The sequence below is a fragment of the Leptonotus elevatus genome, chromosome 13 (genome assembly GCF_054856555.1).
Source record: "Leptonotus elevatus isolate MCC_2025b chromosome 13, RoL_Lele_1.0, whole genome shotgun sequence".
Classification (NCBI taxonomy): domain Eukaryota; kingdom Metazoa; phylum Chordata; class Actinopteri; order Syngnathiformes; family Syngnathidae; genus Leptonotus; species Leptonotus elevatus.
This window is the reverse complement of record NC_141251.1, coordinates 1,710,508-1,782,596: the sequence shown is the minus strand read 5'-3', so window position 1 is coordinate 1,782,596 and position 72,089 is coordinate 1,710,508. Positions and strand designations below refer to the sequence as shown.

The window sequence follows — 72,089 nt, the reverse complement described above, 5'->3', positions numbered from 1 at the left end:
GACCTGTTATCCGTTTAGCGGAGGGCGTCGGCGGGGGGCGCCCGCGGGCAAATGCCAACGCCGACGACATCCGGAACGAGTTCCGTCGAGCTCGCGTTGAGCCGCGGGCGCCAAAACCTGTTGCGGTGCGCCGTGCGGGCCTACAGGTGCCAACGAGATTGTTTTGCTAGCACAGCATCACGTTGTTTTTGATTCAATTGCTTGGTTCACTTTTTAAGCACATTTTTCTTTCGTTATCAGCATTTTTTTTTAGCCTGACTCTATTTAAGTAGAAAGTAAAAAAAAAATTGTATTATTAAAATTATATTTACAGTCAGCTACTAGAGCTAATTTGCTTTTAATTGAATTTGTTATTTACTTTAAAGCTTTTTTTCTTTTGTTGTGAGCAATATTTTGGTCTGACCCAAATTAACAGATCTTTAATAATCACAACTTTAAATGTGTGCATTAATATTAAAATAAGAAGTGTAAATAAAAATACTTAATAATTAATAGGTGCACCAATTAATTGACAACTAATCAATTATCAAATTAAGCAACTTGATACTTTACCATTTGGAGACCTTGTTTAATCGTTGATTTTTTTGGTTTTATTTCAGCCTCTCAACAGTTCAATATTCTCTGATTTCTTTTGTCCACCATAAAATTGCAAACATTTTCTTTTAAACAATTTAAACAATTCTGACATAATCCATTTAAAAGTGTGCATTGTCTGCAATGTCAATTTGAAATGATTTCATGTTTTTCAATAAAGGAATGGATTTTTTTGGGTAATCCTATTCATGAATTAATTGGGTGACACTTAATAATAACTATCTGTTATAAACAGTTAAGCTATCATTAGTAAACTGTTAATTAATGAATGATGAATGACGTGTTTGTCACATTTTGTTAAGGATTTATAATGCTGCTTTAAGAGAGTTAATATATCATTAATAAATTGTTGGGTACTTAGTTATAGGTAATGATTTATAACTATACCTACTAAATGAGTAATAAATAATTTAAAAAAAACAATTGGTAAATTACTAGTGACTTGATGAGATTAGAACATTATTCTTAAATTGCAACTACTCAATAACTGTTAGTAAATAACTCATTAATTAACAGTTTATTAATGATCTATTAACTAGTTATAACGTTATCATTCATTGAAAAATAATCAACAGATTAAATGATTATTAAAATGAATATTAGTTGTATTACGAACATTTTAAAAGAAATACACAAATATACGGTACCATTTTATTTTATTATTGAATTTTCTATTTATTGTGTTTATTATTAACTGTTGCCTCTATACTGTCAGACTTAATTGAAGCAGAATGGGCCAACTGTTAAGAAGCAAATGATGACAAATGTCAACAAGCTGTAAATGGCGAGACCACCACCACACACACACACACACCCACACACACACACGCACGCACACACCCTCAACCTCCCACCGACTGTGATAGCAAACAAGCGATTAGCATGTGAAACCCAACAACTCAGACGGAGTGTAAGCAAGCAGATGTCTTTTGTCTTAGGAGGTCTGCGCGCGTGTGTGGGTGTGTGCGTCTTCCTGCTTCCTCACTCAGTGACACACCCAAGGCCACCCTTGCAGAACCCAAACCATCCTCATGCCCCCCCCCCCACCCCCGAAAACAAATACACAATCAAACAACACTAAGCCAATTTCCTCCCTTGCTTGTGTTTCGTCTCACACACAACAAACACACATCGCCTTTTTTTGCGGGGAGTGTGTTGAGGTGCCAACAGGGCTTTGTATGTGTGTGTGTGTGCGTGCGCGTGCAAGTGTGTGACGGGCCCAGATAGCTTCCTCCTCCTCCGTGTTGGTTCTGATCCGGTCTGCAGGCTCACAGCCAAACTATTTTATCTCTTAATGCATTAGAGTGATCTTCCAATTAGCACGTGTGCTCATAATACACACACACACACACACACACACACACTGCCCCCCCCCCCCCCCTAAGCATATGTGTGTATGTGTGCACCTGTGCTGAATGTGTGTTTTTGCGAGGAAAGTGAAGTGGCTAGGTGCTGCCGTTGTGATAGTTCTGCTCCAAAGGTGAAATGAGGTGCTTATTGTGTGTGTGTGTGTGTGTGTGGTGTGAGGGGCTGCGCGGGTATTAGTGGGGGATGCGTTAGTCGGGGGGGAGGGGGGGCGCTCCTGTTGTAAAGTTTGCTGATAAGGAGAACCCGGCCCTTGAGCATCCATTCTCCTCGGTGTATTAGCGCCGCCTTATCGGGGGTCCAGATAAAAAGCAGCATGCCATTTGCCTTCGCTGGAATTAAGCCCTCCTCTTCCTCATCCTCCTCTTCCTCATCCTCCTCCTCGTCTTCCTCCTCTTGTCTGCCTGAGCTAAACCGAGCGGGCCGCGATTAACCTCGACACTGTCCAATATCCTCGGCAGACTACCGGCCGCAGATTAGCCGCCATTAGTTCTGACCAACTAAATTAACCGCCGCCTCCCTCGCAGTGAAGCAGTCTCGCACACACACACACACACACAGGGCCGGACAGGACGTCTGGCATGCAGGGCAGATGCATGGTGGGCCGGCCTCTTTTGGGGCCGATGCAGTGCTTTTTAACTGTTATTTTTCTACATTTTACCTCAAGAGACTGACCCACAATTTAGAGGGACCAGTCCGGTAATCCATTCCGAATGTAGATAGCAAACTGTAATATCATCAATAAACATCAGTGGCAGAACTTCATGTTAGGCAAGAGTCGTACTGGGCCGGGCCGGGTCAAAATTCAGGACCAATTATTATTATTATTTTTTTGCAAGTCCAGCCCTGCACACACACACACTCACACACACACACACAAGCACGCACTATCTAAAAATAGTTGGGTCAAAAATAACCCAATTTGGGTCCAAATTGGACCAATCCACCAATTGGGTCAATATGAGCCAACTTTCTTGGTTGTTTTATAAAAATGACTTAATTTGATGGGTTATTTTTTACATAATGACCCAGAACATTTAGTCAATGTGACCCAATATTGGGTTATTTTTGACCCAACTGTTTTTAGTGTCTGTATTACCTCTGTAGTCATATGATATGCATTGCTATGTTTAAAATTTTTTAGACACATTAGACTCAACAGTTGGATCAAAAATAACCCAAAATGAGTCAAAAGGGGCCTAACCCAATGTTTTGGTTGATTTAATTAAACCAAAACATTGGGTCAAATGATTTACCCACAAAACAAACCACTTTTTTGGAGACGGACAAATGATTTGGGTTATTCTTAAACAGAAATGGGGTCACAAAATAACCTTTTTTTCTTCTCAAATTTTTGACCCCAAAAAAACATACAATACAATTTGATGACAAAAAATGAAGAAAAACACCCCACTTTTTTTTTTTTTTTAACTCAATGTGTCTTTGTTTTTCATTTGAACAAACTTTTTGGTTGAAATGATGAACCCAATCAGTTGGGTTGGTTTCTTTTTGACTTATTTTGGGTTATTTTTGACCCAATTGTTTTCAGTGTGTATTGTAAAAAAAATAAAAATAAATGCACATCAGAATCAATGCATGAAAATCTTGGATTTGGCACCAAAGAAATACAAGTTGACACAACTAATTGTTCCTTGCATTGCATTTATGATAATAAAGATCATTATTGAATGCCATTGTGTGTTATTTTGACCTCCTCTAAGGTAAGGGTACCTAATGAAGTGGCCACTGTGGTGAAGGAGGAGAAACAAAAGGTTGTGATTGGCTGTCGTATCTCATTCATAAACAGACGCGTGACGGCTTAATAGTGCAAGTCGAGAGTGATGCCGTGACAGCAAAACATGTTTTTGTCTTTCAAAGTTGAGACGATGATCAAAATTGTGAAATCATTTTCTCCTCACTTATATCTAACATAATAATTCTACTAAAATAGGAAAGTACTATTATTTCTGCCTATATATATATATATATATATATATATATAATTTTTTTAATTTTTTTATTTAGGATTTAGTTTGGAAATACCGGAGTTGTTTTTAAGTATTAGATTTCTTATTTTTTTCCTTACAAGTAAATTAGACTGAGAGTATTATTGAAGTTGCCTTATATAATAATAATAATAATAATAATCTGCTTTGCATGACCGGTGAGTCAAAAATAACATCGACTTCAAATATAATTCACCAAATGGGTTGACTTATTTAACAATAAATAAAGAATACAAAAGGGATGAGATATAAAAATAACATCTACAAGTTTTGTGAAATATTTGTGCTACTGTGAAATGGACGCACACACGCACACACACACACACACACACACACACGCACACTTGTGCGCACTTGCTGTATTTGCAGTTGCCACATCATCGGTTTCGGTACGGCGACAACTCTCCATTCCCACCCAATCGTACCACTCAGCCCACCTTTTTTTTCTTTTCTTTTTTTGGTTTCTTTTTTTTTCACGGGCGGGGGCTTGAAGTGTGTGATAATATGGTTGGGGGGGGGGGGGATGTGTCATCGTGTTAACGGGCGAGCGCTGAGCTTCAAAAGCGGACGAGGCTTGTTGGCCTCCGTCGTGTAAAAAACACAACCGGACAACAAAGTCAAAATGCCCCCCGCCTCCACCCCCCCCCCAACCGCCCACCCAACCTTCCTCCTTGGCTTCCTCTCCCATCGGCACTTGGCACCACAATGGAAACCTGTTTATCTCTGTGTACAATTAAGAGTGTGAAATTTGAACATGAGGAATTAAGTTGCAGGGGGAATAACAGAACAACAAACAAGAGATGCAGTACCAGAACCCTTACAAACATTAGTTTTGATTCACACTGTAAGAGAGGTTTTCATTTAATACAACGCGCAGCTGTTTATCGTGTCCATATTGTAGTAAACATGTTATTACAGCGTAACTATTCTTGTGTGATTTAAAAATATATATATATATATTTTACTGTTGCCAGCTAGTGGCAAAACAAAGCGCAACTTGAGAACTCATATGTTGCTGCACTTGGATTGTCAAGGTACTGTGTAGTAATAAGCATGTTATTACAGTGTAATTACACAACTCCAATAACTCAAAAATAGGGATTACTGTGTTTGTTTACTAATTTTGCTGTGCTTTTTGTTTAGCAGATGGAAAAACTCTTTAACCACCAAAAAAATGTTGGGTTGTAAGGTGTGGTTTAAAGAAGTACATTTTGAAGTTTCTCAATGAACACTGAAGGATTTGTAATGTAGAGAAATTTAGGCGTCGTGCAACCATGAGAGCTATAGTATCCCACTTCCGTCAAACTTTTTGACAGCTGTGACACCACTTCCTGTCCCGCCCCTCCACTTCCGGCCTATATCCCGCCCCTAACTTCCGATCCCTACCCTTCCTTTCCAGTCCCGCCCCTTTACCCAAATATGGGCATGGTTCCTATGACGTCATACTTTTGGATGCTGAGGACATCTCTTGACATGTCCTGTTTTGACCTAAATATGGACTTCCCGCGACGTCATACTTCTGGTGGCAGGGTCAAAACGAGACATGACGTCATAGGAAGTCCATATTTGGACATGGGGCGGGACCTGAAGTATGACGTCACAGGAAACATGCCCATATTAGGGTAAAGGCCTGGGATCTGAAGTGAAGGGGCGGGACTCAGACCGGACACGATGGGCGTGACAGGAAGTGGCGTCACAGCTGTCCAAAATTTTGACGAAAGCGCGATACTCTATCTCTCCCTGTGGCCTCGAAGAAGTGTTTGCAATCACGAAGCCCACCGCAGCGGCGGCCCACCAGCAGAGCAAACCGTCACGCCGCGACGGCTTCCTCCTTAAGAGAATGAGTAATCGTCAAACCGGCAGCCATTTGCCGCCTGTCAATCAAAGTCCTCCCGCGCTCGCTATCACCCCCCCCCCCCCCCGCCCGCCCGCCAGCGAGCCCCTCGTTCCCCTCCTCTCCTCGCCTCTAATACCAATTTAAATCGCTCGCCACGTGCCTTTTCCTCCCGCTGCCATTATTCAAAAAGATCATAATAGTTTTCCCTGTGCCCAAAGCACAAAAAATCAATTATTTCCCCACAAAGACTTGAAAGTACTTAGCTCGGGCCTGCGAGGGGAAAAGCTGTGGGTTATATCAAATTGAAACTGCACTCATTACACAGGCATACAATTAGTTACCTCTGGTCTGCCTGCCGCGCTTTAATTTGCGCGGCAGGCATATCTGTATTATAACAGAAACAAGCATGCAAATGCTATTGTTGGGGATTTAGAGAAATCAATAGGATGGCTGGCGAGCGGCGTTTGGTGGCGCTGTCACTCAAAATGTGCTGCCGGCGGGCGACTGATAAAGGTCTGAATTCAAATTAGCGCCCGAGCCGGCCGCTGACATCACAAGTTGACATCCCAATAAAAGGGACGGCTCCATGATATATGTCATTATTCTGCCGCCTGCCATTTTTCTTCTTTGCCTGCCTCACTTTCTGCTCATTGTGCGCACTCGTGTAAGTGCGTTTTGCATAAAGGGATTAGCTGCGCCTTAATGAGAAACTCTAATTGTTTTTTTTTTCTTTCTTCTTCTTCTTCCTCCTCCCAGCATTGGCGGCTCTGTGCTTATGTTTTGCGCCTGTGACAGGGAGACACGAAAAATACGTCTTGAATGAATGTTTAATACGCAATGAATGCACCATTGAAATCATATTGCGTGTGCGTGCGCGTGTGTGTGTGTGTGTGTGTGTGCTTATTTCTATATATCAGAAGAGTGCTAGTGTGAAAGCTCACAAGGTCTGTGAGAACATCGATGTTATGAAATACGTCCAGTAATGAGCCAAGAGTTGCTAGTGAACAATGGACTCTTCTTTTGTGAGTGTTACCGAGCTCTGCTCCAAACGCACACACACACACACACACACACACACACACACACACCCCCACACACACACACACACACACACACACACACATACACACACACACACACACACACACACACACACACACACACACACACACACACACACACACACACACACATACACACACAGCTGCTGACTTAAGCCCGGCCAGCGTATATAAATACACACAAGTCTAAATGTACAGCAGTTTGCAATGTTTTCATGCGAGGAAAAAGTGCATGTGAAATGTTGCTCACAAAATAAAAGTTGTTGGAATGCGAAATGTTATTTTCCCACTTTGACATTCAATACACGACATTACCGTATAAAAGTATCATATTTGTTCAGAAGGGCTTTTATTGCAATTTATGTACGGTGTATTTTTTTCTTTATTAGAACATCTACCGTGGTCTCATCAGAATGTGTCATGTATATGTATATTAGGGATGTTTAATACCTCAGACCGATACCAGTACGACTACCACTAGTACTTTTGATGCTTTGATGAAAAAAAAACCAATCACAGATTATTAGTAATACCTATTTATCCCAATATAGCATTATTTGCATGACATTAATAGCAATTTTCTATTCTTCTAATTTTGTAAAATGGCCACCAGAAGACTGACACCTTGAAATAAAGCCCTGATATTGGCGTGCTCACCCATCCCTAATATATATACATATTAGGGGTGTCAAAATGAGTGTGTGTTTACATTGGCCAGTGATATTTATAAATTAAAAAAATTAGCTTTTCTATCTTATATTTTTTTCCGTTGAGTTCAAGAATACTTTTGCCTTTTTTAGTGAAATGTTGATTATTGTGCTCGTATTTTGTGCTGTTAGCTTATCTTAAGTTTATTGTACTGCATGCGATGGCCAAAATATTAGAAACGTTTTTTTCATACGGTGCAATGCAAACTACAACCACAATATACGTATATATATAAATTGATATAACAAAGTGTACCTAATGAAGTGTCTGAACTCAAATATAGGTTATCAAGGCCGTTTGAGACCTGTCAGGGGCAGAAACCACCCCCCACCCACATTCGCGCACTCCCCCCCCTCTGCCCTTTGACCTTGTGTGCCAACGAGATGTTCACTTTGGCAGCCATGTTTAGGCCCGGTCCCGCAAACAAAAGCGCCGTGCCCCGGGCTGAGCCAGAATGAAGTGGGCCAAAGTATGCAGGGGAGGGGAGAATGTGCCCTTTGTTGCCCCCTGGCCCATTCTCTCCATCGCTCATATCCTGCCCCCGCCCGCTCCCACACCGGGGAGGGGGGTGGGGGGTTGGGTGGGGGCGGGGGGTGGTGCGGCCTCATTGAGCAGCGGTTAAACGTTTTCACAGCGGCACAAAGCCGGGGCGGAGCAAGCAGGTGCACGCCGGGCTCGGGGAGGAATGGAGGCAGAACAACAGGTTGACCTTAAAGGGACTGTAATCATGTAGCGCCATTAACCCCCCCCTAGACCCCCACCACCACCACCACCCAACCCGCCCGCTCTCCTCCTTGCACCGTCCCTCTCTTTCTTCCTGTCGGCGTGCACGCGGCTCACACTGGCTGGCGAGCTCGCACCTCGCTGGCACTCATTTCACATAGACGGGCAAGTCAAGTGCAAGTAAAACACGCACGCACACACACAACAGAGCGCCATATAATACCGCAAACCACACATGCTAAGATAAGCACTCGTGTCATAATATGGACACACTCAGGCGGGCGCGCACATTTTCTTTCTTCTGGACCAACCAAGTGTGTGATGATCAGGAGGAAAGCTGGAACAGTAGATGGAGAGAGAAGAGAGTGTGTGTTGCGGGGGGGGGGGGGGGGGGGGGGGGGTCGGTGGGTTTACGGTCTCACTCTTTTATCTGCACCCGATGAGCAAATCTTACTCACTAAAGGCCTTTTGAGTTGATTTGCAAATGTGTCTTTCTGCCTTTTTGTTTTGTGATTGTTTCGATGACGTGGTCCATTTACAAGTGCAGTAATGTTGTCAACGCAAAAAATAAGGTCTGCTCTTGCAACAATTGCTTTTTGACACAAAAAGGGCAAACGTGTTCAATTGTTGGTCGTGTAATCTCGTTAAACGCCGTGTTAATGAAGTCGTTAATAGTGGCAATACAAAGCACAAGTTTAAAACTTATAAGTTGTCGCTCTTGGCCTCAAGAGACTGACCCACAATTTAGAGGGACCAGTCCGGTAATCCATTCCGAATGTAGATAGCAAACTGTAACATCATCAATAAACATCAGTGGCAGAACTTCATGTTAGGCAAGAGTCGTACTGGGCCGGGCCGGGTCAAAATGCCAGGACCAATTATTTATTTAATTTTTTTGCAAGTCCAGCCCTGCACCCCCACACACACAAGCACGCACTATCTAAAAATAGTTGGGTCAAAAATAACCCAATTTGGGTCCAAATTGGACCAATCCACCAATTGGGTCAATATGAGCCAACTTTCTTGGTTGTTTTATAAAAATGACTCAATTTGATGGGTTATTTTTTACATAATGACCCAGAACATTTAGTCAATGTGACCCAATATTGGGTTATTTTTGACCCAACTGTTTTTAGTGTCTGTATTACCTCTGTAGTCATATGATATGCATTCCTATGTTTAAAAAAAATGTAGACACATCAGACTCTAAAAACAGTTGGGTCAAAAATAACCCAAAATGAGTCAAAAGGGGCCTAACCCAATGTTTTGGTTGATTTAATTAAACCAAAACATTGGGTCAAATGATTTACCCACAAAACAAACCACTTTTTTGGAGACGGACAAATGATTTGGGTTATTCTTAAACAGAAATAACCTTTTTTTCTTGTGTTAATGAAGTCGTTGATAGTGGCAATACAAAGCACAAGTTTAAAACTTATAAGTTGTCGCTCTTGGATGTCAAGGTACCGCTGTATGGTAATAAGCATGTTATTACAATGTAAGTACACAACTCAATTAACTCAACCATAGGGATTACTGTGTTTGCTTACTATTTTTGCTGTGCTTTTTGTTTACCAGCTGGAAAAACTACCCCAAAAAAAATCGTCCCATAAGGTGTGGCTCAAAGAAGTACATTTTGATGATTCTCAATGAACACTGAAGGATTTGTAATGCAAAGAAATTTAGGAGGCGCACAACCATTTGCTCCAAATCAGTAATAGTTTGGCCTTGGTGGAGGTCCACGCTCAACTTCACGGTGGCCAAATTTGCGCAAGTGTTTCCAATATGAAGCCTGCCACAGCAGCGTCAGCGGCCCACCAAATAAAATCGGTTTGTTTATAATATGCAATGTTCCATTTACAGGTACAGTAATGTTGTCAACGCAACAATGAGGTCTGCTCTTGCAACAATTGCTTTTGACACAAAAGTGTTACATTTTTGTTTGTGGGTTCTCGTTTATACGCCGTGTTGTACCTCAACCAGTTCAATGAATGAAGGTTCATGAAGTGCGAACGTGAACCGAACGTCATATATTTCTGCCAGATTGAATGGTTGTGGTGAACGCATCTATTCTGGGGCGTATGAACCGTTTTTCATATTTGTTCAAGAGCGCCAAGTTTCATTAGCAGAAGAAAAAAAAAGTCTTTCCATGAGAGTCCATCTGGCTCCTTCTCCTTCTGTTGCCTGAGGCATTCACTTCTCTTCGCTTCGTGTACGGCCTCAGGATGCTACACTTGGACTGCATTGTAAGGAGGGGCCACCAGCAGCCCGCAGGCCGCCAGTTGCCCACGACTGTTCTATTGTATATTGCAGTCCTGCATTATCTCCCTTCCTTCCTTCCATGTTCCTTGTCAACGATCCGCACGTTATCTCCCATAGGTGACGGATGTCTCTGCAAACACCAAATGTGCATTAAAGCCACAAAACAAGGATTGCTATTGATTTTTCTCTTCTTTTTTTTTTTTTTATATTTATGGACTGCTTTGAAACCTCTGCCTGCAGTTTTTGTTTTTTTTTAGCTTCCGGCAAAGTGAGCAAGCATTTGGCTGTTTAAACACAACATCATCAGCTGCATTATTTAAGGGAAACTTTTGACTATGGATGCGATCTTTCCTGTTGCACATTCTGCCCGCCGGTGTCGTTTTCTGGCAAACCGCGCACCGGCCGCTGCATGCAGACAAGGACGTCCCGCGCGGCCGCCTCGCTAATGCTACGTGATTATTAACGTCGACAGATCGGGTCGCATCTGACTCGCCCGTTGTCCTCCGTGCCGAGAGATGACAGACGCCGCCCATTTGGGAGCGTTTTGTTCGTTAAGGTCACGACTATGCACAGTTTGGGCGGGAACAGTCGACGCATGCCATCTTTTAGTTAGCAAGAAGGCCTTCATGTCGACAATTTGGGTCTTCAACATATGATGACCACTGTGATGGAAATAAAATGTCAGATTTTAGCTGTCAAAACAAAAAGTAGTGTCATGTTTTGGTTCTGTGTGGGTTGGGTTTTTGTGTGTTATGGGTGTTCTTGTTTTTTTGTTTTTTTGTCTTGTGTTGCTGGTTTCCTCCCTTATCTCGTTATGTCTAACCACATCCACCTGTGTGTGTGTGTGTCTTCCCTGTCTAAAAACAGTTGGAGTCAAGGAATGGGTATTTTAGTGTAAAACAACTTGTAAATATTGGTCAGATCCTAAAATTGGGTCATTGTGTGTCAAACAACCCAGAAAGTTGCGTCAAATTAACCCATAAAGTGGATCAGTCCGTTTTCGATCCATATTTGGGTTAGTTTTTCGAGTGTAGGTTTTTGATCATTTTCAATGTTTACAAACGCAATAGCTTATTAATGATCTTAAACATACTTGATAAACTACCGGAGACTGAATTGTCTGATAAATCATAGACAGATAAAAAAAAAATAAACACATACATGCAGACAGTGGAAGAGAGCTTAATTGTAGGCTGCAACGTGACAAAGCTTAGCGAACGTCTCAGTGGTCTTAAGTCACCAACGTGATCATATTTCACCTGTCATAGAAACAGACATGGCCAACTAAGGTGTGTTGTTCTCTTCACTTGTCCTCTCGTCAACCTCTCAAGGCGCCGCCTTGTAAAAATACGCAATTGAGTGTGCCCTGCTCAAATGTCGTCTTTCTTTTACATTTGAAGATGTCAAGCATCCAGACGGGTCCAGGTAATTGCGGCCCTTCCTCAGGACGTGCCCAGACAGCCGCAACCTACCATTTAATAGTTAATCACATTGCAAAAATATTCCTAAATTGGTTGAGAGGGGATTCCCGCAGTCCTAAATCCCATCCGGCTGGAGCCACAATGACTTGTTCTCCAAAGTTTTACTTGTGGATTGGCATTTAAAAGATTAGCCAGGTTGCATTCCTGTGTAATTAGACACCGCAGCTGTCAATCAAGCAGAAGCCAAAAGCTGATTGGCCAGAGTGTCACGCAAAAAGTGCGTTTTTTTTTGAGGGGAGGGCGTCCCCGCCAGCCATTGTGCCTTTTGAAGCGGGGAGGAAGTCGTTCAAGTGGAGGGAAACCAAGCTGGAAACGAGAGCGGCGAGGAGCCGCAGACATCAACAACAAGGAGGCTAAAACCAAAAGGTTGTCGCAGAACGGCGGGGGGGGGGCGGGGGGGTGGAAAGCTAAATGTGGTTTGTCTGATGTGGATCATATCGTCGGCGTTGATGAATGATAGATGAGATGAGCATTACCACCCGACTGCTGCAGTCTCAAAAACAACACACACAAAAAAAAGCAGTCATGCTTACCACCACAACTCTGTCCTACAGTTGACCCAAACATAACCAGCATTTTGTAGATTCCTCACATTTGAGCCTCTCTTTGTCCTAGAAGGTACAAAAAAAAAAATCATTTGTCATCAATTCACACTCCCCCAAAAAGTTGGGTCAAATTAATAACCCACAAAACAACCCCAAAATTGTGGATTATTAATTCAATTTTTTACCCACTTTTTGGGTTACATAAATCAAAAAGGTTGGGTTGGTTCATTTTTCAGCCACTTCAATTGTTGTTTTTGGGGTTATTCATTTGACCCAACTGTTTGGGTCAATTGAATAACCAAAAAAACAACCCAACATTATTATTATTTAATTTAAATTAACCAATGCTTTGATAAAAATAATTTAAAAAATTGGGTTGATTCGTATTTGATCAAGTTCAGTTGGGTTATTGAATTGACCCAAAAAGTTGGGTCAAACGGATAAACCACAAAACAAGCCAAAAAATAGGTTGCTTTGTGGATTAATAATTTAATTTGTTTAAAAAATCAAAAAGTTGGGTCGGTTCATTTTTTACCCAATTTGGGTTATTTTTTACCCAAAGAGTACAAGATGTGAATTTTTGGGCGACATATTCTTACTTACTTACTGAAGCAATTGTCATTTTTATTCCTGGAAGTTAAATGAGCTCTGATAACTCCAGTGGGAAATGCTGAGACGTATTCGAAACGTCTGTGACAAAGTGTGGAATTACGCGGTCACATAGAAACCATTATCCCCCCCGCTAACGGCGCTAAAATCCAACAGCTTTTATGAATTCATGCGGTCAACCGCTGTGATTTTTGCGGCGTGACATTTAAAGCAGAGACTGAAACCGTACAAGCTAATGGAAGCTTTAAAAAAAAAAAAGACATCAAGAAGGCTGGAATCAGCGAAAGAAATGCTCAGTTATTTAATCATTTCGGTGAAATAAAATCGGTGTTATACACTCCAAAGCAGCAGGGGTCACCACCCTTTTTGGAAATGAGAACGACTGCTTGGATACGTATTGAAGCGAAGGGCTCCCAATTTGATACACACTTCTGAAATAACGTATTTGCTCAAAATGCATAACATGATACATAACTATATGAAGACGCTGATTATGTTAATAATTTCTCAAAAATAATTTACCCGCAATTGATGTAACAAAGTAGGATATATTTAAAAAGTCAAAAGGTACAAGAGAACAATGGGCACAACAATTGCGGTATCAACAACAGTAATAATCCAATTTCTGTAAATCTCTACAAATGTTTACAAAGGATCACTTCCACAACATTCAATATCACTCTGTAGGGCAACCGTCTGGTCCTGCGGGAAACCCATTTGGTCCTTGGGGACCATGTTGGTGACCCCTGCTCCAAATCATTAATGGGAAGTTATTTAAGAAAGACAAAACTCTTAAGTAATTTGCAAGTTGAATAACACATTTTCGACTGAATAGGAAACACGCAAGCCAAAGGGTAAGCAGAGCTGCATTGTGTTTTGTTGGATACTTAGATTAGCGTTAACTTTTAAAAAGCAGCACATGCTTGATTGCTCAGTGAATTTTTTTGAGTTTGTCGGTATGTTTTCTATATAAGTCGCGTGTACGGATCTGCTACACTATTGTGCATGACGAAGTGCTGCATCCATGAGCGAAAATACCTTCAATGTTTTATGGAGCGCTCACTTGTTTTCCAAATTTTGGGCTCCTCCTCCGCACAAATAAATCACTTTAATCCAGATGCATGCGACCTTGATTGAAGACCAAATTTGTCTGGCTGGCAACCAGTCCAGGGCGTACCCCGCGTCTCTTGCCCCAAGTCAAGACGGGTGAGATTAAAAGTAGCTTCTATGCGCTTGATCCACATCATTTCATCATTTCATCATTTCAGTGTATGCACGATAAAGCTCCAAAAAGTTTTTGTGTCAAATCATTGGAGTTTCCATCTTTGCTTGGCTGCACCTGACATTCTCATCCGACGCAATAATTACAATACAGTGGAGAGCGAGCGAGCGAGCGGCGGCGGGGCGTCGAGAGAAAAGATCACTGATTGAATAACAGCGGCGAGATGGCAATGAGTCACGATGATGCCGATTATTATGTTAGACCCGCAAAAGGTCGTTAAGATACGGCAGCATTAAGATAGCGCAGATGAGAGCAGGCGGGGGTGGAAATTAAGTGTGCATAAGGACTTTTTTTTTTTTTTCCCCATCCCTCGCCTGGCTTCTCTCTTTCCCCGCCAATCTGGCTGTGAAATCTACTCTTGCCACCAGTAATTACAATGAACAACTTCATCTGGCTGCAGCCCAGATAAGGCCGTCCCCGCGATCTTTATCGCCGTCATCACAGGACAAACGCCTCCTGCCCAATTCGGCCCTAATCTTCTCCGTAAACAATACCGATATTTCACCACGGCTGAGGGGGAGGAGGGGGGAGGGTTGAGGAGGGAGGTTTGAGTTGAGGACTATGGCGGCAGAGATGGAGCTAAAAACTGATAGCATCGCTCCTTGATTGAGCCTGCATACATAATGATATTGGGCCCTACCTCTTATACACCATGCACGCTATAATTATTATTTTTTTTATCAAAGTCTGGTTTAGGTCGCATTATGTGAGGTTCACCCGTGCACGTTTCTTATGTCCAAGGCAAGATTTGTGTTTTTACAAACATGCTCAATTTTGATAGAGGCATTCAATTGAGCGCTTTACACTCTAAAAAAATGGTTGGGTCAAAAGTAACCCAATTATGGATCGAAAATGGAACGATCCACTTTATGGGTCAAGTTGACCCCACTTTCTGGGTTGTTTTGCAAAATATATATATATATTATTTTGTATAGAACAACACAGAAAGTGGGGTCAAATTGACCCCAAGTAGAGGATCAGACCCAACTTTATCGGTTGTTTTATACAAAATGACAAAAAAAATATTTACACAAAGTTGGGTCAAATAACCCAAGTAGAGCATCTGACCCAATTGTGTGAGTTGTTTTATACAAAAAAAAAAAAATATATATATATATATATATATATATATATATATGTATGTTTTTGGTGCAGATGATGCCATTTTTGTTGACTTTGCACCTTTTGAACCGCTATAAAAGAACAAAGACTTTCCTATGCGATCGCCTCCATCTCTCTCAAGTGTGATGGCGGCGCGGGATCCCGCCCCGAGGGGACTGCAGGCCCCGGTGTGGGTTGAGGAGGATTAGAAATGAAAGTTGATTTAATCACTTATATACCTCCTCAGCGCAGGTTAGCGAGGGACACAACGTGGCGCCAAGTGCGTGTGTCAATGCGCGCGTGTCTCCGAGTGTCACCTTTAAACGCCGTCCACTCGGTCCGGAGTGGCCAAATGAGCCGGGACATTTCTATTGTCATCACAACACAAACAGCAGTGCTGAGGCCATCTGTTTCCAAGGGAAAGTGTCCAACAAGCAGCTTCACCGCCGCTCGCTTGTGTCGCACGATAACAAGAGGGACATGAGAGGCCCCGATGACGCCGTCTTGTCAAGAAAAAAGACAAACAATGATGTTTTACATGGGCACATTTCTTTTTTTGAAACAAATAAAATATAGGGAAAAGAGTGAAGTAAGTGAGTGATGATGAACTTGTTACATCTGTAAAAAAAAAAGATTTCTTAAATTGATAATTTAAGCGACATGTAAATAAAAAAGTAAATTAAAGCTGCCGTACAGCTGAGTATGAGTTTAATTTGCTCTGTAACTCAAAATGCTCTTAAATCGCCTTTCGCAATTGAAATGAATGGAAAAGGCATGAATCAGTTCCAGCCCTCCTCAAATTGTTTTTGTCATTTTCTATTTGGACTCATTTGCTCCCAAAAATGTTCTATTTTAAATATTTCTATGGTCCCCAAATTTTTTTTTTTTATATATATATATACTAGAGCATCTGGCTTTGATGCAGCCTCTGACCTGAAGAGGTCACTTAGCAATAGTAGCTATTACAAAAAAAACTGCCAGCAGGTTGCAGCAGAGTATAAGAGATCAACCAGGGCCATGTTGCAAAAAGCTCTTTTTGCTAGTGTTTTCAACAGGTTTGTGAATAATGATGAAACTTAGCTATATTCTAATGCTAATTGCTCCAAACGGAACAGATACAAATGTACTTTTTTTTTTTTTTACTGACGAAAGAAAATACTCTGAATCTGTTTCTTTTGGTAAGGTCCATGTTTTTATAGCAATAGAACACAATATTCTGTGGGCCTTGTAAAATCAGTCAAAATCCAGTAGAACAGCCAGGAGCGAAGGGGGTTGCTTCAGTGAAAATGGCAGGAAGTGAATGGAAAATACCTTTCTATAATATTTACTTTATAGATTTTTTTGTAGTAATATAATTAGATCCATCCATCCATTTTCTGTACCGCTTGTCCTCACAAGGGTCGCGGGGGTTGCTGGAGCCTATCCCAGCTGGCTTCGGGCAGTAGGCGGGGTACACCCTGAACTGGTTGCCAGCCAATTGCAGGGCATAATATAATTAGATAGAATATTAAACAAGTTCAGTTTGTACTTAATGATTCATTCATTGCAACTTCTGCCGTGTGTGACTTGGCCACTGGGGGCGCTATTATACAGTTGCAAAGACAAACAAAAAGAAGACTTAAACAACTACTGGAAGTGACTCAGAAAACTGCAATTACAAGAATCACCATTTCACACCATCTCTACCAATGCTATTTGTTAGCCCGTCAATGGGGTTTTGCATTAAGCTATTAAAAGGCAAAGTTTGTGTAAATGTTTACGTTGGTTTCTAATCCTCAAAGTTCATTTATTGTTTGTTGAAGCTGAAAATATTTTTATTTGTTTAAAAGCTAAACACAGAATTTGCTACAAAATTCCAAAACAATTCCGTCACCGATGAGTGAAAAGCGTCAACATCCGTTCTCATTTTTTTTCATTTCAACCTGAAGTTCCATTTGAATGAGATAACGATGATGAACGTATGACAGCATTTCCACAAATGGGATGAAAGAAATCCATTACGACTCCACTGCAGTCTTATCTTAAAGCGACTAAAGTGCTGAGTGCGCAGAGTGCAAATTGTTTTAATGTCTGGATGATGTTCACTTTTCTTAATTGGATGTAAAAGGAGGATTTCCATTCAAATGCCGCCTCCCCTTTGATTTGACTCAAATTTGTGCGGCGAACATACCAGACCGTGTGAAATTTGTTGTCGATAAAAACAATATGATGTGTGTTTTTTGTCGCCAACGAATGAATCTTATCACGTGACGAGTGTTTAAGCCTGATTTCTGTTTTGTTACTTTGAAACGTCACAACCGGCTTACAACATGGCCGGCTTACAACATGGCCGTCCCTTGGGGGGGGACGAACGCCGGTTGTGCACTGCGTAAACATCACACCGGCGAGACACTTCATTAGGTACGCTCGCAGCTGACACCAGTGGGCTCGCTTTGGATTTGCGCGCGGCTCGAAAAGGCTTCAACACAAGACGTTTTCCCGACAAAAGAAGCTCACGTCTCAGCGTTTGGTAGAAGAAAGAAGGAGGACAACGCAGGAGTGACTCCGGCTTGCGATTTCACAGCTGACGTCAGCGGCAAGGCAGACCAGACGAGGCCTTTGCGTCACCCTGCGTCTGTTTCGTAGATCCGTCACCGGCCCGGGACAAAAAAAAAAAGCACCTCGGCGGCATGACTCATCTGCGCTCGGCTCGCTGTCCTGGCTGACTCGGGCTTTCTTGTCGCTCTTTTATTTCAGACGTGACTCATTGGGCGCTGAGGCCAGCTGGGATTGCAATGGAGACATGACGACGTGATGGCAGTGGAAACGCTTGTCTGTGGCACCGGGGACGACCCGACTCCGCCTGACTCACAAACGCTCACCTTGTCTGGGCCAAGTACAAGTACTTCATTACTTGACTTTTTTTTACGTATCTACACCAACGTTATTTATAGAGATAAACCAATATGGGGTTTTTTTCAGCGCCGATACCGGTTATTAGTAGTTAAGGTACGCCGATATATTTGGAGCCGATATTTATTTCACTTAAAGGGAAAATATTGGTGTCACATTAAAAAAAAAAAAAAAAACATCGTTTGGAATATTTTAAGCGAATTGACAGAAAATATGCAAAACGGAGATGCGCCTTATGACCTTTTCCATCTGTTCTTCTTTTTGCGAATATTGAGAGGGGACTCCTCCGCTGTAGGTGGCGCTATACACCATAGAGATGTAATCCACCAGTAATTTAAAAGAAGAAGACGACCAGGAAGCAACTGCAACGTGCGATGACGTCGTATGACTTTGCTTTTGTAATTCTTAATCAACCGTAGCATTTCTTTGCTGTTTTCCATCTAAAATTGCATTAATATTCGCTTCCTTAATTAATTACAAAAGATTTCTGTTTCGTTGTTTTCCCTAAACATACCTTACTTTAATATTCCGACATTGCTTTGGGACTACAAACGTACGTGTGACGTAATATCCGGTCAAAACGTGCGACGTGTATCCGATCTTGTCAGCGTTTCCGTAGCTAAAATTCTCATTTTCCTTTTTTTTTTGCTTTAAAATCCACCCCCATTAAGCGTAAAAAAAATGTGGGCCTTTTTCGAATTTCCATTCAATTTTATTTTGTGCATTTCTTGAAAATTGGAATACAAAAAAGTGGATGGAAACCCAACTATTGTGGGACCTGGGATTCAAACCCACAACCCTCCTCCAGATTCCAGAGACAAAAAGACAAAATGTAATTACTTACGAAATAGATTTGTTTTCATTTTTGCGCGCACTTTTCACCAAATTCCTTCTTAACTCTTTCAATTCCCGCCACGAAGAAAACCCACCGAGTGGCAACGTTGGAAGCCAATGGAAACAACAAAGATGGCCGATCAATTGTTTGTTTGACAAAAGGAAGTAAAAAGCGCGGAGCGGATTGCAGTGCAGTGAGTCGCCGTCTCCTCTTGACTGTCCTCGCTCAATTATTCACGCCATGCGACGGCGGCGGGGAAGCGAGCGAGCGAGCGAGCGAGACGAGCTGTAGAAGGCCAAGCTAATTAAAGTCGGCGTATTAAAAGTGCGCCGGTGTCTCATCCGGCACGGGAGGAAAGAGAGATCAGTGGCGATACCTTTTCCTCTCTTCTCCCGCCTCCCCCCATCCCCCCCCCCCCCCCCTCGCTTCACTTATCCTCCGCTCCCCTCGGCTTTCTGGGGAAAATTACAACCTGACTGCTCGCTTTAATATTTCAGCATCTAAGTGAGTGTGACAGGCTCTTCTTTGTGTCGCCGCCGCCGCCGCCGCCGCCGCCCAACCTCCTCGTGTCGCTTTCTTATCATTGGCCCAACGCTTCAACTTTTACCGTGTGACAAGACAAGTGGGTTTGGAGGACAGGGGGGAGGGAGGAGGGGGGAGGGTGGGGGTAAAAACAAATCAGGCTCAAAGCCGAGCTATCAGCTTGTCTCTCCCTTTCCTCGCGACACAAACACGACAACGAGCCCGCAATGAGCAGCGGCAGGTATTGGCGGGCCGCGACGCACCCGCGCTCAGGCATGGATGCGCACGGGCGGCGCTCGGACCTGACAAGGCCGTCAAGTGATCTCATCCGCGGAGACAGACACGCATTCGGAGCGGAGGTGCGCGCCACTCGCCCCCCCCCCCCCCCCCCCCCGGGCCTGAGACGCTTCCTCTCGGAAAAAAAATCGGAAATAGCCTACAACAAAATGGCAACTAATGACGCGCGGGCCGATAGACCGGAGGGTTTAACGGCGATGTTTGGTTTCGTAAAAACTGCTTATTACAAATTGAGGCTTGGCGGCCAGATCCGGCTCACCACATCATTTTTCTAAACTGAATTAGGTGTGTCCACTTTTTTGTAATGTCAATGTGAGCAAAAGCTAAGACACGACTAGAAAAATAAAAATAAAGTGCAAAAACCAAATAAACTGAGACTGACGAGAACACGTGAGAGAGAGAAAGATACTAAATGGAAATCAATCTTAAAAAACACAGCAAATAGCAATAACAAAAACAACTCAGCCATATATGACTGTAATGGGGGGGAGTTTAGATTATTCCCAGGAGAACCCGTGGGGCAATAAGAAAAAAGTCAAAAACAGCTTTTGTAAACAATGAAACTGCACAACATCTTTATTATTCTAGTTGTGCTTCATGATTTGTAATGCTGCGTTCGAGGAATGTGAGAAGTCGGGCAAATCCCACTTGGAATCTCCCAGTTCTGACCTCAAAGCGTTTGAAGCAACAACAAAGATGGCTGACTCCGATAAATTGTGTGTCGTTCTGGTTAACGCAGTCAGACGAAATGACGTTGGATTACTTTTTTCGAATAACTAAAAGCAAAATATTTTGATAATCGCATCAATTATTTTTGGTCCGACTTCCCACCTCGAATGCATGTTGTCATCATGGGGGTTCCCCGTTGTTATACAATCTATCATTCGTTGTTAATCAAAATAGCATATTCAATGTAAATGTTATTGACTATTGAGGAAAATCAGGACGAACGCATCCTCCATAATTCGTACGCCATCGACTTGGGATGGCAAAACGTCGGCGGTGAGAAAAAAAAGTGCGCAATTTTGAGGTGAATTGCCAGGAAGGGATGACTCGTTGTGTTGTGTGTTCGCAAGCATTATGATACGCATCAATAATTTAGCTGCTGTGCGCGACCGCCGCCTCCTTCTATTTGAATCTGCCGTTTGATAGCCTCGTCCGCTTCCACATTCTCTCAAAAGACCAAAACGTCCACGCAAACAAAAACCCCGAGAAAAAAGCGGGCTGGCTTTTATTCCAATAAGCAGGCCAGCAACAACACAACAACAGCGTGGAGGGATTGCACGCAACTCTTGAAAAAAGTCGCCATTGATCTGATAATTTACTCCTCTCTATCAAGCCACAAAGCTATTGATCAAATAATTCCATATGCCGGCCAAATTGCTCAAATTGGGCTGCCGCGCTTAAAGCGCGTCCCGTAATGGTTTTGCCATTGATTGCGACTCGCTCTGCCCGGCGCGCCGCACTTCCCCTCGCAAACAAACGGCGGCGTGAGGCAGAAAGGACGGCGCCGCGGAGCTGACGCTTCAACATGCACACGCGGTGAAGGTGCGACGGCGCGGCGGCATGTCACTTGATTTGTGTGCTCATCACATCTTTTGTGCGTTTGCTGCGGGTTCGCCAGCGCCATCCGCTTGAGTGGCAGGCGGCTTTTTAGGAATGACTGGAAGATGAAGCCCCAGTTGAGTGGGCCAATTTGACCCCGTTTTCACTGGGCTGACCGATTTCCTGCCGGCGCTCGCGCCTGCAGCCGCACACACACACACGCGCGCGCGTGTACAGTAAAGTGTGCGTGTGTGCGTGTGACACAGCTGCTCACATCAGCATAGTGTGTGCGCTACCTGGAGACACAAACGGGTCTCAGTTGCTGTTTTGACTGCGTTGTAGGTTGATAAGTAGGGCGACCAGACGTCCTATTTTCCAACAGGCCCGTACCCGAGTCGCAGGTTCTGGAGCTTGTGTTTCTTATTTTGTCCAACTCACACGCCATTAGCGGGTATTTAGTTGAGGTTCATGCAATTATTAACGCCAGATAATCGTAAACAAAAGGCTTTTCTGTCTTTTTGTCGCACATGATGATTCACACACGCGTTAAACGTCAGCAGTGCAGCGCCAACTACTGGCAAGGATGACTTAGTCGCTATCAGATTTCGACTGCTTAAAGAACGTATCTTACGGAACGGCGACGGTTCGGGAGTGTTTGCAAACGTGGTGAATGTTTTCTTTTCGTCAGGGTTCGTCCAAGATCGCAAAGATGTTTGTCAACAGTTTTCAAAATGTCTTGTTTGCGACCATTCAGACTGTTGGCAAACGTCTTTGCGACCGTTTATGACCTTGAACGAACCCTGATGTTAAAAAAAATTAAAAATACTCGCAAACCTTTGCCGCTTAGTGAGATGCGAGTTTTAAAGGCGATACTTGACTCATTTGGAATTTTCAGAAGAAAGAAGATATTTTGTCTATAATTAACGTGATAACTTTATTAACATTATTTTCCATTTACTATTAGGGCAGAGTCGAAAATCGAATAATCGATATTGAATCGATTTTCCTTTTTAATCCCAGTATCAATTCATAAAACCATTTGAAATAGAATTTTAAAGGCAATTTTTTTGTTTATATTACTGTTTCCCATTAATTCAAAAGTATTTTCTTACATTTATGAAAGACCTGGCTTATTCCACTTTAAATCAATTCAGAATATTTTTAATTTATATGTACAATTATTGAACTTGAATTATGAAAATATTTCCATCTAATTTTTGCTGATTTTCAATGTTTGTGTAACACTTAAGTGATTATAACATGTGTTATTAAAACATTTAACTAGTTACTACCTCTGCTAAATTTAATTTGGAATTAAATGTTTGTGCAGTTTTTATCGGGTCCTTGATATTTAAGAAGAATTGATATTCCATAATTAATCGATATCGAATTGGAGTGAAGGGTATTGAATCGGAGGGGGGAAATCAAACTTAACTCTTTAGAGAAATTAGAATCGATTTATCTATTTACTATTAATACCTTTAAAAACACATTTTGCCACTTACAGTCGACTGAAAATGACATCACAGGTGCCTCGAGCTCAGGTAACGAGGTAACGACCAATCATGGCTCTCTTTGCTCACATCAGATAACCAAACCCAGAGCACAGGTGAGCTGTGATTGGTCGTTACCTGTTTCTTGAGCAAGTGGCAAAATGTGTTTTTAACGGTATTAATTGTACATGAAAATAATGACATCATCAAATGTATTCTGGACAAAATATGAACTTTTTACTGCTAAAAATGTCGGTTAGAATAAATGTACATAAGTTATCCCATATTTACTCTTAAACTATTGCAAAGCATGACTCAACTTCTTTGGTCACTTTTGTCATCTCGTGGTTTCAAAATCAAAGCTCATAGACAATCCTTTTCTCCGTGGAATCGTTTTCTGGCGTTTACAGCGCGACGGCGATCTCGCCGCAAAGTCGCGAATGTCCGTTAACGCGCGAAGGAAGATGGAGTGTGACAGAAGAGGAGAGCGGGGTGCGAGTCCAGCTGGTGGCGTCTGAGACGTCCAAGCGTGACACCGCCTGTCTCGCTGCGGCGGGTCCTCGCTGGCCCGCCGCTGCAACATACATGACAGCGCTGTCACACTCGCTTATGATCGTCCCGCACGCCAGCGCAACACTCGCAGGAGGCCAACGCCAAAGTCACTGAAGACGAGGCCACAAGAAGCACAAAAATAAATCGTAATAATCTTTTACAAGGACACGAAACTTTGTGGACCACGATTTTAATGCTTCAGTCGCCATGTTGAACCAACAAACTATGTTGCACTTTTCTCGCATTTTTAAATGATTGTTTTTGTTGCGGCGTTATTCCCATTTAAAGGTGTTGCCTCGCCCCGCGTGCTAAAATTTTTTTTTCATTTTTTTTGCACTGGGCAGAACATTTTTACTTTTTTTTTAATCAGACATGCAAAAAAAAAAATCGGGATTATTTTTTTTTTAATGCTGATTCAGAAACTGCCTTTGTTTTTTTCTCGAACACACCAGGTTTTTATAATGACACAAATAATAATATACTAACACTAATATAGTACGCAATATAGTAAATTATTTAGTAATATAATGGGTTAGCAACAGGTGTGGATTATTTTCTGAAACAGCCATAGATTAGACCGCATGGGAAAATTGCGCAACCTTATTTTAGGTAAAACCTAAAAACAAAAAATTGGAAATAGCTCAAAAATCTGAAGTGCTAGGGAGAAAAAAAAGGAAATATTTCTTTAATTAGTGTCAAAAATACATTTAGGAACACATAAAGCCAACTCTGATTAAAATTTGCTGTTGTCTCGTCTTATTTTAGCATCAATGCTAATTTCTGTCAGCACGTCTAAGGTGTTTCGCGTTATATGCTAGCATTAAGCTAACAGACTTTTTGTTCGACAAAATGTTACGGTTGGGTTGAATATTTCGGTGTTTAAATAAAGAATATTTCATTTTCTTTGCTTTATGTGTCGCTTGTACAGTAAACTTCAACCGAGGAGTGACAAAAGAATGAATGGCTTGAACAAGTAAGGCGGTAAGAAAAATAGCAGAAAGGTCACAACTGCTCAGGAACGTGCGGTAATGTTGACAAAGTTGCCTTTTCCATAAATGACTGTCTTCCACCCTCTGATTGGCTCAAATGTGCTGACAAATAACAACCATAATGCCACCTGTTGATTTAGCATTCGCGTGCATACTGTTAAGTATTTTTCAAAGTGGAATGTGACTTATTTTGAAACACGACTGTTGTTGTTTTTTTCAACTCGGGGGATAAAATGTTTAGCGTTTGTGTGGACTTGCAGGCTGAAGAATGCGAGCGAGTTAGAAGTGACGCTGCTTGCTGCTGCTGCTGTTGCTGTTGTTGCGAACGTCATGCACCCCCCCCCCCCCCACACACACGACACGACACAACACGACACTCTTGTAATCTTTCAGGCATTAATCTGCTGCGAAAACACAACCAACTTTTCTGGAAGGGCTTTCCATGCGATTTCTCAGCAGGCTGCAGAGGATTTGCGTCCATTCAGCCTCAGATTATTTCCTCCGCAGTACAAAAAGTAAAACCGGCCAGAAAAAGTGCACACGTGCAAAATATGCCGGTTTGCCAGCCTCGTCGGATTAGCGGACACTTTGAGTGGCGAGTTTCCTGCTGTTGTTGTTTTGTTTTCATCCTCCCCGAATGCCATAACACGTCTTATTTTTCTTGCTTGTGCTCGCGCTGCATGCAAAACATCCGCTTGTGTTGCGCGGCGAGGTACGGGAAGAACATGCAAACACCTTGAAATTGGAACCCAGAACCTCTTGAGTTGCGAGGCTAACATGCTAACATGCTAACCTGCAGGTCACTTTGTTGCGGGACGCAAAACAAACATCATTTGGTCAGCAATTTAAAAGATAGTTTCGATATCTGCATATCTTTAATGATGTTTTTAGCATATAAATCTTTAACCAAAACCTCAAATATGTTATTTTTTTGCTTAGTTGATTTTATGTATCCAGCATTCACACTAAAAAAATAATAATAATAATTTGAAAGAGATAAGCAGAGGTGGCAAATCCAGATCCAGAAAGTAAAAAGCCTGCCACCGTTTGGTTTTAGCCGCAGGTGCTTGCTAGCGAGCTCCCTAGCTAGCGAGCTCCCTAGCTAGCGAGCTCCCTAGCTAGCGAGCTCCCTAGCTAGCGAGCTCCCTAGCTAGCGACCCGGGTGCTCAGTTACCTGCTAAGGAGCTAGCTAGCTAGCTAGCACAAGGTGCTAAGGGTAAACTGTGGCAGGGTTTTTAACTTTCTGGACCTGAATTTGCCACCTCTGGAGATAAGCTAACAGTAGGAGGGGCATAGCTCTGGTGGTCGTGCGGCGGTCGTCTCCCGAACCCAAGGTTACGGTTGTCAGTAATGTAAAAAAAAAAATAATAATTTCAGAAAAAAGGTTTTTTAATCCGCAATTTTTCAAATGTTGTTAGTTTTCGTTAACTAACAACCTTGATTGAAGCACAGCAAAAATCATCTCAATTGTTACAATATTGAAATGAATCTCGAAAACCGCAAAGCAAGCGAGAACATATTGTACGTGTCGGCGTCCATATTGGCCTCCTTGCTAACCTCTCTGCATTCATATTCATGCATGCGGGAGCAGCAGAAAGATGAAACATCTCGCCGTCTCATTTGCATCTGATAAATAAATAAGGCCAGCCAATCAAGTGTACCGTGTGTGTGTGCGTGTGTGTGCGTGCTGGTTAAAATTGCATGACAGGAGGCGGACATGTATGCAGATGAGACTTGTGATTGGTCCAGGCAGGTGTTTTGTTTTTTTCAATTTCTTACGTGAGGAGACAACAATGAGCAGCAGAGAAGGAGGAACAGGAAGTGCAGCACATGGGAGTCCCCCGCCCCCCTCGTCCTCCTCCTCCGCCGCCGCCGCCGCCGCCGCCGCCCACCACACAATAATGAATTTCAAATAAGTTGTTCACTTGAGGAGTAAGTGGCAGCCACTCCTTAAAGCTGCTTTGTCCAGATAATTGATTTTCAAATAGTTTGGAGGATGAGGAACCTCGAGAGAGGAGGAGGAGGAGGAGGAGGGGGGCAGCGGGCTACTCGCTTTATTTATGCCTTGATTGTGTGCGCATGTGTTGTAAGGATGCTTCAATTCGCGTAGGAAAGAGGCCGCGGCGGCGCCGAGGCTGGGGCGCGAGCTGTAATTACACTGATACAGCTCTGCAGACACGCGCGCACGCACACACACATCAACGAGCGCAGGAAAGATGAATTTTTTACGTCCGGCATGTCAGCTTCATCTCCGGCGTCTGGCGCGGGCCAACCGCTGCAATAAAACATGGCCGCCCCGCTCGGCTGGCCGCGCAGATAACCGAGCGTGTGCGCCGCGCCGGCGACACGGACTCAATGAGATGCATTAGTGGCGGCATTTGAATTGACAATGTCATTTGCTGCCTCTTCTTCTTCTTCTTCTTCTTCTTCTTCTGGTCGCTATCAGTCGGCTGCGCTCGACCCTCGTTTAATTCGGAGCCTTGCCCGGCAGCTGCCAGGGTTTCCGTCATGAATATGCTTAAAAAGCACAAACATCGCACGGCTTCAGGATAAGATTTTTAAAAAAAAAACGTCAGCGGCTAATTGGTTTTGAAGTACATATTTTGTTCAAAGCGCAAACATTTCTTCTTGTTAAAAACGACAAAACATAATCAGCCTATGATTCGCTGTGAATAAGATACACTTTCACTTTTTACTGCAAAACACAATTAATTCTGCATACCAAGCGGAACCAAAAACCGTGAGCACAGAACTGAACCCTGTAATTTGTGAACCGTTCCACCTATTACATATATATATATATATATATATATATATATATATATGTGTGTGTGTGTATATATATAATATATATATATATATATGTATATATATATATATAATATATATATATATATGTATATATATATATATATATATATATATGTATATATATGTATATATATGTATATATGTATATATATATATGTATATATATATATATTAATATATATATATATGTATATATTAATATATATGTATATATATATATATATATATATATATATATGTATATATATATATATGTATATATATATATGTATATATATATATATTAATATATATATATATATGTATATATTAATATATATGTATATATATATATATATATATATATATATATTAATATATATGTATATATATATATATATATATATTAATATATATGTATATATATATATATATATATATTAATATATATATATAATGTATATATATATAGGGCAGCACGGTGGCTGACTGGTTAGCACGTCCGCCTCCCAGTGCAAAGGTTGTGAGATCAAGTCCGGGCTTCGGCCTTCCCGGGTGGAGTTTGCATGTTCTCCCCGTGCCTGCGTGGGTTTTCTCCGGGTACTCCGGTTTCCTCCCACATTCCAAAAACATTCATGGCAGGTGAATTGGACACTCCAAATTGTCCATAGGTGCGATTGTGAGTATGGTTGTTCGTCTCTGTGTGCCCTGCGATTGGCTGGCAACCAGTTCAGGGTGTACCCCGCCTACTGCCCGAAGCCAGCTGGGATAGGCTCCAGCAACCCCCGCGACCCTTGTGAGGACAAGCGGTACAGACAATGGATGGATGGATATATATATATAATATATATATATATATATATATATGTGTGTGTATGTGTATATGTGTGTGTATGTGTATATATAATATGTATCTATGTGTATATATATATAATATATGTACAGTATACATGAAAGATGCAGGTGCATCTTACTGCCACACGTCTGCAGCATGTCGCCACGTTTGTGTTGGCGCAGGTGAACGCGAGCCGTCCTGACAGGTGAGGGGCGGTCGCGATTCCGCCGACTCGAACTCCGACTCTTGACAGCTTTGGCCTTGGGCCTGGATACTCCCGAGTCCCTTCCCGGCATAATTGAGCGATACGAGCTACATAAGCTAAAAGGGGTCACCGGCGCGGCCTCTTGTTTAGCGGCTGATTGTACGTCTCGAGTGCGTGAAACCCGAACCCGGCCATTGTGCAAGAGGCGGAGCGAGACGCCAGCCGGCCGGCCGGCTCTGTGCAGACATGCGCGCCGCCGTCCCTGCCGCCAGATTCTCGCACACACACATGATGATTACACACACTTGACAGCGCACACCCTCAGCACAACTTTGTGTGCGTGCGTGTCTTGCAATCTGATTCAGATTGACAGAATGCTTAGGAGGCTCGCTGCTCACTGTAATTACACACACTTGAGAAATGTCGGCTCTCCGCGTTGAGGAGGGTGTAATCAACGCTCGCTCTCCATCTCACACACACACACACCTGACATTCTTGCTAAGATTAGCAACACACCTTTCAGGTGCTTTGGAATCCAATCTGGGGGGACGAAAGAAAATCAGACGTGCATGCAGAGGAAGCATTTTTGTCGACGTTGTCACGATCAACTCGGAACTCGTTTCGAAGGCGGTCCGGTGCTGCTGTGAGACGAGAGTCCGGCAAATTTGAAGTCTCCGTTTAAAAAATTGCAGGCATCATAAAGTATACTGAACTCATTAACTGGCAGCAAAAAAAAAAAAATACATTTTAAAGTTTGGTTCTAGTTTTTTTGTACTGGATTCACCAAAAACGCCAATCTCTGACCAAAAAGTGGAGAAAACAATTATTTTGTGAAAGGAAACGTGTCAAGCAAAGCAGTGAACTCTCAGGTGTTGCAGGTGTCATCTTCCAAACTGAATGTTGTGGGTGGGTTCCATCGCCGTGTCCTTGAGCAAAATACCAAACTCCCATTTGCTTTTTTTTTTTTTTTTTTTTTTAAATAAAGAGCTCAGTATTGTTCATTCGGTAATGTCATCATCATTGCTCTTTTTTTTTATTATTTTTTTTTTTTATGTATATTTTTTCTTTTTGTATGTGCGTGCGTGCGTGTATTTGTTAGCTCACCAAAAACCTATTAGGAAAAAAACCATACCGTTCACCTCAACCGAACACCGCCGCCAGGAGACCCGAGGAAGGACCAAAGAAAACAAAGGAAAGTGAAATCCAGCACCGACCAGGCACCACCCACCAGAATTCTCCCATTTGCTTCTGACTCTGGTCAACGCAAAAACTTCTGCTTTGAAACCAGAACTGGTTTTGCACAAAAGAATCTGACCCTGACCTTTTGACTTAAGTCTGCCGGCCCGGCCTGACTCCTGACCACCCCTGCCAAATACATAACTTAGTTCTGCCACTGATACTGATTGATGTTGGTTCCGTTTGTCAATATTCCAAATGGATTAATGGAGTCGTCCCTCTAAATTGTGGGCAGTCTCTTGCGGTAAAATGGAGGAAAATATGAAATAAAAAGCATTGCATCGGCCCCAAAAGACGCTGGCCCAGCAGGCATCTGCCCTGAATGCCAGATGGCCAGTCCAGCCCTGTTCGAAACTATAATGAATCTTTTTAAAAGCATATTTGTGGCACCCGCAACCAAATTTTGGCCACTTTCCAAATTTGTGGCGTTGTCGCACTTTTTCGGTGACAAAGCATTCAAGTCATAAAGTGATTTTGACAAACGATGACCGATTTCAAAGGTAAAATAACGAGAAAAAAACAACAGATGAAAGTTCATTTTGAGTTCTCAACATATTTAGGTTGTTTATTACTCTCTTGTAATTCCTCTCTCGTGGAGCGTCCATTACAATTTCATGCAAATTGCCAGTTATGCAAATTATGCAATTGCGTCATTTCGCGACTTCTCGGACGGCCAATAGTGGGAAGTTGGCAGTCGTGCACCGAGTGCCAAATATCCCAAAACTCAGTGGCGGACATCTTTGTCTTGATTGTGCATTCGCGTCAGCGTCTTGATGGCGGCCATTTGCACAAGCTTGTTAATGTCCAGCGTTGCGTCCCCTCCCCGTCTTTATGCGAGTCGCTGTCCTCCCGCCGCCCCGAGGCGACCGCTCTCGCCTTTTAGCATAACAAGCGTGCGCCGTCCGCCGTCATTACGCGGCGCCCCGCGGTCCACGCATTCCCAAGCGCCTCCCGCAGGGCGCCGTTGTCGGAGGCGTTTTCATTAAGGCGCTCCATTTTGCGCACCACTGCGATTTGCATGCGTTCTTTTTAAATATTTTTTAAAAGCCAGGGCCCCTTTTTGTATTAAACGGCGCCCCGGTACAACTATTAAGTAGAGGGACGCAGCCGGACGAACCGCCGCCGTCGTGCCTTTTCAATTCCGTGGCGACGGGACGGCGGCGAGACGCGCGGACACGCCGCCTCGGCCCCCGTGGCGGCGTTGCATCACATTGCCTCTGCTTTCGCACGGCTTTTATGATTACTCCCCCCCCCCCCCCCCCGTCCAGCTCTCAGAGAGAATTAATTGTGGCTCTCTTGATCTAGAAACAATTACCGTTCCGTTCCGCCGACTTCTACTCAGACTGTCGTGGCGGACGCAACCGACGTCCTTGAAGCAGCACGCAAGCGTCTTATCGGCGTGACCCCTCCAGAAGTGAAGCCCCGTTCCACTAATAATGAACAATTACACAAAGTAACTGTCTCACTTATTTGAAGAAGACATTCTTTGATGAGGGGGGGGGGGGGGTTGACGAGACTTTTTCTATGCGAGTCTGCAATCTTTGAATTTGGTTTGTTCTTGATAAAAGAACTCGCTGTAGTAAACAACGATGTAAAGGAACTGAATGATACGATACGCTACTTTTGAGCTGCGGCCATGCTACAGTTGCCCCTGCCAACATGGCCGCCACATAGGTGAATGCATTGCCTTTCATGGGACAGTTGCCCCTGCCAACATGGCCGCCACATAGGTGAATGCATTGCCTTTCATGGGACAGTCGCCACTGCCAACATGGCCGCCACATAGGTGAATGCATTGCCTTTCATGGGACAGTCGCCCCTGCCAACATGGCCGCCACATTGGTGAATGCATTGCCTTTGAAGGGACAGTTGCCCCTGCCAACATGGCCGCCACATAGGTGAATGCATTGCCTTTCATGGGACAGTTGCCCCTGCCAACATGGCCGCCACATAGGTGAATGCATTGCCTTTCATGGGACAGTCGCCTCTGCCAACATGGCCGCCACATAGGTGAATGCATTGCCTTTCATGGGACAGTCGCCCCTGCCAACATGGCCGCCCTGAGTTCATGCATTGCTTTTAATGGGACTGTCACCACTGCCAACATGGCCGCCAAATAGTCGCAGCCTACTCTCGTCGACTGCACATTCGTGACAATTTGTGACGCTCCACTTTGGAGGTTCTACCGTAAATGTTGATGGAATTTTGTTACGTTTTCTATCGACTTTAATGTGAGCCGATGCAAATGTTTATTTTGATGTTAAACGTCGCAGCCTCTGCGTTTGGCATGCTCATGAGAATATCTTTAAGAGCCGAACTCAAAAGGCCTCATCAGCTCGAAACCTCTTGCCAACAAATGAGCTTTCAGTTTTCTTTTTCTTTTTTTTTTAAATCGAGGTCTATTTTTGTGCATATTTTTTTTCGTCCTGAGCCGACATTGCTCCACAACGGAGAGACGCTCAATGTCGGCTCGGGACGGCAACGTGAGACGCACACACGTGCTCACGTGTCCTAGATTAAAACACAGAAAAGCACTACATGGACCTTCTGCCTGGGGAACGGGTTCAAGACATTCGCTGGCCTTTCCTGATACAAACACGCACGCACACGCACACGCACACACAGTCTTGTCTTTTCTGTGGAGACGACTCGCTGTCAGCCCCCGTGTTGCAAGGTAAGAGACCCCCTCCCATGAGAGACCCGCGTACCCCGCCCTCTCCCGCACCCCCCCCCCCCATTCCCGATGGCCGTCAGAAAACTACAACAGCTATTTCTCTCGAACAACCCCAAAGGTTGTTGCCTGCTCTCAAGTCTTTGTTTGGCAGACCAAGGACCCCTGAACCCCCCCACCCCCGAATGGAGCGGGTGCTTATCAATAAAGAGGCCCAGCGTTATGAAAAGACACACGGAAAAAAAAACTGAACATAAACAGAAGGAGAAAAGGTTCTGCTTACATTTTCTATAAATGCCAAATGACATCATTTATGTTTTTTGTGTTTGTGGGTTTTATTGATGCTGCGGTTTTTTCACAGTCGCAAATATACGCGTCAATACAGTTTATTGTATGATAAATAAATATTGAATCATCATCAAACATCTGATAAATATCAGAATCAGATGTATTGGCTAAGTATGTAAATACAGGTAAGGAATTGGTCTTTACCGTCACAACGTGTCCAAGAAACGTGAAAAATAACGACTGACAAAGGAGAAAGAACGGGAAGCCTGGCGGTTTGCTACTTAGTGCCCCAAATTTCTTAGTTGGGGGGTGGGGGGGGGGGGCAAGGCACAATCTGTACCTTTATATATACTTGACTTGAATCGACTCGACTTGTTGTGACATTGTGGCTGTCAACTCGCAACCCGGACCTTCACCCATCTGGCGTATTCGAAGTACGTAGCACGAATGAAACGGTTTGTAAACGAGTATTTCTGCAACTTTTGAGTTGCGCTACGCTAGCCAAAGTCGCGCTCCGCGCGATAGCAGCTGCTCTTTTAATGTGATACAAACTGACGTAATGCTCCTTTCGTGGGAATTGCAACGATATGCTCAACCTGAAAAATGCCAACGTTTACTCAAGTTCAGAATGTCGAAGTCGCATCCCTCCACTCTACAAACGTTCCTGGCGTTTTCGACGTGAAGTCGCCAGGAAAACGTCACAAATATTGTCAATATGATAAGCAGCTCTTTTTTTTTTTTATTATTATTATTATTATTTTTTTCTTAAAGCTCTTTTTTTCTGATGCTCTTCACCCACGCAGAAAGATTCGCTGGTTTGGATTCCCGCCGGGTCGTCGGGCTCACTTTTAAGTCTTGAATTTAACAAACGCGCTCGGAGAAATCGTCCACGTGGCGCAATTGTTTTGCTTTCCAATTTGGCTGAGGAATTATTTTCCAATGATGCGATCGTCGTCTTCCAGGATGACAACACATTGAAAATTAGAGCCGGAGACCGCGTTTTTGCCAAAATGTCACTCAAGCGACGTTCAGGTGCACACGGATTCGCTTCCGTTTTCGGATGCTCGCGTCGCGCTGCCGCCGATGGATTCAATCAAAGATCAAGTATAGAAATGTAAAGTCGGGTTCCGCAAAAAGGTCAAGTCTGTCAATCACGTCTCGTCCTGTCACTTCCACTTGCTCTTAACATTTTGCCGGCAGGGATGTTTTGTTATTCGCAACCGCGGCTCTTGTTTTTGTTTTTTTTTACACTTTTAACACTCGCAGGTATGTGCGTGCATGTGCGCGTGTGCGTAAGTACTTTGACTTTGTCAGCCGCTGTCACGTCCAAACACGTCCGCCTCGTGTGGATGCCGTATGTGCTGAAAAAGGATATTGCCGTTATTGATCGTGTCGACTTTCATTTTTCTTTTGATTCTCCGCCGACGGCGAGCCGAGGACGAGCCGCGTGCTTTTTTGTAAAGTACGCCGTGTAACACGGCTCACTGTCGATCGAACGTCACCGAGATCCGCACTCTTGGGTTACGAACGTACTTTGCGCATCAAAGAGAAGGTTTTAATTGGGGTTTTAATACAGGTTTAGGGTTTGAGTCAGGGTTTCAAGCCGGAGTTAGGTTTTCAAACCGGTCATGGATTGAAAGTAGGATTTTTTGAGGCAAGTTTGGGGTTTAAAATGTGGTTTTCAAGACAATGGAGGTTGGGCGTTTAAACGCTTTCAATATAGGGTTCAAATTAAGGTTAGGTTTTTAAACTAGGGTTAGGGTTTGAAATGAGGGTTTGGGCTTCAATTCAGGGTTTCACATTTGAATTTCAAGCAAGGGTTGAGGTTTAAATATGGGTTATGGTTTCAAATTAGTTTTTTTTTAATTTAGGGTTTCAAAGTTGTCTTAGGGTTCGAGAGCAGCCTTTTTTGTTTAAAAGGATTTCAAATTAGGTTTACTTAATTTTTCCTATTGTGACGTGATTGTATTTCTTCCTTTATTCCTTAAGTTCGTTATTTTTTCAATTTTCTTTTTTCATTTCTTTATTTGCTTTTCCTTGCCTCCCGGGTTCAAGTGTTCTTTTTATTCATTTATCTTTCAACAACAAACTTTGTCATTTTCACATCATTTATCTTTCAATTTACTTCATAAGCATTCAGCTATTAGCATTCGGCTATTAGCATTTGGCTATTAGCATTTGGCTATTAGCATTCGGCTATTAGCATTTGGCTATTAGCATTCGGCTATTAGCATTCGGCTATTAGCATTTGGCTATTAGCATTCGGCTATTATCATTTGGCTATTAGCATTCGGCTATTAGCATTCGGCTATTAGCATTTGGCTATTAGCATTTGGCTATTAGCATTCGGCTATTAGCATTTAGCTATTAGCATTCCCACTCAATTTCTGCAGAAATTGCACTTAGTCTAGTTAATATTGCATTTTAGGAATATGAATGAAGCAGCAAAATCCACCAATTGTTATCGATCTCAGGAGGCGGACATTTTTTATCACATTTTGTCACGACTCACCTTTTTTCTGGAGCTGAGCCACGATCGGTCGCCACCGAAGCCCACGAGCTTCTGCGATGTCATTATCAGTTGACGGCAAGTAGCAAAATGGCCGCCCCGCTGAAGATGGATAACTTGCGCAGCAGTTTGTGGTTTGAGCAGCCGTGAGACGTTTCTGCACATTGGCAGAGTTTTGTTGCGGGTCAACGGGATTGGCCGCCGCAGTGTCAACGGTTGCCCTTCGCTCACGTGACATTCGCACCGCTTGCGAGCCGAGGCATCACGTTGCCAACGGTGATAATAAGCGGGCTGAGCATATTCAGCCTGCCAAAGGAAGACAGCTCGGATACAAGATGCGGTCTTTGTCTTCCACGCCGGCTCGCATTGTTTTGCGGGGTGATTCGTTGCGCGGCCTTTGGGGACGGAAGTGCAGATTTACGATTACCTGACAAGTCGCCACTGGAAAAAGGCTACACTTAGCCCATTAAAGATCGCTTTTTTCTTCCACCGTGACATTTGCAATTTGCTGAGAAGGCATCCGCCACCTCCCCCCCCCCCACTCTCTTGTTCACGTGGCGTCCACTTAGGCCAGGTAGGGAGAGCTGCGGCGGCGCGCAAATGGACTTCATTCAGCAACAGCGAACTGCACTACGCTGATAAAATGCACTTCCTTGAATGTCAGCAAATGTCAGCCGAGAAGCCATTTGCCGGCACTTCCGCCGCCGCTCGCTGACTGACTGCAGCAGAGGAGGAGGAGTCAGTGATGCACCTGTAAAGCGAGACACGGCCGACGAGCAAGGCTGCCTCATTTCTGCATGCCTGAGCAATCGCGCCACCTGAGACGCTCGCTCGCTCGCTCTTGTTTTCTCACAAAAAACACACAAGCTGCTAAGCGACGACGTCTTCCTGCCTTTTCTTCGTCCCCGCTCAACTTCGAGACGCAGGAAGGAAGGAAGATGTCGTCCCATATTTACAGACGCACACAAACACTCTGATTTGGTGACTGACTTTTAACACCTCAGGAACACAAAAGTATTGGGACACGTGCAATTATGACAAAGGTTATTGAAGTTCATGAAAACTAACAAAATAAATTGAAAAAAACTTTTTTGTTAAAAAATCAATTAAAATGAGAATGCTTTTAAAAAAATGCACTGAAACTACATTTTACATACATAAATTATAAATGTTAATTTTAGCGAAAATGTTCTTCGTTTTTATCTTCCTCGAGTTACGTCGTACGCATAGTTTACTTTATTTCATGATACTTATTTAAAAAAAAATTTTTTTTATCTTACTCAACAAATACTCCATATGCATATATATTAGGTGTGCATCACTTAGGGGTGTGCCCAAAAAAAAAAAATTCTCATAAGAATCGTGATTCTCATTTAGTACGATTCAGAATCCATTTTAAATGTCCCAAAATCGATTTTATTTAAATTACTTTATACTGTCTTGCCCTTGTTCGTGTGTGCCTTTATTGGGAGCGCCGTTCATGTTGTACACGATTTGGCCACTTGGGAGCAGTGTGGTTCCGATCGTTCTGATACGCTGTTAAATTGTAGCCAAATTACAGAGTAGAAGGAAAAAGTCACAATCAAGTTATTCAAATAAAAGTTGTTTTTTTTGCAGCGGTGAATAATGTCAAGATGTTTCTCTGTTTACATCCCTCAAGCATTTTGTATGAATAGCCGTTCTTTTAAGTGATTAATGTGCCGCGAGTCGTGCGCTAATTAGCATTAGCGAGTCAGACTGGAGTAGATCGTGACGATTCTTTGCACATCTATAAATTGAAGCAGAAATCACTGTCAATTAAATCATTTTGAATCAAAAACTGCCCCGAATTGAAAATCGATTCCGAATCGAATCGCAGACCCAAAAATCGAAATCGAATCGTGAGACAGTCAAAGATTCCCACCGCTAGCATATTTGCTCAAAAGACGATACGGTACGGTTTTTGGTACGTGGGGTGAGAAACGGCTCAAGTTCGATTCAATTGGACTCACTGGGATTACGATTCAATTTGATATGATATGAAATATGAAATAGGGTTTCAAACAAAGGTTGTGGTTTAAGGATTTGGTTTCAAATTAAGTGGGGTTTAATTGTATGGTTAGGGGTTCCGATTTGAGTTTCAACCCACCATTAGGGTTTCAAATGAGGATTTCTTTTTGCGGAAAAGATTGACCTGAAAATGTTCCTCAGGAAGTTGATTTGAAAAGAAGTCAACAAACTTGTGAGGTGGTCTTCTTTTTACTCTTGAATCTAAAAAGCTGACACGCACATCACAACATTTCATATGAATTTAAAATCAGAAACGTATTTTCCTGATTTGAACTTGGCAGCCTTTTGAAACTTGCGCTGCTCAAGCCGTCGGATAACAAAAGCCAAGCATTATCGCAACATTTCATCCTTTGACGTCTTGAAATTCACTTTCAAGCTCTCTCATGTTGACTTTGTGGGAACGGAACTCAAAAAAATCATCTTATTGATATAAAGAAACACTCGCCACAACATTCGTTATTTATTTATTCATTTATTTGTTGGTTTTGGTGGAACGCTGTTTGAGTTTTGAATTTGTTTGTTTGGGCCCACAACAACACGACAAGTGAGAAATGAAACATTTTGTGTGTCTGAGCAAAAACCCTTCGGAATTTTGTCGAATTGTGATGTCACAATGCGGCTCATTTACATAATAACCGCCCCCCCGCCCCAGAGTAGCCATTTTCAAGCCAAGGCCAGACGACACTTCCTGAAACAAACATTTTCTACACTCATTCATCAAGACTAAAAGGTAAGCGGAGCTGCAGTCCTTACTTTTGTTGGATTTACAAAGTTGGCAAGTACAACTCTTGGTTCTCGCATTTTAGACGTGACGAGCACAAATCCACACATTAATTGCCCAGCGAATGAAGTGCTGCATCCACAAGTGAAAACGTGTTTCCAAAGTGATGATTATTTTTAGTAAATGCGTCGCTTTGGTTTTTGTGATCAAACTCTCGTATTGGATCCCGTCAGCGTTGCCGGCCTGCGACCCGGGGCACGTTTGTGTCCTCTTTATTTCCTTCCAAGTCGTCAAGCAGCAAAAAGCAGCAAAAAAGGAGGTGAAACGGTGAACGTCTTTACAGCCTGCACCAACGCCGGCGAGCAGACCGATGAAACGGTGCAAGTCAAACGATTATGATGGTCGAACGCATATTCCCAGAACAGGTGAATCGGTTGTGGTGCTAATCCTAAATGAAATATAAAAAAGGAAAAAAAAAAAAAAAAGGATTAGGGCATCCAGTGTCATAAAAAGAAGCACTTGCCCGCTCCAAAGGTCATTTGTAACCTTAGCAACCGCTTGTGGAAAATGAATTGGGGAATTACGATTGGCTGAGGCGAACACGCACAAACGCACAAACACACAAACACACAAAAGCGCCGATATACTTCAAATTGGACCGGAGCAGAAAAGTGACACGGACACCAAAAAGAGAATTTTTGTGCAGGAAAAATCAGTCGACGAAAGTGTAGCGACCTGTTGTGAAAATGTCCCACCAAGGGGCGGGACATCGGGATTTTCTAGGAATGACGTCGAAGTTATCATTTGAAACATGTGAACGGTCGCAAAATGTGAAACGCGACGTGTTTTGACCTGAAACTTCACACATCGACACAAAAAAATAAAAAGTGACCGATGTCAAAATGTGAAAATTGATGACGTCATAACGTGAAATTTGTTATGAGATCGAGTGAAATGAATCACATTGCAACATTAAACGTATCACGTCGTAACGTGAAAGCTGTCATGTTAAAACGAGAAAATGATCACGAGAAACTCGTCACGTGATATTATTAGCGCATTATAATGTGACACAAAACATTTTTTCTTACATTTTCATAGTTATGCTTCTATTATGAAAACATAATGAGGTCAAATTGGGGTCTACGCACAAGCCCCCCCCCCCCCCCACCCCATCTTTCACATTCTTCAAGCAGATCGTTGCGAAAGAAATCATTTGATGGAAAATCCAAACGATCAAACCTTTTAGTAAAAGTGCAACAATCAAATATTGATGGACTTTGATGTTTCAAGCGTCTCGCACCAAATTTGTTATTATCTTCAACATTTTGGTGTTTCTTTCAATCCATCATGACATCATTTTTTGTAACCTGACCTGCTAATAAATAGTTTTATCAACAAATAAGCCGAACAGTTTTTATTGTGATAAGGCGAACTAAAAATAGAAGCGGGGGGGGGGGGGGGGGCATCCTCCTGTATAGGAAGGAAGGCCACTTGTGGGGGTTGTTTGGGTGGGTTGGTGGGGGTTCGGGGGGGGGGGGGGGGGGTTGTGGACATCTCCCTTTAACCTCGCCGTGAACCCACGACCTCACCTTCCGACGACTTCTTCCCATTACCTCTGCACGACATTCGCGGGGGGGGGGGGGGGGCGTGCATTTATGCAACAAAACAACATTGCTCAGAGTTCATTGAAATATTCTTTTTTTTATGTAGCTTATGTAATCATGTCTTTATAGTCAATTAAAGGAATGAAACTATGGCGTTTAAGTCATCAATTTTTTTTGTTTTTAAAATATGAATAACATTAAAAAAATATATATATCAGCAGAAAAAGAAAATCCAAAACATTTAATAAACAATCAATTCAATACATTATAGATAGAATCATGTTTAATGATTCTATAATAATAATAATAATAATTTTGGGCCTTGCGTCCCCCCAAAAATGCATACAGGCCTCTTTAAAACCTGCTCATATTAATTTTAAACACAATGTTTAGTCAAATATTTTATTTTTATTTCAGTTAATAATAATCATCATCAGAACTTTGATCATCTGTGGTTGTTTTTACGCACCCTGCTTTAATATTGAATTCATTTTGTATTAGTCTAATTGGGTCAAATAGATAGCCCTCTTTTTTTTTTTTATTATTATTATATGTATCCATTTGATGCACTCGCAACATTTTGGCTGCATCGGAAGTTAGGCTTTTTCATTTTGAATGCATCAAATTGTGATTGACACAATAACGACGTGATCATTGTTTCTTATTTATAACCAAAAATATTACGAGCACGTGCCCGCCAAGCAAAGAAAGAAGTCAACATTTCGTTCCATTCATGAGAATAAAAAGTGACGCGAGTTTCGACGCGTGGTGTGCCTAATCAAGTGTCCGCATGCGCGTCTTTTCCCGGCCACGCACAAACACGGAGGCTTGTTTATGTTGAAAGAGGACGACGAGTCAAGTGGGCTGTAAAAAAGGGTCGTGGGCGTCTGATGATGAGCCGTGGGCGTGGGGGGGGGGGGTGAGGGGAGGGGGGGGGGACACCGTCCACGGGAGACGCACAAGTGCAGCTGCCACGCATGAATGTTTGATAAGCTCGCGGGATAATAATGCAGGCGTCCCCCCTTTCTTAAATGAAACCCGCGTCAACACCTTCGGCCGCGCTGCGACATCTGCCACCTCCAACAACAGAAATGAGCAAAAACGTACATTTAGAACACAAAAAAGTGCGAATGAGCCTCATCGCGACGCTTGAACTTCACGTCTGGCGCACGTACGCGCCTTCATTAATCGCGGCGAAAGGATGAAGGTGCGTTTAATGACGCTCGTGGTGGAGGAAACGCGCACACTGAGATGGATTAAGGGCATAAAACAAAAACATTATCATTGGGGGGTTTCATTTGTTGTTGTTAATAAAGACTGTAACGTCCGCATAAGGTTAAGAAATGTCAGAATCTTGTTATTGCTGTCAATAAATTGGAATTTGCCGTGAAAATCCGTATCAAATATTATTGGAGCTATTTTTAATATTTTGATGACAAATTCGATTTTTTTTTTTTTTTAATGAATAACACACTTTGTTTTTGTAATTATGCCTTTTTGTAATTATCTGACTAAATGTCATTATTTGAAAAAAGAAATGCCACTAAAAACATAAACATCACTATTTGCAATGTAAATATTCTCATTTACACAAAATAAATGTTTTATTATTATTATTATTGTTGTTGTTGTTGTGCTGTCTTGAGCACGTTTATTATTGCGTTTGCAGCATGCAGGGCTGTTCCTAATCTTTTGTCCCTCTGTTGTCTTGTCTGAATTCTGCAGCAAAGTATAAAGACAACATCGTTCAATGATGACGTCATCCCAATGCAGGATTATTATCTGCTATTGATCTCGGGGCGAATGCAGCATCTGATTGGCTCGTGATTGGCACGACTTCTCTCTCTCTTCTGATTGGCCGCTCGAGCTCATTTGACTCGAAAGTGTCTCTTTTCTTCCTGCTCACAAAACAAAATGACAAATATTAAGAATTCGACTCAACACTGATGAAGAATGTGCGGTCTCAAAAAGCAGGTCATCATTTGCAGCCTGCAGTTTGTGCTTTCTTATTACAAGAGCTTCTCATTGTTTCCGGAACACTTATTTGAAATACTGAACTGCTGAACTTTATTTTAAATTTTAATAGCATAACCTGCTGTAGAACTTTTCTGATGGCTGCGTGTCACTTTTTAATTTCTTTGCTATTTTGAGCATTGAATGCCGAATGAGGGAGCATCGGGACGTGCTCCAAATTAGGTTAGCAGTGACCCGGAAGTAGAAATGTGCACATTGGCGAGGTCACCTGTTGGGCTAATTGATTTTGAAGTGGTGTCTCTAAAAGAAGGTGGGGGGGGGGGGGGGTCACGACTCCTCCATGTGTGTACCTGATTTGATGCGCTAGGGCGGTTTTGAACCCGGCTGCCATATTAAGCCATTGAGGCGAATGCTAGGGCTGCTGTGGCCTCCAGAGGGCGCTCTAAAATCCTTCAGTGTTGTTCAAACTTTAATGTTAAAATGGACATTCCAACATGGATTCCTCTTCCTCCATCTGCTCCTGTGCTGTGAGGAAGGGATTCTATTTATTTATTTTATTTTTTTATTTTTATGTGACCCCACAGAACTTTGTATACATTTTAAAACGATTGAAACCATTAAACGTTAAACATACGGCCTGCGGGCCACAACCAACTCGTCGGGTGGTCCATGAGAATAAAGAAGACTAACTGTTTTTTGTTTTGTTTTGTTTTTTAAATCAAAGTTGGTGCATATTTTGTCCAGTGGGGGGCGCACTGACAACCACTTATTTAGGAAATTGGCTGCTACTCACGATTTGACGCTTTATGGATGCACTTGTGAAAGCAAAAAGGAAGTTTCAAGAGTGGAGTCGGCCTCGTGCGTCAAATCAATTGACGCTGCGAAGAATGCACTTAATTGTATCTGTAGAAATATTGTTTTATGTATTTTGCGTATACAATTCCAAGGTACGTTCATTAACTGCACGTCGTGTTAACGAATAATTCCCACTTCGGTTGATAAGATTTCCAGTTGGATGCAGAAATTTCCGTCCATTTCAAATGATTGCTAACGAGCTGCTTTATTCATTGATCAGTAAATTGTACACGTGGAAATGGAAAGAAAAGTGAAACAAGAATGAATGTGAATATTTTCCAAACAGCGCCCGACTTGTAATTATTAGCATCGAAACAATGGGAAGAATTTGGAATACAAGAAGGCCTATTTTTCTTATAGTTCCAAATTGTTCCGCCCACTTGAGATCAAATTTGGGCCCCCGAACGAAATACAGCCGTGATCCGAACTGAGGAGGAAAAAACAGGAAAAAAAAAGAAGAAAAAAAAAACAAATCTGTGTTTATTTAGCACAGCGCACTTTTGAAATTAATAAATTGCGCCTTTGAGCGATTAACCTCAACCGACATGCAAATCAGTTCATAACCATAAATAGTCAGAATATCAACCGAGGTGCTCTGGGCGGGAGATTGTAACGTGAACTTGCTCCTTACAAGCCGGCAGACATGTCAAGCCTCGTTCAGCACACAATGACGGATCCATCACGCCGGTGACACGCACTGACTGCCAAGCAACGCACGCGCGCGCACGCACACACGCACCCTCCCAATCACACTCCACTACCACCCTCCCATCACTCAAAAAAAATATATATATATATATATATATATTTTTTTTTTTTTTTATATATATATATATATATATTTTTTTTTTTTTTTATTATTATTATTATTTTTTTTTATTTTTTTTTATATATATATATATATATATATATATATATATATATAGGGCTCGGGATTAGTGGTGGGGGTGTCGTGTTGCAAGTTGGGGGTGTCCCTCATTAACTGTCGCTAACAAGCCGTGTAAATACGCTGATTGGACAGCTCAGCTCCGATACAAGCGCGCAGCTCTGCCAGGAAGTGCCGCTAATGAGAGCGCACAATGCAAGGCAGACAGAAGAAGAAGTTGGGGAGGGGGTCGGAGGGAGGGGAGGGGGGAGGGGGTGGGGGGGCTTTAGTTGGCTGCAGGAAGAAAAGAGGCAGAGAAATGTTAGAAACTTTTGTGGCCTGATCTGCTGACACTCCGTAAAATTGGAGCTCCTTTTTTTCTTTTTCCATTCATTTGGCAAGTCTCGCGATTATTGAACGCGTTGAAACGGAAATGTTTTGCGGGTTGGCCTCAATTGGCGGTTCGTCAGGTTGATTATTATTATTTTTATTTTTTTTTTGACTTACAGACACATGAATGGCTAACATGTCAATTAATCGTTGGAGAATTTAAAATAGCAAACGCACTCATTAGTATTAATGCATGCAACGTATACAATTAAACAATAGTAATAATAATAAGAATTAATCGTAATATAGTCAATAGTATCATTGCAGTGGGCCTCCAAAATGATAACATAACAAAGTGCATAAAATAAATATTTCATCACATGCAATAATAGCAAAACGTGAATTTTAAAAATGGCGCACTAAAAGTTGACTTTGCAAGACTGAAAAAAAGAGAAATAAAGAATCTTGAACGTTGCAGAATTTAAAAGGTGAACTTTTATTGAAATATTATCTCTCACTTCCAAAAACTGCCACTCAAGTTTTATTTGCACGGTGCGAAATTAGCAGACGACATGTTTCATTCGTCGCCGTGATGAAGTTTGCAGAATGAAATCAATTTGCATTTTGCATCCATTGATGATTTTTATCCTCAAAGTTGTCATTGGAGGAAATACTCACGTGACCACGCAGTCGCGTTTTCCACTTGCTGCCTCCGCGCAACGCTGGACCACAAAATCACAAATTTAAAAACTCAATTAAGCAAAAAAAAAAAAAAAAGATTCTGATCGATGACATCCAAATTACATGGTAACAAAATGTGTCATTTAAATTCAAACTTCGACCACACACAATGGTAGCGAAATTTCTTACCGTGTCTGCTCGCTGCTGCTTGCCGCTCGTGTGCTGCACCTTGTAGACGTGCAGGCAGACCCCTCGCTCCTCGGTGCGCGTGCGCGCCAGGCAGGACGAGCGTGCGCGTGCGCGATCACATCTACACGCACACACAGGGAGGGCACAACTACTTGCCGCGTTCTTTATTCTTCCTGTTAACACTCTCTCTCTCTTTCTCTCTCTCTCTCTCTCTCTCTCTCTCTCTCACCCCCCCCCCCCCCCTCTGGTGATGTCACAAGCGAGCAATATTGTAATGTTTTGGGCGTTTAAATAACAAACACGACCATGTTGTGTGTTTGTGTTGCACGCCACACAAATGCAGTGCGCCTGTGCGTGAGGATTTAAAGACTAATAAGTCACCCCTCACCCCCACCCCTCCCAATCTGCACACCCCCCCGCTGCTCGGAACATTGAGCAAGCCCATGGATAAACACACAATTAGCGGCAGGTGAATAAACTTGTTTGGAGGGGGGGGGGGGTGTTAATTACATGCTTAACGTAAACAAAAGGCGCGTAGAAGAATGTGAATTAGCACTGAGCCCCCCCCCCCCTCCCCCACCCCCACCCCGCACCCTTCTCCATTCAGGTTTTACATTTCACCTCTTGTCCACCCTAGCAGCGATTTCCGACAACATTAGGACCCCCACCCCCCACCCCGTGGAAAAAAATACAAAATAAAACACTGAATGCAAGATAACACCTGCAGCTTTGCGCTGAATGGTGCGCTCGTAAATTGGTGCGCCAGGAAAGCCGGGCGGGTCGGAAGGAGGCTTTGCAGGAAGCCCTCACTTGGACTCCAGCAACACAAAAACACAATTTGGGGCGGAAAAAAACAAAACACAATTTGGGTCAGAAATTGGACCGAGCCACTTCTTGGGTCAATTTCACCCAAACCTCGGACTTGCCTTGCACAAGCCCACGCAAACAAAATAGAATCAAATAAAATAATGAAACGACACCCGCCAAAATGGGTCATTTTATAAATTAAAAAAAAAAAAGTCGTTTCGTGGGAAAGAAAAAAACTGGTAGATTTTTTTTGACAAATAGACCCAATTACAAAAAAAGAGTTTGGACAAAAATAACACAATTTGTGTCAAATATTGACATATACTCTGCTCAATTTGTTTCCTAAAACAATACAAAACAAAAAGAAAATTGTTTTAATTTAACGAGACAGCCCGAACGCAAATTGCTTCTACAAAAAAAAATTCGTTTTGTACAAAAAGAAAACAAAACTGTGAAGAAACTTGGACCCAAATTGGATTATTTTTTCACCAATTCTTTTTCACAATTGGATCAAAAATAACCCAACTGGTTCAAAAATTATTATTTGGCTCAATTACCCAAACTTCTGATGGGTTGTTTTAGCACAAACCCGCAAACATTTGATGTTTTAGGGATTGTTTTGCACAAAACGACCCCATTTTGGCATTTTGCTACAAAACAACCCAGAAAGTTGTGTCAATTTGTGGACCGGTCCATTTATGACCCAAATTGGGTTATTTTGGTCTCAACTGTTTTTAGAGTGCAACTTCATTTGGTTGAGGCGCATTAAAAGCTTGCCGAGTTCAACCCCAGCGTGAAAATACCAGCCGTTTACTTCCACTCCACGGAGCAACCCCCCCCCCCCCCCCCCCCCCACACACACACACACACATCCCCCCGCCCCCTCCCATTCCAATCTCCTTCCAAAACACTTGGAATGACTTCCTACCCCGACGTCGAGCAACTCACCCAAAATGTCCTCACTGCGCATCTTGGACGTCCGCAACTCTTGTGCGTCAAAGTCGTCGTTGTGCGCAATTGCGCTTTTACGCGCGCCGGGGTGGCGGGAATTCGCCGGTCAGCGCGGGAGAATCTAAAGAGAGAAGCAAAAGTTTTGAATTCCACAACGATTTGCAGCAAAGGCGGCTTAGGATCATGATGTCGGCTTTCTGCAGGTCGGATTAGGCGTCGCCAATCGTGCGCGGGAGGGGGGGGGAAAGGGGGGAAAGGGGGGGGGGGTCACAATGCGCGTCACTATGCCTCCATCGTTGCGATTTTAACACCCTTGTCCAAATATGAGCCCCAAACATGAAATCACACCGGCTGGCCGCAGCTCCCGCGCTAAGCCGAGTCCTGTGACCGCGGACGTGGACATGGATCGCGTCCTTAGCTGCAAGAACAAGGAAGGGTGGGGGGGGGGGGGGGGGCGAACAAGTGTTGGCATCAAAAGTCACACATGAGCACGGAGGTTTCTTGCTCGCTTTGGATTTGGAGGGTTGCTGATGATGATGATGATTCTGGGGAGGAGCGAAGTGTGAAGGAGGCGGGACCGACCCGTGAGCGTCCAGGCCGGCCGCGGAACGAGAGGAGGGGGAGGCGGCGTCACATCGCAGCCTGCACCGGCACCGGCAGTTCCGGAACCTACCGTAACAAAAGAAAAAAAAAACACTCACACAACAAATTAAGACTTAAGAAAAAAACAAAAAAGTGGTCCACGAGTAAAGCCTCTTCTGCTGCAAGTCCTCCCATTTATTTATTTTAGGGGGGGGGGGGGGGCGGGGGTAATAATATTCCAGCCTCTAATTGCTCATTCCGTGCCGCAGATAGGCTGCGATGGAGGCTGGTCTGTATAAAAAGGGAGGGAGGGGGGGAGGGAGGGAGGGGGAGGGGGGAGGCTTGGGGTGGGGTTGCCGTGGCGATGGAAGACTCTGATAACCCCCCGCGCGCGCGGCACTGGTGGTGAAAGCCTCGCGCTACGTACTGGCTAATGATTGGCACGCTTGACAGTGATTGGCAGCGCTGCCATGGCAACGGCGCGGCGACACCAAGAAGACCAATAGAAAAGGGAAACAAAAATGTTTCAATGCTACACTCAACGGCGGATTTAGGGGGGAGATATTATGAGGCTGGTGTCATTAGGCGATAGCCATTGAATCATTCGATCCGCTTCTTTTTCTTTTTTTTTTTTTCTTCCTTGGTCTCCCCCAACTCGGCCGCTGCCGGCTTGCGGCTCGCGAGTCTCCGCCGAGCGATCGCGCGCGCGAGCGGGCTCGTCGCACCCTCTCTCTTCTTTTTTTTTGTTTCTCCGTAATTTGGCTTTCCCTCCCAGGTCATTTCCATGGTTTTCCGATCGCCCTTAGAGCTTTATCCCTCCCATTTCTTCCTGCCCAACTTCGGAAGCGACCGGCCGCTGCTGCTGGCGAACAGCGCGCCCGCCGCCGCCGCCGCCGCCGCCGCCGCCGCCGCCGCCGGAAGGTTGCCGGAAGACTTGTCCATGTTCCAGCTACCGACGCTCAACTTCTCCCCCGAGCAGGTGGCGAGCGTCTGCGAGACGCTGGAGGAGACGGGCGACATCGAGCGGCTGGGCCGCTTCCTCTGGTCCCTGCCGGTGGCGCCCGGCGCCTGCGAGGCCATCAACAAGCACGAGTCCATCCTGCGCGCCCGCGCCGTCGTCGCCTTCCACACCGGCAACTTCCGGGACCTCTACCACATCCTGGAGAACCACAAGTTCACCAAGGACTCGCACGGCAAGCTGCAGGCCATGTGGCTGGAGGCGCACTACCAGGAGGCCGAGAAGCTGCGCGGGCGCCCGCTCGGACCCGTGGACAAGTACCGCGTGCGGAAAAAGTTCCCGCTGCCTCGGACCATCTGGGACGGCGAGCAGAAGACGCACTGTTTCAAGGAGCGGACGCGGAGCCTGCTGCGGGAGTGGTACCTGCAGGACCCCTACCCCAACCCCAGCAAGAAAAGGGAACTGGCGCAAGCCACCGGACTCACCCCCACGCAGGTCGGCAACTGGTTCAAGAACCGGAGGCAGCGAGACAGAGCCGCGGCGGCCAAAAACAGGTTGGTTTGCATGCCGCTTTGCTTACCCCCGGGCGACCCGAAGCGCGTCGAGGAGGAGCGAAAGGCGGAGGAGCGCGGGGCGGCCGGCCCGGGCTGCGCGGGTGCGAGGGCGGCTTGAGGCGGACGACTTTTTTGGGCTGGCGTCCGTCGTCCCGTCTGGTCGCCCTCAAACGTTTTCAACACGGAACTGTGCTGATATTTCTTTTCGCTATACACAAAAAAAACAACTTTAAATAAAATACATAGAAGCAATATTATTTTGTTATTAAATACAATTATTTTTCAACCACTTTTGCAATTCAAACGTGATTATTGCTATATTGCTGATTTGATGATCAAACATGAAATTACTTTTGTTACATTGAAATATTGCATAACTCTTAAAACAAAACAACCGACCTGCTAATTGTGTCAATTTCGCACAACTTTCTGCAGTTATTGTGTACAAAACCATCCTGCAATATGGCTTGTATTAAAAAAATAATAATATTTTTTGGTACAAAGCAACCCCAAAAATGAAGTTGTGTTGATGCAAAACAACTCCAACTTGGATCAAACTGACCCAAGTCGTTTTTTTGTTTTTGTTTTTAACAAAATGGCGTTTTTATTTTGGCCCAACGTTTTTAATAGTTGTAGCCTAAATGGCGTGTTCTTATTTACTTGCCTTGCAAAGTAATCCAACTTGATTTCTAAAGCACTTTTCAAAACAAAGCAGTCAACCACAAATGCAAGAGCTGCAAATAGACAACAAAAGATAAATATAAGAAATATTTAAAAATAGGTTGAAAAAATGGATTCATATGGAGAAAGCTTCATTTTTAAAAAAAAATATATTTTTAAGTACATCTGAAACTATTTTGAAATCGTTTATATATATAGTCATTATTCCAGCTTCACATTTTTGCAGCCTTTTAATGTCGTTCTGAAGGAAGATTATCTCGTGCAGGGGATCATAGCAAATATCATTTCACATTTCAGAGCATTTGCAGATATTCATAACATTAAGTGTGCTCGTAATTTATTTAAAAAAAAAACACAACAACAACAACAACGACGAGCCACGGCCAGATCAGCTTGCACGTCCAATTCCACGCCGCGGTTATTATCATGAGTGGAACATTTAGGATGATTGCAAGCAAGCGAGCAAGCAAGCAAGCAAACGTCCACGTCACGTCACGCGCGACAAACACGACGACGTGCACGCGACGCCATTTGCGAATCTCGCCACTTTTGCTGCAACGTTTGTCGCGTTTTTGTGAATCGGTGCCAGGCATGTTCGGCTGCTTGCATGGGGCCACCTGCGGGGGGGGGGGGGGGGGGGGGGGTTCGAAGAAAAAGATATGCGGCCTTATTTTGCAAAAGAGGAGGAGGGGAAAGGGGGTGCTTTTCAAAAAAAAAAAAAAAAGTAATTGCCGTTTCTGCTGAAACTCACGCTCTTTTTTTTTCCTTTCCCTTTTTTTGGTGGTCTTTTTTCTGCAGGCTCCAGCACCAAGCGATGGGAGCGGCCGGCATGAGGTCGCTGTCGGAGGCGGGCCTGACCCCTCACAGCTCGGCCGAGTCGCCGTCGACGGCGGCCAGTCCGACCACCAGCGTGTCCAGCATGACGGAACGGGCGGACGCCGCCACCTCCATCCTCTCCGTCACCTCCAGTGACTCCGAGTGCGACGTATGATGCGCAAGCAAGCAGACAAACAAGCAGACAGACAAACAGACAAACAGGGAAAACGGACCCGAGAGCAAAAAAAATTAATAAAGACACTCGGACGGACGGAGGAGATCAAAAAGGACCGATTGCTATAAATATGACCTAAAAAGAGATAAAGCACGTGTTTTTGTTTTTTTTTAAATTAAGAGCGCTTTGAAAAAGAAAATAAGAGGACCCATATACGCCCTTCCTCCTCCTCCTCTTCATCACAACAATAGACTTGCATGAATATTCCTTTTTTTAAAATTGTTTTTTTTTTTTTTTGCATCCAGAGGAGCATCGAGCAGAGGGAATAAAAACATTTGGACCATTTATTTTTGCGATGACGTCACGCATTTTTTTTTGTTTTTGTTCATCAGACAATCATTTCAAGTCGTAAGCACCTTTTTTTTGTTTGTTTTTGTTCCAAAAAAAAAAGAGAAGAAGAATATTCATGTCACTGCCTGTGTGAGGTCAAAACAATGTATCAGATTTTTATTTTCAAAATGTTTTTTTTTTTTTTATATGGGAGGATGTATAGCCTCAAGAAGATGAAGAAGAAGAAATAACAATGCCATCCTTCTCCCGTTGTGTAAAATAGTTGTAGAAATATGCTTGTACATAATTAACCCCCCCCCCGCCCCCCCTCCTCACTTTTCTCCACTTGCTGTTCCTCCATCAAATATTTGCTCCCAACTGAAAACACTGACGCGTGCTCAAGTTTGTTCTGTATGTGACATTTTGCGCATTATCACAATGTGGACCTTCTTCATCCTCCTCCTCCTCTTCCTCACCTTCAGACATGTTTTTATATGTGAATATCATAGGATCTTATGTTGTTGCTTTTTTTAAAACAATCAAATATAATATTTAATTGAAAGCTTTTGGAGTTGGGGTTGCTTGATTATTATTATTGGCCGATTGTTGCTTTGGAGTTCATCTGTGTTTGGCTTCATGCTTGCAGAGGTCGCACAACTCAGCTCAGCATTTTCCTCTCGGACCTTCAACCATTCGGGGGGGGGGGGGGGGGGCGAACATTTGCCAATCGAATAGGTACGACGCGCCTTCAATGTAAACTGCGAAGCAAAAACAAAACAAAAAAAGCGCCGAGTGCCATTTTTACCTTTTGTTTATGCAGAAATTAAGTAAACGCGCCATTAAATGTTCTAATCGCGATGGGACTCCTCCCCTGGTCCAATCTGCTATTGTGGGCCTCTCAAAAGAGCTTTTCTTCCCGGAACGACAAGAACCCCCCCGCCGCCGCCGCCAGCCCCTCACTGGAAAAAAAATATATAAAAGAGGGGGGAATTCTCCCCTGCAAGTCTCTCTCTTTTTTTAGCAGCTCAATCTGCAAACGTGAGCATTTGCGACGGGACACTTGCAGGATTTTGGGGGAGTTGAGGTGATAAGGTGCGAGCGAGGTTCGAACGGCTTGGCGTGGTTTGGGAGTTGTTGTTGTTGTTGTTTTTTGGTTCAAAAACACAGAGAAATAAATCAGGATCAGTGTGTTTAAAAAAAAAAAAAATAATAATATTTTCTTTTAGGCATGCGGTCAACATAAACAAGACAACCAAAACATATTTTTTCCAATCATTAGCCTGCTTAATTAAAGCCTCGCCTGAAAAGGAGTGGGAGGGAAAAAAAACGTATTTGGTCCCATCACCACTCATATTAATAGTAAGATTAAAAATAAAATAAAAACTATAAAATGGTCATCTTTTTAATTTTTCCTAAACATTTGAATGCGGAAAAGCTTCTTGGGGAAATAAAAAGGCCCCATTTTGAGCAAAAAAAAAAGAAGAAGAAGAGAAAAAAAAATATTTTTTTGTAACTCTACTTAATTCTAAAGAGTTATATTTTCTTCAAGAATATTTTTAGAGTGTTTGTACTGTATTTGGTTTTGTTTTGTGTAAGCCAAAAAGTCGACCGCGCACATAAATCGAAAACTAGTTTTAATAATGTGATTTTAAAAGAAAGCATTATTATTACAATTTTTTTAATTTTATTTTTTTGCCTTCTTAGTGTTATTAAGATTGTAATAGAAAAGACAAAAGCAGCCTTCTGCTACATCACACACATTTAGTTCGTACAAGTTGGAGGATGATTATTACATCCGCTCACCAGTTCATCAACTCAAGAATCGTCATCATTTTTTTTTAAATGTGCATATTCTGTGCAAAATTATTGCAAAATATTGCAAAAAATGCATCTTAAAAAAAAAAAAGTATATATATATAAAAATGTGTTCTGCATCATCCTGCAGTCCAAGTTGGGTTTTGGGCGTGTCAGTGCGAAACATACGAGGACGCGCATCAGCATGGGGTCATGCACTATGTGTGTGTGTGTGCGTGTGTGTGTGTGTGTGGGTCGTGTTCGTGATGTGTCAAGTCAAATATGGATCAGCGTACAAAAGAACTTAGCGAGGAGTAATCTGTGTGTGTGATACTTACACGAGAGTCAACGACAAGAATGTGAGACGATCACGCGGCGCCCAAGCACACCTTTTACTCGAATTCCACTTTGAGCTGACGCACAACAACACACACTTTTTTTGTGTGCGCGCTTACAATCGGCGTGTTCGTGCATTGCCTCGCACAACTAATCGTGGGGGTGATTACGAGTCTGTCGGTGAGAAATACTTGCCTGCCCTGTGTTTTTTTTTCTTTCTTTCTTTCTTTCTTTCTTTCTTTTCTTCTTCTTCTCGCGTTCCGCCGCTTAACTGCACACAAGTTGCTCATTGGTGTTTATTCATGCAGCAGCAGCTCGTCAGAACTGCAAACAAAACGAAAGCAAAGCAAACTGTTCCTTGCTACTCAATGGCTAGCATGCATTAAAAAAAAAAAATATATATATATATATATATATATTTGATGTGACATGAGCGTAAAAGGCATCTCACCCCTAAACGCTCACTTGGCACAGCATAAGGCACACCTGAACAACCCCATAATTGTAACGGAAGGCATTTAGGAATTAAATCATATACGATGACTATTTTACTTGAGAAAATCCATCTCTTCATACTGGCAACTGTTTCTAATATTTTGGTCGTCTTGCGAAAAAGCAACATTTGTTGCTTGTGTCTGTGAAAAAAGCGTTTGCAAACGAGACACAAATGATCGAATGTTAAATTAGTCATGATAATACAATACTGTATATATATATATATATATATACTTTATGGGTTCGAGTTAGTACAAGTACTGGCGACGTCGGCCGCCCTCTTGTGGCCGTTTCACAATCATGAAATAGAAATGAGAAATTAGGAGAAGGTAAATAAATGAAAATGAAAATGACACGCACCACGCACCTGCTGCTTGTTGTCCACCTATCAAGACCCGCCCCCCCCCCCCTCCCTCACACCCTCCACCCAACTGTTTGAAGATGCCCTCCTATTAATTTGTTGCTGTCGACTCACAGATTGCACCGGAAGTACTTTGTGCCCGCGCTCATTGCACACGAGGCTGATCTTTTTGAAAACAAGCGTCAAATGAAAGCATCCCAGCAGCAGCAGCAGCAGCTTACTCGAGCGAGCGTGAGCCATCTCGCGTGCACGCGCCCAGCCTTTGCGTCCACATATTGTAGGGGAGGGGGGGGGGGGGGATGTTGTGGGAGAGGCCACTGGGTGCAAGCTGTGATCTCTCGCCCGGTGCACACCGACCGGACAAGAGGGCTGAGCAGCTTATAAAGACAGCCCGAGCGAGCACCTGCGTTTTGTCCCCAAGTTCTCAGGCCTTCTTAGCCTATGCATGCGCGTGCGTGCGTGCGCGCGCCCTATAACACAAGCATATGTTTAGCATTGGACGGCCGAACATGTTTCGTGTGTTTTGCCGCCGCCATCTGCTCGTGTTTTGCTGTTTGCCAGCTTGTGTGTGTTTACAGCAGAAATAAGGACGCATGCTAATTAGCTTAGCATCAAACCATATTGCAGATTTTTTTTTTTTTTTTTTTTTTTAAGGCTTTACCGAAAGTCGTCCGAGTCGCACTGGAAATAAGAGCATTCATAAAATAGATGAAGTAGCCAATTTGTCAACATTTTTGAAAAAGTACAACCAATCTAATGATGTCAAGTCGGTTGACATGATTTAGCCTCAACAGTGAATTTAAATAATAATAGGATAATTGTTCCATTAAATGGAACTATATTAGTTTTTGGACACACATAACCTATAAACATAAATCATTTGTAATCATATTAAATAATAAAATTGTTTCAAATAAAGATTATTCCAAAGTAACACAATGTCATTTATGATAAATTCATGAAATTAAGTCTCGTGCAATAACAAATAAATTGCAATCCTATTAAAACATAGCAATGCAATTGGGGCAAGCAGTCTGTACAACATTTGCATATATGCTGAATATATATATATATCCTCAATTTTGCTGCTTTTCTCCAACCGAAAATGAGGTCACGTGCACACTTCATGCTATACAGCGTGAACCCAATGACGTCATTTTCCAACAAAAATAATACTAATATACTCGTCATATATGTCCTGCATGGAGCAGAAAGGATATTTATGACGAGGCTAATCTGTGAACACACATGGCGCGATATTCCATCCCATCCACATCACATTTGTGGCATCAATAGCAGAGATTTGATTCATTTCAAGCCGGCCCGAAAGCTTCTGCTGCTCTCACGCCGACTTTTGGTGCACTAAGCCCAAACAAAAAGGTCAGCCATTGACCGATGCTCGCCTTGCCCTTATCAATTCATCCCCCATTTACAAGCACGGATTAGGGCGGCGGCCACTCCCACTTTACACTCGCCACGCGCGTGCGCGCGCCCTCCGTGAGAGCGCACGAGGGCCTTCCTACCCAAAAGTGGAGCCAAACGTGCTCCTTGACTGCCATCTAGTGGACACGTCTTGAACGTTTCACATTGGACTGACTTGGTACTCACATTTTGCAAAGTTAAAATGAAATGAAAAATATAATCAAAATGATTTATTTGTCATATTTATTTGGTCCTCTCAGTTTATTGACCAACAAATTGTCTATCTAGTAAGCAAAGCAAAAATATTGGTAGCAACTCTCAGTTTGATGCGGTGCAGATGTACAGCAACACAAACTACACGTCCATAATTCATATTGTTAAAGTCATACTGCAAAGGCAGAATTTATGATGTGTCTCTCTATTGAACAGCCATACCTGATTCTAAACTATCCCTCAATTGTTGTTCATTTCTGCTCTTAAAAAAAAGGATTAAACTAATTACATGATTTTTTTTTATATATATTCATTTGCACAGGGGTGTGTAGACTTTTTATATCCTCTGTCTAGCAATCTCGGTGCAGTGCAGGTATGTCACAGATTGAAAAATAGAAAACAAATAATATTTGTTTAAAAATGGACTAAATTATGCTAAATTTAAGAGATTTAAGGAAAATAAAATAAGATTATTTTAAGATTTGTTTTCTCTCCCCGAGGCTAAAGGGAAGAAAATAATGTATAAATATATTTTAGAATATCAAAAAAAAATTCTGGAGGGTTGTAACTGGGGTCACGTCGATTTTTGACGGGTCACGTAAGCGCCAGCCCTGGAAAAAAAAAGTATTTTGCATCTTCAGTTGTTAACGTCAAAGCGGATGTCAACACCGCAGTCATGTTTGCAGCCGGGACGCAAGTCGCACACGCACGCGCACATGAAAGTTTAATGACATAAAAGTCAAACGCTGTCGCAACACTGCAGCAGCTTCTCCATTTAGTGCGAGATCACAGATTCAGCTTGTGTAATGGAACCCGGGTCCCGGCTTCAGCTCTCAACACTGATACCCTGAGACCTATCAAGCATCCAATGAATGACTGACTGAATGACACCCCCCCCCCCCCCCACCGAGTGGTGACGAGGGACACAGTGAAGAAGGTTTCACTGTAAATGGACAGTAAAAAAAATGGCCTCCGGCTACTGCCAGCTGACTCGGCCATTAGACGGGAAACGAGGGCGTGCAGTGACGTGCCGGGAGTGAGAACGTCTCGTCGCTCTGCCGCCACTCACGCGTCCTAAATTTGCTTTCGGTTGACATGCATTTGTGAGCAAACACCATGTGGGTCATTTTTAGACGTTCTCATTGGCTGGAGGCCACAGAGAGCACGAAATGGGTTTATTTTAATTATAAAACTAGGTTTCTAACTCCTTCACACGCGGACATTTTCACTGAAGCAACCCCCTTCGCTCCCGGCTGTTTTACTGGATGTTGACGGATTTTGCAAAGCCCGCAGAATATTGTGTTCTATTGCTATAAAAACATGGAAGCTACTCAATAGAAAGATTAGAGTCTCTTCTTTTATCAGGAAAAATCTGTTATCGTTTTGCAGCAATTAGCATTAGAATATAGCAACGTTCCATCATTATTCACAAATATGTTTAAAGCAGTAGGAAAAGAGCTTTTTGCAACATGGCCCTGGTTGATCTCTTATACTCTGCTGCCACCTGCTGGAAGGGGAAACGTGTACCATGCAGGTAAGTTCATTGATCTTTTTTTTTTTTTAAGCTGTGGATTTTTTTGTAAACATTCAAATGTGCAAATATATATATATATATATATATATATATATATATATATATACACAAACACACACACAAACACACAATGTCTGACAGAAAAAGGCCCTAAAACGGTACCAAATTGAACGCTACATCCAATTTACACGCATGAAATAGCATCGTACAAATAGCGAAGTGGCTTCAGCGCAATCTGGCTGCGACAAAAACGGAGGCTTTTGATTTGTCGCTTGTAATGCGGCTGTCCAACATGCCTGATGGCCTTTAAAACCCGCACGAGATCTCGTGTGTGCGTTTGGATGTGGGGATTAACACGTCACCTCCTCACATTTATTCATTTAAATGTCAGGTGTGTGTGTGTGTGTGTGTGTGTGTGTGTGTGTGTGTGTACACATACAGACCAACACACATGAAGACGTTATCTTACCGACACACAAACACACGGTACAGAGCTGTCTAAATTATGTAACCTTTACTTTTTACTGCCATCTCGTGATAACGGCATTCTCATATTAAATTCAATAACATCGGCTGGATGGATGGCAGCCACCGCAAAGTCACCACAATATTACTTTTTACATTAATAACTCCCATAAGGAACAGTGTATTGCGTACCTAATAAAGTGGCCCCATATGTAATGATCAACTTCGACACCAGAGGGCACTACAGATACAACATTCAAATTCAAATTGAGTTTCGAAATGCAGTTCACCACAACGCGCAGTGTGTGTGCGTGTGTGTGTGTTTGTGTGTGTGTGGGTGTGCGTGTGTTCAAGTGTGTAACAAAGCACAAACGGTGTATAAATAATCTTGAAGGTCACTGACACACATGCAATGCACCCCATTCACCTTTTTTTTATTATTATTATTTATTTATTTTTACTATGTACAATGCAGCCTCTCATTGTTTTGCAATACGATGACAGCCAGTGGCACGTTTGTTGCTTTTGTCACTGTAAGCCTCACAATTGCTTTTGGATCGAGCCCAGAAGCATGTCAAGTGCAAAAGCCCAGAAGCCAATCGTGCAGCAAGGCAACACGGAGGAGGAGGACCTGAAGAAATTCAAACCTGCACGAGAATGTGACCAACAACGTGCACTTGTACAATAATGTCAATTATCAGACAGATCACAGCGCCAAGGAGGGCAAGTACAAATGTGGCCAATGGTTTGAATTTCAATTTATTATTATTATTATACTACAATTTATTATTTTCAAATACAGGAACCTAGCTGTTTGTATTTTATTTTTTATAACACCCATTTAAATACTTTTTATTCAAAAACAAAAATATTGCAATAGAGAATATATAATTGTATGAGTGTACCGTACACCAGTGCCTCTCAATTATTTTCTGGTACCCCCCCCCCCCCCCCAGGAAAAAGAAAAAAATTTTAGAAGAAAAAAAAGATTGCATATATCTGCACATTTGAATATTTACAAAAAAATCCAGTTTAAAAAAAAAAAGATCAATGAACTTACCTGCAAGGTACACGTTTCCCCTTCCATCAAGCAGCAAAATTCACTTTAGCCACGAGAGCGGCAAAATTCACTTCCTCTTCAAGTCCTTCCTACTTGAAAAATAAACAAAAAAGTTATTGTTATTGCTGCAGTTGTCGCTTTTTGTTTCCCCCCCCCTAACAAATATATCCCATTGTTGATTTCACACACTGTCTGTCAACACAGTGTGCGAGTTGAAGATCTTTTACACTTTGCCAACCCGGTGAAAGGTTGCGCGTTTGAAACCGAAAGATGCGACATCACAATCACGTTTAGCAAGTGTGATATTTAAACTGTTTAGCATGTTGAACGCCAACTTTTTCTTTTTTTTGGGCTGAAGAAAAAAAAATACACGCACAATGACACGTGTACAGAATTACAATTCCTGACAAGAATGACGTGGAAGTTCCCTTCCTGTGCTGCTGGTTCGATGAAACTGGTAAAATGTGTTGTTGCGCAAGCTCAGTAAATCCCCAAAATTGTGAGCGCAGGCGCCAGGCTACAAGTCCATGTTTTGTTTTTCTTGATTATTGAGTATTCATGTCACATGTTTGAGAAACAAATGAACTGATAAAAGAAAGAGGGGAGCTGTTTGGGCACTCGATTTGGCATCGTACATTTGTCAATATTAGCAGGATTACAGAAAAATACAAAAAAGTGGGCACGGCTGCCCCAACACACACGGAGAAGACATGGGGGGGGGCAGAAATGAAATAGTTCTTTAAAAGCAACCCCGACTGTAAGGACAGGTTGTTAATTTTTCAAAAATCATTTCCAGTTGAATACATTTTGTAGAAACTTTATTTAGACGTACGCCGCCATTTTTTACGTCGCAACGCATTCAGTGCGTAGCGACGTCGAATGGCGGCCGGCTCTTTGCCGAGCGACGTGAAACGCGTATGAAGAAAGCAAAGGTAAGCCTCCGTCGCGTTCCTAAAGGGACGATCAAAACTCTTGAATGGTGAATGACGAGAGCGCGGCGTTTCGGGAGGGTGAGCGAGCTGTCGGTATTGGGACGGAACCAGAAGAGTGAATTTCAGGCTTGGAGAACGGCGTGCGAGGAAGTTAAGTTAGCATGTCTGCTAAGTGTTTTGTTTATTTGTTTACTGCAGGAGTTGCTCGGTTGCAGTCCCAGGAAAGAAGCGGAAGTACTTTGCGGCGCATCAGCAAAGTGGGCGTCCGTCAGCGTTTCCGTCAGTCATCTGCCAAATGGGCGTCCGTCATTGATTGACTGAGAGACGGTTGTTGATGCTGACCGCGTTGATTACAATGACTGACAAAAACCCATTTCCGGTAATGCCTATGCTGCATTCGAGGGAAGTGGGACGATTGTGACTTCATACCAGGAAGTGTGCACGGAGATTTAAAATGCTAAGTCAAAAAAAAAAAATCAATTATTGACAAGATTTTAAACAGATTGTATCTGTTATTTTAAAGCGACTGGGTGCAGAAAATTGAATTTTGAATCACGATTCCCACCTACCGACCGAAAAAATGAAATTTTGCCACTTGCTGTCAACTGGAAAATAAAATGACATCATCACAGTGCTCGTGCTGCATTCGAGGATGTTCGGAAGTCGGACTCTTCCGAGTTCAAACCAGGAAGTGTGTACGGGAACTCGGAAATTGCACTTAAAAAAAAAAAAAAAGGACCCCGACTTCGCCGACGGACTAAAAGTGCGAAGTGACGTCACTCTACAATGCGAGCCCTTTGGAAACACAGACCGTAAATGTTAAAAGATTCAAGAAAGATATTGATGAGAAATGCACTTTGCGTTCTGTGGATGTCGAAACGGTGACTCTTTAATTTTGTCCAAAGCTTTTGGAGTGACTTTTGTCAATTTATTGCTGAAAAGATTGATGGAGATTTGGAGCTGTTTTGGAAAGATGTACGATTTGGTCTCTATGACTTTAAAAGAAATAAGTTAAAGCCCACAAATATGCATATTATTCATCTCTCATTCTTATGGCAACATTTTATATCCATACATGTAAATGCTTACATAGTTTACAAGTTTTCTTGTAACCAAAAAGCTATCAAGACCTACAATTTTTGTAAATATTTCGGTATTTTTTTGTAAACTTATCCCCCCTAGCATGTTGTTTCATTTGTTTTCTTTTGTTATGTATAGTCAACAATTGTTTCTGTCATTGGTTTGTCATTATTGAGAATGGCTATTGTTGTATATTTTGCAATAATAAAAAAACACACACAGACCGCGAACGGTAAAACACAATTTACTCGAGTATAAAACGAGATCGCTTTCTTCATTCATAAATATTCAACATAATGTCACGTAAGTGTGTGTTACGGTATGCTGCAATTTTCCTGCATGAAACTATACAATAAACGACTTAACTGTATGGAATGCTTTTGAAAATAAGATAAAAACAATAAATGAAGCAAAATTGCGAGACGGGAAGTTTGCTGGAGGTCAAAATTAGTTTTGAGGACCAAAAAAAAACAAAACAATTTATCACTATCCGCCATTTTGGTTGGTCACGCTTTCAGGTCGAAAATGAGAAAAAACAACTCTGATATATCCGACTTCCGACCCTCCTCGAATGCAGCATCGGTGTGCCAACGTCACATGACCCAACTCAAAACATGGAGCCGTGATTGGCTGTTACCTTACCTCGTGTAATCTGGCCGTGGATTGGCCCGTTTTCGAAGATGATCGATCACGAACGAACTTCTCTTCAACATGCGCATTTAATCCACTCCACTTGTCGACTTTCAACGGGGCCGCGTCAGTCTGAACACTGCAAGCTTTAACGTGCCCTTCGGACCTCGAGCCAGCCGAATGCGGTGAAAAACACGCAAAAAAAAAAAAAAGTGTAATTAATCGTCAAGTCGGGCGCATTTCATGGACGCTATTTGAGTGACAATCGCTGGGAAAGTCATCAGACCAGATTGGATGGTGGAGCTCGGACGTGGCCACCACCTGGGAAACCACCGAGACCCCTTTTTTTCCCTCTCGTCTATAACATTCGGCAGCCGCCGCCATCTTGCAACACTTTTTGACTGTAACACAATACATATACACAAAACACACACGCACACACACTGTTTTATAGCCTGCACCTGATACTGTTCAGTCAAAAATATGTACTGAGAGCAGCATAAGACATTTAACTCACCTCAACATAAAAGCAAGAAAAAAAGGACTCAGTGGATAGGAGGAAAAAAAAAACAATCTAAAAATAAATCACCACAAACAAACTGTATAACGGATACAAACTGAATTTCATCTACAATAGCTACCATTTACTGATAAATTTGGGTTTCATATATTCCAGATGGGTTGAATTCAGTTTACTTGACACCACGTTACAAATAACAAAACTGCAATGGGGTAGATGCCACCGACTTCCGGGTTTCACACGCAGCCACGGCTGGCCGCGTTCACCCCCACCCCCGCGCCCCCGCGCCCCCCATCCGCGCAGGGGGTCTCGGCTTTCTGAAATGCTACGGACTACGGAGACAGACACTCTATACACTCGCACCCGTCGATCGAAACGCGCAACCGAGGGGCACAAAGGCGGAAGCGCAAGCACTGGAACGCGGCCCATACACCGGAAACCGGAACCGGAAAGAAAAGTTGATGTGTGAAACCCGGAAGTAAGAAGTTTCGCCTCTTCCGTGGCATATACCCCATAACCACCATTTCGAGCAAATAATGTTTGTTTTTTGTGTGTTTTTTACATCGCTTGATGATATTTAAGTTTCTTGTGTGCATGACAAACATTTTGTTATTTTTTTAATTTTCCCCTTCAGAGGCTCTCCAATTACACAACAACAACAAAAAAAAAATCACTGCGTGCACAAAAAAATGCAGCACAATTCAAAACCAAACTTGAAATGTTCTACTTTAAAGTTATTCAAATATTCCAATTACGACACAATAGAATGACTTAATCGTGAGTCCATTAAGCATTTATCGGCAGTGAGTGTGAAGTCCTTCCCATTTTTTGGAAGCTGCTTGTATGCTATAAACGTTTGACCTCTGCCCCCTGTGATGGGGAGCTAAGTGAAGAGTTTCCCCAGTGGGGCCAGTAATGTGTCACACTAGAATGTTGATTCCTGACACACTTCATGCTGCACCTGACACTCACAAACAAAAAGTCCAGCTAAGTGATTGTCATCTCATGTTGGGCCTGCAGGCGTCAAGTTGAAGCTGCTCAAGATGGAACAAAAAAGCTCAACAATTACACTAAATTTCAGCTTGCAAGTTGCATTTCCTGTAAAAAGGTCAACGTGTGATGTTTCACAGCAGACACGTGATTGCAAATGTTCCCGATGATCCTTCCCGCCCAAAAAGCGTTTTGTGGGTCCGCTCGGTGTCTTTTACGAGACTTTTTTTACGCGCTCATTTGCCTGCAAGAACATCACGTTTACGACACGCTGCCATGGTGACGCTTCTGACGTCATCAGGCCGTTTGTAACGCGTCGTAGTTTTATATTTGCGCCAACAAAACACAACATAAAAATGCACACGTTGTGACGTCATTATTGAGATGAAAAAGATCTAAGATTGTTTTCATTTGAACTTTTTCCCACGAAGATGCATGGAAAACGCTGTTTTTGACACACACAAAAATTCACTTAATTCGTCCAGTTTGCATTTAATTGACTTGTATCAAAAATCTGTTACTTTCATAACAATGTCATAAAACATTAGTTGTGGGTGGGGGGGCTGTTTTTAATAAGCACTTATTTCACATTTGACTAGGACTGTCTGATAACATGCAACATTTTTCAATGGCTTCAGTTATGATGAATTATAATGAATTGAAACTAATGTCAAGACTTAAATTTGGTTAGATTTTTTAATTTTATTATATATTTTAAGATAAATATAAATAAAAAATAAAAAACCTGCAATCATTTTCTGTGTCGTTTGTTTATGCAGTTCTATTTAGCTTTTTTTTTGGATGTATCCGACGGGGTGCAAAAGTGAAAATAATCATCTTTAAAAAACTAATAAAAATAAAACCCTCGATTGAAAGAAATGGCCCAATCCACATTTCTTGTGTTTTTATTGTAAAGGTTATAAGAAACTATAGACGATTCCTTTAGGCTTCATCGTGTCAACTTCACATGCAGTCTTTTTTTCTCTCTCCATGATAATAATAATAATAATCCTCATCATCATAATATCAAGAGATTATTGAAAGATATTTCATTTTATCGCGGCTCTTTATATAAGACACTTGGGGACGTCGTACTCCCCTTTCACTCCCTGCATTCAAAACAAAACAAGAACAAAAGTTGGGCTCTCTTGGAAAACCCTTTTGTAAACAAAGAAAAACAAATCCAATCCACCTAGAAAAACAATTAGCAATAATTAAGACATTTTTATTATAATTGTTTTCAACAATCGGACGAGTTACATTTTGCTAAAATAGTTTTTTTTCCCCCACTGTAATGGACCCGCCTCACCTTTGTTGCCAATTGAAGAAAAATTGTCCTCCTTTTTTTTTAAGTGCTTTCTTTCACCACATAAAAAAAAAAAAATCCCACTGGCACATTTCTGCATGTTGTATATTTCAAAAAAATGCAAAACGAGAGTCCTCCTCAAACATTCTTCTTCTACGAGCCCAAGTCCACCAAGTTGGACGACATCGGGTTCAAAATGGTGTCGTGATGCATCCCGTGGTGAGGGTGAGAATGATGATGATGTGGATGATGAGGATGATGAGGATGGTGGTGGTGGTGGTGGTGGTGGTGGTGCGCCGAGTCCCCGCCGCCGCCGCCGCCAGGGACCGGGACGGCGCTGGGTCCGGGTGGGGGCGGCAGGCCGTGCATAGAGGCCTGAAGGCCACCGGCCGGCCCGAGCAGCAGGGTCGGGCTGGGGGACGTGTGGTGGTCCGGCGTGCCCGCCGGCGTTTTGTCGTCGTCCGAACTGCCCAAAAGAGTTTTACTTCCGTTCAGCGACGAAGTCAGTGCGTTGCTGCTGCTGCTGTTGTTGCTGCTGCTGTTGTTGTTGTTGTTGTTGTTGTTGTTGTTGTTGTTGTTGGAGTTCTCGTTATTCTCCCTGAAAACACACCAAAAGTGCTGAAGGTTCTACAATGCACCTTTCTTCATGCACAAAAGACGCGCTCCAAAGTGTGGGGAAAATATTGGCCACATCGGTACAGAGCCATTACAAAATAATAATAATAATAAATCAATTTTCTGTAAACTTTCTATTAAAAATAAGAAATAAACTAAATTAATTAATTAATTAATACCGCTAATATGTCATTGACCACATTTTCATAATTGACTTTGAACACGTGGAAATGAGACTATGCATATACTTTCTTTGATAACAAAATGACACTTAAACATTGTAACAAATTTGTGCTTTATACATCCCCAAAAATAATTTGTCAAACGTAGCCTACCATTTTTCTAAATACAATTTTAAAACATTTTGGGGAGTAAATTCGATCATGTACAGTGGCTGCTTACACGTGATTAAAACGTGGTGACGTCATTTGCAACACCTCTCCTCAAAAAGAATAAACACATCAAATAATATACGTTAGTTCATCATGTCCGAATTAATACGTTCAAAGGAGCCCCGCCCCCTCGCCCGTTTTGTGCCGCCAAAGCATTCACTCTTAAAAATTGCTGGTTCCAAAAACAACCCAAATTTAAGTCAAAAATTGGGCCGACACGCGAATTGGGTCAATTTCGAGTGGCGCATTATATAAACAATAATAATGAGATGGTTCAGTCATATGTTATATATATATATATATATATATATATATATATATATATATATATAAAAATATAAAATATATATATATATTTCACAAATTCTGCCATGTAAACTAGTATAAATAATAATAAATAAATAAATAAATAAATGGGTCGTTGGACATTTACATTTTTTAAAAGCGGTTAAAATGTTGGGCAACGTTTTTTTTTGTGCTGTGAAAAAGCGAAGACTTGAACACGAGCTCGCAGTGCACATGTGCCTGCTGCCGAAATGTGAAGTTGTCCTCGTTCTCTTTGTGTGTGTGTGTGTGTGTGTGTGTGTGCGTGTGTGTGTGGGAAGTGGTGATTTATTTGCAGCTTTCAGCCTCGAATTAGCGGCCCGAGGGTGAAAGAAGACACCAAAGCCAGCATGCGTGCAAGCAACAAACACCTGACAGCAACATGTCTTCGTCTTCTCGCACTTGGACGCGCGCACGACAACTTGAGATGTTGTCGTGCGCGTGTGGTCATCTGCACGCAGAATAGGCCGAATAGGTTTGATTTTTCCTCATCATATAGCCTCACGGGGGGAGAGTTATTGAACATAAAAGTCAAATCAATTCTGCTTTTTATTACCAGCCGAGAGGCTTGCCTGTCATTTTTGGTTGCTTTCATCCATTAGGAGCGTTTCAAGAGCAACACGTCACAAGCATGTTGACTTTTTAGTGGCAACTTTTCACACGGAAGTGAACTTTTTCTTTTTTTTTTCAAGACAACAAATACAAAATGTATTGCAACAATATTTTTGGGCAAATTTTGTTGATCACAACAATCGTGACTGAAAGAGCACATGAGTCAGTCATATTAATAATAATAATAAAAACAAGATAGAGTTTATGTTTGCCACTCAAACTGAGCCAGGATGTGTTCTGTTGCCGAGCAGAAACTTTGTGGAAAGTTTGCACTCATGTTGTTGTCATTGTGCAAAAGTCTAAATATAATTATTCAGTTAAGATGCGGGAGTCTTTTGATTTTGTACATGGCAGGGGTCCTAAATTTAGGGTCAGGGCCCCCAAATGAAAATAAGTTGAAAAACTATTTTCAAGAAGGCCTAAAATTAAATATACACCTTCTGTGTAAATGATAACTTCATTCATGAGTGAGGTCGAGATTTGAGATGAATTAGCTTATTGGGCTCATGGGGTCCTAAATTTAGGGTCGGGGTCCCAAGTTGTGTTTTTTGACGTTTATTACATGATTGCAATTGCATGTCTTCCTGTTTACATGAAGATGATTTTATGTGCAGTGCACGCCAATTAATTGCATATAAAGTGGACTGAAAACTTTAGTATCCTGCAGGTCACCCCAAAAAATGCCTCCTTTTTTTTTCCAAAGGATATGATATTAATTAGACAAATATGTCTAATGCAATGTTGTGACAAGAAATTATTTATTTTAGTGAGGGCGCAAAAGTTTGCTCTAAAAGTCAATATAGTACAAAAATAAAATAAAAAGAGTGTAAATTAGATAATGGCAGAGGTCTTAGAATTTAGGCCAGGGTCCCAACTCGCTTGTTGTGGTTGATTGGCAATTTATGACTACATTCAGTATAGGCTTCACGATGTGTTTCTATTTGTTCACGTCTGCTGCGAATTTTATGGCAATTTGTGATGTGCTGTATTTGAGTCCGATTATGCTTGGGTCCTTGCCTCGTGAAAGTTTGCTCTAAGCCCAAATAGGCCTCAGTTAAAGTTCAGTCAGGGCACAGTTGGGGTTTTAAGGGCATGTTGATTTTATGAATAAATTAAAAACAATACATAGAAAATCATAATTTTCTCCAAAATTGAAAATAGTCCAAAATGATGGCAGTGTGTTCTCTTACAGCTTGGGTCCAAGTCGTGTTTTAAATGGGCCATCGGTAAAATATTATTATTAAACTCAATGATCATGATGGCGATATATTTTATAGATTTTAGCGCAGGCGGAGCGAGAGTTTATCTTGCAAAAAAGTTGGTGGCGAGTGCCATATATATAGTAAATATAATATATATACAGTAAATATAATATATATATATATATATTTATATATATATAGTAAATATAATATGTATATAGTAAATATATTATATATACAGTAAATATAATATATATATATATATATATAGTAAATATAATATATATAGTAAATATAATATATATACAGTAAATATATATATATATATATATATATATATATATAGTAAATATAATATATATATAGTAAATATAATATATATATATATATATAGTAAATATAATATGTATATAGTAAATATAATATATATACAGTAAATATAATATATATATATATATATATATATATATATAGTAAATATAATATGTATATAGTAAATATAATATATATATAGTAAATATAGTACTATAGTACAAGGCGCCCCCTCCCCCTCCCCCCCATCCCAGCTGGCCCCTCACCTCTCCTTGGCCTCGGCGGCGCGGTCCCGCTGGCGCCGGTTCTTGAACCAGTTGCTGACCTGCGTGGTGGTGAGCCCGGTGGCCTCGGCCAGCTCGCGCTTCTCCCGCGGGGACGGGTACGGGTTGTGCGTGTACCACTCGCGCAGCACGCTGCGGCTCTTCTCCTTGAAGCAGTAGCTGGTCTCCTCGCCGTCCCAGATGGAGCGCGGCAGGGGGAACTTCCGGCGCACGCGGTACTTGCCCACGGCGCCCAGCGGCCGCCCGCGCAGCTTCTCCGCCTCGACGTAGTGCGCCTTGAGCCAGAGCTGCTGCAGCTTGGGGTGGTTGTGCGCCGAGAACTGGTGGCTCTCCAGGATCTTGTAGAGCTCGCGGAAGTTGCCGCGGTGGAAGGCCACCACCGCCTTGGCCTTCAGGACGCTCTCGTTCTTGTGGAGGTGCTCGCAGGCCGGAAGCGACCACAGGAAGCGGCCCAGGCGCTCGATGTTGCCGCCCTGCTGCAGCACCTCGCACACGCACGCCACTTGCTCCTGCGTGAAGCCGAAGGTGGGCAGCATGGACATGCTGCTCGTGGGGGCCGGGGGCCGGGGGTCCGGGTGCCGAGTCAGCGCCGAAAGTCCGGAAGGCGACGCTCCCCGCCGGCCATGGGAAAAGCGATCAAAACAAAAAGCCAAAGCCAAAGCCAAAGCCAAAGCCAAAGCCAGGCAGTCCTTCCGAAAAAGTTGGCGAGGAAGAGCGAAAAAGTTGCTGCGCGCTCCTCGTCCTCGTCGTCCTCCTCCTCCTTCTCCTCCTCTTGCTGCTTCTCCCAGCTCTCGTGGAGGAGCTCCCTTTTAAAAATATTATTCCAAGCTGGCAAACGCGCGTGGACGCGGAGCCTGATTGGTCGGTCATCCGAACCCGGGGACGGCGCGGACGAGACAATAGCCCGGCGTGGAATTATTCGCCATGGTGACGCTGTCAGTCAAAAAAAAAAAAAAGTAACCTGACGCGCGCGGAGGTGGAGGTGAAGGGGAGCCTCCTTCCCGGCGGACACGCCCACCCGTAACATGACGCGCACGCGCTCAAGTGCAAAACACTTTTTTTTAAGAGGGTCACCTCACTTTGACGGACACCTGGAGGAGCCAAAGAGCGCGTGGTGGCGGGCGCGCGTGGTGGCGGGCGCGCGCGTCTCTTTTAAACGCGCACAAGGTTAGAAAAATAAAAAAAAAGACTGAAACACTCACAAGACTGAGAGTTTGCCTGTGAGAGAGACAGTTCATATTTTTTAGTTAATATTCACTTTGTTTTTTTTGTATTGCGTTGCAGTTGGTGTATAAATAAAGTTTGATTTGATGAAAAAAAAGAAAGAAAGAAAGAAAAAAGCTCCTCACTCCTTTTAAATGAAACAATTCGACTTTTTGAAGTCATAGTCAAATGTGGAGAAGGAAGGTTATTTTTTAAAAATAATAATCAGATGCATTTGACTGTTTATAGGACTTTTTTATAATTATATATTTTTTAATCATCAATTGGGTTTAGTTTTGGGGTGAATTTCATGAAAAGAGCATAAAAATTGTGTAGCTGTAAAAAAAAAAAGTGCATAATATCTATATTTCTAAAGTGAGACCAAATCCAATTTTGGCACAGAATAAATGACAAAATCGACCCAAACATCATCAACTCGCATACTTACATGAATACATTACAATGAAGCACATAAATACGTTAATAATCAAAAATATAACGATGAAATAAATGAGCTGTGTAATTTTTTTTTTCTAAATTTGCTGCTTTCAAAGCTGAACAGTGAAAACAGTTCACTGTAAAAAAAGAGGAGCTTTTTTTTACAGTTCACTGTAAAAAAAGAGGAGCTTTTTTTTACAGTTCACTGTAAAAAAAGAGGAGCTTTTTTGTGCTGCACAGTTTGACAGAATGATGCCATTAATACGAAATTGACCAATGGGGAGCCACGCAGCACGCCTGAAATTGATACAGTCAGAAAAAACAAAAGCCCCCCCCCCCCCCCCCCAAAAAAAACAAAAAAACAAGGACGACATTTAAAGTCCATCTTGCATGTGGAGTAAATCAAATATATTAGAAACTAAAATACAACATGATTGCAATTATGAACGCTAACGTAGTTTGGCACTTTGCAATAATAACATAAATTGGGCTTCTGCCTTCCGGTCAAATTTGTTTCAAAGTTTGACGGTTAAATGGTCCGCTTCATGTCAAACAAAAAACATTCAAGTTGCTCGATGTGCATCAACAAAGTTGTATTTTATGGACTAAAAAAAATGTTATTGACCTTCCTTGCAACAATGTTCGCTAGCACAGCAAAGCAACCGAGTTGAGTTTGACTTTTGCAACGTCGCCGCTTCAAGAAAATTATAAGAGGTAAAAAGTTTTCAAAATGAGCGACGAGTGCAACGGAGTACCTCAGGGCGCCGTGTCAGGCCCCTGGCAGTGTTTGTAAACATCTCTGAAGCCTGATCAAAACTCTTCGGCTTGAATTCTTCCCGCCGCTGATGACTGCAGCTCCCCTTTCCCCTAATAGGCCCACCGCCTGTTTTCGCAACCTCCTGCCGCCGCGACCTCCGCTAATTCGGCTGATTGCTGCAAGATGTCGCTATTGGGGGACCCGAGCGACCAGCGGCGAGCGGCGCACCTGAGAACGAGTGGGTTTGATGAGGAACATTGGGTAAGGACGGGCCTTCAGAACGCGGGTTCGTTATTAAAGCCAGAAGATGGACGTCCGTCCTGCCGGGCCAATAATCGTTTGTTTACATCGATCCTGTTACCTTCGAGGAAGACGAGGAGATGAAACCACGCTGAGACGCTCGGACCCGTCTCGGCTTCCTTCGCGCTGCTTTGAACGCGTGGACCTTCAGAAGAAAAGAAAAAGAAGAAGCAGAAAAACAACATTGAATTACTGGACAATTATTATCTTGTATTGGCAACCAATTTAGAAAATGTGCTTATTTTTTTGTATTACCGCCTACTGGAAAATCACAGTTGTTGAAATGTTCAAATAATGACATCTGATTATTTATTTTTACTATTTTTCTACTGATAATTGTAATTATCTCTAAGGTTCCACAATTTGGGATTTGGATTTTCTCCCAAAATTGACCCGAGCTAACCCCATGTTTCTTAAGACAACAATACAAAAGGGAAATCTACATTATAAATACTTAAATATGCTTTACAGCGGTGCTTTGACATTTCAGTTCAGTTCTCAAATCATCTTTCCCTATTGAAATGAATGGAAATGCTATTAATCGGTTCCAACCTTAACACAAACCCCACCCAAGAAAGGTTTTGTAATGTTTTTTTTAATAAAACAAAAATGCCACTCTACAATATTGTATTTTTTAAACATGTGCAGTAAAAAAAAAGTGTTGCCACATTTTCTCTTCTTCAATTTAATGGAATTGTACTTCATTTCGTGTGTGTGTGTGATTTAGGCACCTGGGGGCAGTATAACACCGACGGACAAACACACAAAGAAGTGTTGTTTTAAGGACTTGATATAAATCTTAAAAAAAAAAAAACTGAAGATAAAGAATATATGCCTGTGAGCATTTTTTTTTTTAGTTTTTCCACAATTTGTGTTCAAATATCTGTTACTTCATGAGTTATGACACAGTGACACTGAAATATGAAAATATGCGTTATTGGCATCGTTTGTTGGCATTAAGGCAAAGCAATGAGGTTGTTTCTCATATGAGCGCAATTCCCGTTTCTGATTTCTAGTTTGACAGCAAAGCTCACGTGATGGCGAGGACGTTTTTCCTCCCACCGGCAGCAACGAGCGTCTACTTTCCTACAAGCGCGCGCGTGTGTCGCGCCGTTGAGGTCGAACCCCTCCGTCGGCCACTCCACTCGCAGCGTGTTTATTTCCAGGCCTTTTCGCTCGCGGTCATTCCAATCCATCCTTACACACTGCGCTCCTTATGCGCGGGGGCCAGACGTGTTTTTTTGCGCCGGGCCGCAATTTGGAGCACTTCTTCTTCTTCTTCTTCTCTCCCGCACACGTTTTTTCACGCCGGCTCACCCTTAAATGGTGAAAGGCGACCTCGGAGCTGCCTTTCGTCAAACGTTGCGGCGTGGAACGGCCGACGTGTGCTTCGCTGTGCGGCTTCATTTCAAAACCGCCATTATCCTCTATTATTTGAGGGGTGAGAGGTGGGGGGGGGGGTGTGGGGGGGGGGGGGGGGGGCAAAGTAGGAGCTGCATGCCAGTCTTGTTAATCATGCGAGAAACTATGTGGACAAAAATATTGGGACAAACTCTTGCCTTAGTCAAAACACCCTTTTTAACTACACTGATGACTTCCTTTTAAAAGGAATTAAAGATGGAGTAAGTTGTGTCGCCCCCTATGGCGGAATTCTGCATTACACCGTTGCTTCGGCAATATTCGGTGTTAAGGTCAAAATGTGAAAACATTCGGGGTTGACTTGATTTCAGGCTTGAGCAGACGCTTTCTCCCGCAGACATGGTGGACTGCGGTTCGAACGTGCGACGCGCAGACAACGTCGATTGCGCAAGTAGACGTCATTTGCACTTTTAACTTTCAACGTTCAATAAAGTCGTCATGTTTGGTTGCTTGTGCTCGAGTACTTGTATACGGTTCGATACTCTGCGGTCAACGTATTCAAGTGAGACTCATTGAGCAGGAAGAAGAAGAAGAAGAACCCAATGCCTCGTTCAATGGAGGCATTCCCAATGTGTTTACATAAACACGAACTGCGGTTACCAAAGGCGGAACCCGGGCTCTTACTCGGGTTTTCAAACATGTTTTCAACAACTTTGTCCCGTACAAGATTCTGTTTGTTGTCTCGCAGACGGATGCCAAATCTCAACAATAAATATTGAAAAATCCGGCAAGATG

General features: G+C 42.6%; 3 protein-coding genes across 9 annotated transcripts; 1 reads left to right on the top strand and 2 right to left on the bottom strand.

Moving 5' to 3' along the window:
• Positions 1-44,106: 44,106 nt before the first annotated feature.
• Positions 44,107-61,631, bottom strand: LOC147163429 (uncharacterized). Of its 7 annotated transcripts, none has more exons than XR_015096898.1 (9): positions 61,198-61,631; positions 60,693-61,081; positions 58,039-58,130; positions 49,789-52,812; positions 48,383-49,654; positions 46,611-46,931; positions 46,260-46,383; positions 44,505-44,625; positions 44,107-44,356 (listed from the first exon to the last, which is right to left on the bottom strand). XR_015096898.1 is itself a non-coding variant. In XM_086093103.1 (9 exons), the coding sequence occupies exons 4-7, from the start codon at positions 49,866-49,868 to the stop codon at positions 46,337-46,339; spliced, it is 396 nt and encodes a 131-aa protein (XP_085949229.1). In that variant the 5' UTR covers positions 49,869-52,812; positions 58,039-58,130; positions 60,693-61,081; positions 61,198-61,631; the 3' UTR covers positions 44,107-44,356; positions 44,505-44,625; positions 46,260-46,336. The 7 variants fall into 7 exon arrangements, 1 of the variants encoding a protein (XP_085949229.1); XR_015096897.1 differs by having other exon boundaries at positions 46,260-46,931; positions 60,693-60,846; positions 60,967-61,081; XM_086093103.1 differs by having other exon boundaries at positions 46,845-46,931; positions 48,383-48,564.
• six3a (SIX homeobox 3a) lies at positions 47,206-50,920 on the top strand. The gene is made up of 2 exons (XM_086093102.1): positions 47,206-48,356; positions 49,836-50,920. The coding sequence occupies exons 1-2, from the start codon at positions 47,629-47,631 to the stop codon at positions 50,026-50,028; spliced, it is 921 nt and encodes a 306-aa protein (XP_085949228.1). The 5' UTR covers positions 47,206-47,628; the 3' UTR covers positions 50,029-50,920.
• Positions 61,632-63,079: 1,448 nt separating the features above from the next.
• six2a (SIX homeobox 2a) lies at positions 63,080-68,182 on the bottom strand. The gene is made up of 2 exons (XM_086093015.1): positions 67,220-68,182; positions 63,080-64,094 (listed from the first exon to the last, which is right to left on the bottom strand). The coding sequence occupies exons 1-2, from the start codon at positions 67,777-67,779 to the stop codon at positions 63,650-63,652; spliced, it is 1,005 nt and encodes a 334-aa protein (XP_085949141.1). The 5' UTR covers positions 67,780-68,182; the 3' UTR covers positions 63,080-63,649.
• Between the last annotated feature and the right edge of the window lie 3,907 nt (positions 68,183-72,089).

Coding starts and splice junctions, on each gene's coding strand:
- six3a (XM_086093102.1), top strand. CDS start 47,629: ATGGTTTTCCGATCGCCCTTAGAGCTTTATCCCTCCCATTTCTTCCTG. Junction 48,357..49,835: donor GCCGCGGCGGCCAAAAACAG/GTTGGTTTGCAT, acceptor TTTTTTCTGCAG/GCTCCAGCACCAAGCGATGG.
- LOC147163429 (XM_086093103.1), bottom strand. CDS start 49,868: ATGCCGGCCGCTCCCATCGCTTGGTGCTGGAGCCTGCAGAAAAAAGAC. Junction 46,932..48,382: donor GCGCTTCGGGTCGCCCGGGG/GTAAGCAAAGCG, acceptor TTGTTACGGTAG/GTTCCGGAACTGCCGGTGCC. Junction 46,384..46,844: donor GCCGGCCTGGACGCTCACGG/GTCGGTCCCGCC, acceptor TTCTCTCTTTAG/ATTCTCCCGCGCTGACCGGC.
- six2a (XM_086093015.1), bottom strand. CDS start 67,779: ATGTCCATGCTGCCCACCTTCGGCTTCACGCAGGAGCAAGTGGCGTGC. Junction 64,095..67,219: donor GCCGCCGAGGCCAAGGAGAG/GTGAGGGGCCAG, acceptor GTGTGTTTTCAG/GGAGAATAACGAGAACTCCA.